This window comes from Harpia harpyja, chromosome Z (genome assembly GCF_026419915.1).
Source record: "Harpia harpyja isolate bHarHar1 chromosome Z, bHarHar1 primary haplotype, whole genome shotgun sequence".
In the NCBI taxonomy this organism is placed as follows: domain Eukaryota; kingdom Metazoa; phylum Chordata; class Aves; order Accipitriformes; family Accipitridae; genus Harpia; species Harpia harpyja.
The window spans coordinates 89,028,985-89,089,253 of record NC_068969.1 but is presented as its reverse complement, the minus strand read 5'-3'; the positions used below and the strand labels follow the sequence as shown (position 1 = coordinate 89,089,253).

Sequence of the window (60,269 nt, the reverse complement as noted above, 5' to 3'; positions counted from 1 at the left end):
CTGTTCTGAATGTTACAGCATGCATTCTGCTCTTTACATCATCTTACATAGTTGCTATAAACTTAGCAGTTATTAACATAGTTTGCTATAGACAAGCTAACTAGAAATGCTGTAACACACTCCCTAGTGTGGTACATTAAAATGTTTTAAGTGCAACAATTGCGTTATTCAGCCAACAAGTCATGTATTTATAACACAAAATGTAGTAATGTTCTTGACACAGCTGTAGAAAATTAAAGTACTCTGTTGTTAATGTGCAGTAAAGGGTAAAGCAACAAGAAAGTAAACAAAGGCTTATCTGTTTTGACAAAATGAGTTCTCTCCAAGCAATGACTTATTGGCTTGTGACCCAATCTGAGTTTCAAATCACTTGTCTTTCCACAAAGAAGTAAAAATCATAGTAAGTTATTAAATCTAGACTAGGGCAATATGTTAAACTAAGAAAATAGCCTGTAAGAGGAGAGGACTTTGGTATAGTTAAAGTACTTCCTCTATCATATAGTGTAAGAGAAGTTAGAAAGCTGGTACAAAACCAGCTAGCTTGACTTCCCGGCCAGAGTTCCAGATCTGGAACATGAGCTGGTCATGAAGATGATTAAGGGATTGGAGCATCTGTCATACAAGAGGCTGAGAGCTGCAATTGTTCAGCCTGGAGAAGAGAAAGCTTGAGAGGATCTTACCTTGTGTATAAATACCTAGTGCGGGGGGGAGTATAAAGAAGATGGAGCAAGATTCTTCTCAGTGGTGCCCAGTGACAGGACAAGAGGCAGTGGGCACAAACTGGAATATAGGAAATTCTATTTAAATGTAAAACATTTTAAACTCTAAGAGTGGTCAAACATTGCATCAGGTTGCTCAGAGGTGGTGGAGTCTCCATCCTTGGAGATACTCCAAACCTGACTGGATGTGGCCCTTGGACACCTGCTGTAGTTGGCCGCTTTAAGCAAGCGGCCTGCACTACACAATATCAAGAGGTCCCTTCCAACTGTTGCATTAAAGGGTAAAGGAATTTGGCAGAAAATAAACTTCTTACATTCCAGCTTATCCTCAGATGTCAGAGGGGCTGGGGGCGGCTAGGTTTAGTTTCTGAGTAATGTCCAATTCAGCGCTATAAGTCTGGTTGTGTCATGATGACAGATGCACTTGTAGCACACTGCACTCTCAGCTTAGCTGCATTCAACACATGAGAATTACCAGACTTAGGGAGTTTGGTTGTATTAATGAACTATCATGACTAGATTAATGAGCAGCGCAGTTTATATTAAAGCAACAGTACAGGTTCTTTTGGATTGCTGGTGGTAAATACAGTCTGCAAAGCATGTGTAAATGATAATACAGTTGACTACAAGTCCATTAAATTATGAAAGAAAAGAGCTCTAAAGAATTCTGAGTTTCTCGGGGAAGCACTTGGTACAGCCCAGTGTTCGACTGTCACCCAATAGGCATCCCTATAGCGGGGAAGAGAGGTTCAGCCTGTCGACTGATCTCAGAAGTCAGCGCTGTCCTCCCAACTTGTCTGTGATGGTATCTTCCCTAACAGTCTTCCTCTTTTGGGGTCTTTTTATCCTGTTTTTTCCTTTAGGTGGAGCTTGAGTGACTCTAGTCATACATACCTTTACTTTGATTGGTATAAGTTCTCTTGCTTTGCTTTTAAAGGTATATGCTAGAAAACATTCAGAGTGCATGTTCTATGGGGGGGTGGTTGCACCTTAGAGGTGGGTAGCTTTTGGGATGGAGATGTGTTTTGGTATTATAATGAGCAAAGTTCACCCAAAGGACGTGGTGTTGCACATTGGTACCCCAGAACTGAGCACATCTGATGTAAATCAGAAGTAGGGCATTAGGTTGACAGAACCCCCATTATTTTACCTCCTTGCTTCAGTGGGTTCAATGCAGGGACCAACCGTTCTTGTTCTTATTGTTCAGTTTCCTATCCCTGCAATCACAGAGCCTGGCTGCGGTGTCTCCACCCTCCTCCACCCTCTGTGTTACTTTTCAGAGTCAGCACACCAAGCTCCCCTGCTGTTGCTAACATCTGAAGTTGCAGGTTATGTTGTTCAGGGAACTACCACAGAACTGATTCTTTACTTGTCTACTCCATTCCACCCTGGAGGTTCACCTTCCCTTGCAGGGGCAGTGCGGGGGTGGGGTATCATATTGATAAGTCACCTCCAGCAATCATTCCACACCAACCTTAACTACTCTGTGACTCTATAATCTGCTATTTAACCTGCTTATTGCATGTATGACCACCTCTAGCCTTAAACTTTTGTTAATGCAAAAAGCCCCATGTGGTGGGTTGACCCTGGCTGAATGCCAGGTGGCCACCAAAGCCATTCTATCACTCCTCCCTCCACAGCTGGACAGGGGAGAGAAAATATAACAAAGGGCCTGTGGGTTGAGATAAGGACAGGAGAGATCACTCACCAATTACCATCACGGGCAAAACAGACTCAGCTTGGGGAAAATTAATTTATTACCAATCAACCAGAGTAGGGTAATGAGAAATAAAACCAGATCTCAAAACACCTTCCCTCCACACTTCCCTTCTTCCTGGGCACAACTTCACTCCTGGATTCTCTACTTACCCCCCCAGTGGCGCAGGGGGATAGGGAATGGGGTTTATGGTCAGTTCATCTCACAGTTATTTCTGCTGCTTCATCCTCCTCAGGGGGAGGACTCCTCACACTCTTCCCCTGCTCCAGTGTGGGGTCCCTCCCACAGCAGACAGTCCTCCATGAACTTCTCCAATGTGAGTCCAGTTCTTCACTGCAGTTCTTCACGAACTGCTCCAGCATGGGTCCTTTCCACGGTGTGCAGTCCTTCAGGCACAGACTGCTCCAGCGTGGGTCCCCCACAGGGTCACAAGTCCTGCCAGAAAACCTGCTCCAATGTGGGCTCTTCTCTCCACAGATCCGCAGGTCCTGCCAGGAGCCTGCTCCAGTGTGGGCTTCCCACAGGGTCACAGCCTCCTTCAGGCACCCGCCTGCTCTGGCTTGGGGTCCTCCATGGGCTGCAGGTGGGCATCTGCTCCACTACAGACCTCCATGGGCTACAGGGGGATAGCCTGCCTCACCATGGTCTTCACCATGGGCTGCAGGGGAATCTCTGCTCCTGCACCTGAAGCATCTCCTCCCCCTCCTTCTTCACTGACCTGGGTGTCTGCAGGGCTGTTTCTCTTACATGTTCTCACTTCTCTCTCTGGCTGCTGTTTTCTGTCTGGCAACTTTTTTTTCCTTCTTAAAATGTGATCACAGAGGTGTTACCACTATTGCTGATGGGCTCAGCCTTGGCTGGCAGTGGGTCTGTCTTAGAGCCGGCTGGTATTGGCTCTGTCGGACACAGGGGAAGCTTCCAGCAGCTTCTTGCAGAAGCCGCCCCTGTAACCCCGCCCTGCTACCAAAACCTTGCCACACAAAGCCAATACACCCCAACACAAACCTGTTCACATTCTGGCTTCTGAAATATCTTAGTTTTGTTGGAAAGTTTCCTTCATACAATGTTGAGGGTTAAGAGTGCCCTCATAAACTGAAGAAAGTTTATAAGGATTTGACTTGGAATTGGTGTTAAAAGCTCTTTGGCTTGAAACAAAGTACTGTTTAGGAATATAAAATGGTGAGTATGTTTATTTGTAGTGATAGATTGTGCTAAGTTTGTCTACCACAAATTCTTGACTGGAAGATTACTGATGTAGTTATATACAGCATTGCTGAAAGCTTCCAGTTTAGAAGCAGCTTTTGTTTCTTGTATTGCAATGATTCAAGCTAAATATATATTGGATCAGTTGATGCTTGTGACCTTTTAAGTTTTTCTTGAGTGTTTCTTAAAGCCACCAAAATAGTTACAAGTAGTTGTAGTATCAGGGCTGTCATGACATTCTCAAATTTCACATCTTAAAACCCCTACAACTTCATAAATTTAAACTCCTGAAACGGTTCTCCTCTTGCCTGGATCTACAGTGCTATACTCTTCAGCCCTTATTCTTTCCACTAATGCAGTCATGGAGGCAAAGGGCAGAAAGAAATGAGGTAGGGAGCGAGGGAGAGGGGGGAGAATAGCTGCCCTCCTAGTTATCTTTGCCCCCCACTGCTGCATCCCCATGTTGCTAATGTGTTCTCAAGCCCATGCTTCTGTAGGGGCAAGTATCAAACTCAGTGTTTAATTTCTGATGTCATTCTGCAGTAAGATTATAGCTGCATTCTTCCAGCTCTTCTGCTTTCCCAGAAGCAGAATACAAGTTAATATGTTCCTCTGTACTTTACCTATTACAGTAGCCCATCATGGAAGACAGCGGTTCTATTCCCCATCACTAGAAATGTGAGCTGAATTAAGTATTTATAGAGTATCTCTAAGCCAGGAAACTGCTACTGTAAAAACACCAAGTGGTGGTCAAATCCATACCACATTAGCAAAACATTAAAATTGAATCACTTTATTTGGACAGTGTTCAGCTAAGCAAACATAATAAATATAGAATCCCAAGCAGTCATTTCTGGCATGTTTAAGTTCCTCACCAGCTTGTGGGTTCAATGTTCTTGAATGGTTGAAGGTTCCAGAGATCTTGCAAACTTGTTGAAATGCCACTGGTTTTGCAGGAGCCCACATCCGACACTTAGTATCAAACACAACTTAAACAAGTAGAACTGCGTTAATACAGCCATCATTTTCTGGATTGTTTGTTACTTGTGCATATTTCCCTAAAGAGAAAATGGAATTAAATGTCTTAAAGTAGTTCATACCATTAGAATTTTCAATGTTTGCAAGTTCAATCCACAAGTCTCTTAAGAAGTGGAGGAAATTCCCCTTCCAAAACTGAAGTGTATTTTGAAAGCTACATCTACCTTCTGCTGAGCTGCAAACTTAGGTTCTCAAAATATTTTATTCAGGCTGGTTTTTATAAATGGATCATTTGGAGTTCTGGGTAGATATAAAAATAATTCATAGGTTCTGCTATAGTCTAAGTCAACATCTCTGTTAAAAGTCAGCCTGTTCCTATGAAGATAACTTCTACACAGAAATTCTACTGAAAACATAGTATGATTGTTCATAGTTCAGATGGTTAGGTCTCTATAGACTTGTAGCACTGCTTAATGTGAGACATAGGCAAGCAAGTAGTCTTTGTTCTGAGCTTCACCTAATTTGATTTTGAAAGTGTGAATGGAAAGCCTAAGATTAAAACTTAAAACTTGCAATTTTAGAGCTGCCTAGCTTCTGCTACAGCCCAAACCTAACATTTAACAGTGAATCAATTATGACAATTTATAGGAAGTGGTCTCAACAATACATCAGGCAATAAAGATTTAGAACTCTTTAAAGCAGTTCTGCAGTATAGCTAGTTTAACTACTTACCCCAGATAACTTTTCCCCCTTGTGTCACGAGGCCAAGCTCACTCACGTTCACCTCAATGACGGTACCCTTGGTAATTACACCCAGCGTTGTATACAAAGGAGAAGAAGGATTCTTTTTTACACCAAGGATAGGTAGGCAAAAAGTAGCTTTAAGTTCAGGATGTGTCACATGTGCCTTCTTGAAACGTAAGCCCTGTTGCATAAGGAGTGTTAGAACAAGTTAATACTTGCTTTAAGCCCTCACAACTAATCTAGGTTAACACTTTTAGCATTATGTCCTCAGCTTTTTATATTTTGAGACCAGGAGGAATGAAACAACCTAGAACACAGAATGCTATCTGCCTACTATAGAATGCCAGATTTGTTTAAAAACCTGATTAATGACAAGATAAAGCTTTCCATGTGTATTTTCAGGATGCCAATATTTAATAGTAGTACAAGAGGAATACATGCTACCTCAGATGGCTTCTGTTCCATGAAGAAATGAAGCATTTATGGCAAGGCATTTAACAGTGCTACTGGTTTTTAGGACTAGAAATTTTTCCTTTATTCTTGTAAAACTGAAAAACCTTTCACATATTGTAAAATATTAAACACCCATCTCTTATAGTAGTTTCTATTTAGCAACCTGTGCTTCATAAAGGGTACTTTACCATGAAGTACCATAAACTTCTGTATCAGTAAAAATCTATCCAAGGCTTCTGTGTAAGATGACTGTCAAAATAGTAATGAGGTATGATCCAACAGGTACCCTGCCTAGTGATTCTGTTGATTCCTGTGAGGAAACAGGAACAGGTATTTATAGAAAAACTGTGCTGTCTTAGTGAGTTTAATTGTTCCTCCTGTGTGCTGCTAGAGCCCAGGCACTGTTCCTGCAGCTGTGTAAGAAAAGGTCAGGCTGGAGGCACAGCATTTCCCTTGCTTATGGTCATGACTATGCTTCAAGCTTACTTACCAAGCCAGAAGGAGGGAGTTCTGGAGTCCTAGAACAGAGCTAGCTTCTGCAGCTGACAGAATCATAGTAGTTTGAAAAAGAAGCCTCCAACTCTAAAAGCTATTCAAAGTGCCTTTGCTGAAGACCTTCCCATGCTAATTTTACAGCTCAGAACTTTAAGTTACTGGCATCATCTGAGTTATGGGAGTAAGAGCAGAGATTTCAACGGAAACTGTGACTGCAGGGGCATCTCTCCACCCTCAGGCTATTCTATGTTTAGATTTCTGTGAGGAAGCTAATAGGAATGTTCTACATCGGTAGTAATCAAGAAACTGAAAGCAGTAAGTCAAAAGAATTATTACTTAAAGGTTCTTTAAGGCTCAAGAACATTACCATTGGTCGAATGAAGCGTTCATATTTAGGAGGCTTCCTAGTAAAGCCATCTCCAACAAAACAAACTTTGGTAACCATTCTTTTCCAGGCCTTCTTCTTTCTCTTTCCTGTACGAATTACTTTTAAAACTTCTGCTTCTCCTTGTGCACGGACCTTTGGCACAGGAACCTCCCATTTCCCCTGGAAGGGAGGGAAAAAAAAAGTCAATAGTCTTAAATGCCACATTGCTAAATGAAAGGGGACAACCAAAGCATAAGATAAAGTTTCCCTAAAGAGTAGTGGTATGCCATACTTTTTATACAACTCATAGCTACTTGTTTTAATTAGCATTTAAAGTTATTAAAATCAAGATATTCCATATGCTTACTTTGTCCTATATTGCTCAGTTACTCAAGGTTTCAGATTTTGTACAATATCAGTGTGTAGACTTTGCTTGTAGGCTGTAAGTCACCTGAGCATCAGCAACACAAATTGGTCATTGTCACAAGTAACAGTAAGTATCTGAATTTTAATACAGTTTAATACAGTTACTTACAGCTTTTTCTTTTCTTTTCTGCTTGATCATGTTAGAGAGAACCTTAGCCCGGGACTGGCCCTCTCTGTCCAGCAGGTATGCTGGTACAGCTCCTTTAGGTGTTTTTTCATCATTCTTTTTCTTTGTATTTCTCTTTTCATGCATCTTAATGCTGCACGGAAAGAAAACCAGTATTAAGAGTAGAAAAAAGAAAAGCTCATTTTTACATATATCCTTTAACTTAGCTTGTGCTTGCTCAAAATTTTCTTTTAAGAGATATTTGTAAACAAGTACATATTTATATTTAAGGAATAATCCTAAATAATTTTCAAAGTAAACTAGTAACTTCGCTTAATGTAACAACTGACAGACTGCATGGTGCATAAAAACTTGTCAATTCCTGTCAAGTCAGGAACACAAGATATGCATCTTATTAATGAATTTCCGAATGACTTAACACAAGCAGCCAAGCACTTTGAGAGAGAGTAGCCACCTTCTCTGACAAAAAATAACATACTACTACTCTTCCAGGATTTAACGTCAATGCTTACAAATCTGAGGAACACGTGTGTGTGTGTGTGTGTAAAAGGGGTCGTGTTCTGTTAATTTTGAGGCCGTTCGGAAGTGGGGGGGGCGGGGGGGAAGGCCCACAGACTAGTTAACAAGCCCAATACCTTTACAAGTAGCAGAGGAAAAGAACTGTCTATGCTTGGAAAACAACAAAAACGACATGGTGGACAGATACTAAGTTCACTAGCCATAAAGAATATTGTTAACAGCTTTGACTTCAGTTTCTGAACAACAGAGAGAATTTTCAGAAAAACGCTTCTGTTTACCTATGCTCGATATTTTAATTTATCCTGGAAAACAAGCCTCGTGTTCTGCTCAAACGCTCTGTATGTTACTGTACTTTTTCTATTAACAGTGTTAAAAAAATGCCCACTGCCTGTTGCTACGCTAATACAGCAGTTGATGTAAAAGCCCTAAGAACATGCAGTCGCATTTCTGTCACAGTGACATCGTCACTGCTGTTGCTAACCAGCTCTTCTCTTAAAGAATCCTTTTAGGAGCGGAATTGTTAACATCCAGCGAGAAGAGTCTTCACTGTGGCAAAACCCACGTTCCCCTACGCCCTCTTCAAAAGCACACGCGTGACCGACCCCCGCGATAAGCAGTCCTTTCCAACGCCACGGACGTCGCATCCCGTCCTTCAAACGTCAGGATGACTGGGCGGGTACTCACGTCTTCTTCATCTGTATCTTCTCGGCGTGCCGCTGCTTGTGGTAGAGCTTGGCCTTCAGCCCGATCATCTTCTTCGCCTTCCGCGACCGCTCGTGAGCCTCGCGGCCCTCCTTCTTCCTCCTCCTCTCGTGGTAGTCCAGGCGGTACCCATAGCGCTTGCGGTGCAGCTCGATGTACTCGTTCTGCGGCTGTGGGCACAAGGCAGCGCCGTCAGCGGGTACCGGCGGCCGAGGACCGGGCGGCCGGCGACGGCGCTGCCCCCTCACCCGCGCCACGCGGCGGGGGCCCGAGCGGCAGGCCGCGGCCCGGCGGCGACACCCCCCGTGCGGGCCGCCGGGGCCCGCTCCGCCGCTGCACCCCTTCACCCCTCCCCCGCCCCGTCGCCGCCGTCCCGCCCGGCCGCCCCGGCTCCCACCATGGCGGCGGCCCCGCGGTCTCTCCCCGCGCTCTGCCGAGCCCTCCGCCCTGCGGCGGCCTCCGCAGCGAAAAGGGCGGGCCGGCAGAGAAGGGGCCCCGGCTGGAAACGCTTCCCCCCGCCCCCGGCGGCGCTTTGGTTCCTGCTGGCGGAGAGGCGCCGGTCCGCGTCCCCCGAAGAGCTGCGCGCCCGACTTGGCGGGGCCGGGAAGGGGACACGGAGCGGGGTGAGGCTGGAGCGGCGCTTTTTGCCGCCTGGGTCTGTCGGGGCGGTCGGGTCGGGAGGTCGGAACCCGGGGCGGTGAGGTGATGGGGCCGGCGGGGAGAGGAAGCGTGAGCGCGCCTTCCGGCGGTATGGCGGCTGTCCCGGCCGGGGTGGGGGCCGGCCCGCAAGCCCAGGCTTGGCCTTGATAGAGCTTTTCCTCTGGAGAGAGAGGGGGTAAGGTGGGGGCCGGCGGAGTAGCGTGCCAGCGGTGCGTAACACGGCAGGGAGGGCAGTGGCGGTTTGTGGAGCGGCCGCCTGGGCCCGGCTGGGCGGCTTGTAACGGGACAGCGTGAGAGCACCGCTGCCGTCCTGCTCCGCAAAGGACAGCGGCGGCTCTAGGAGACGGGCCTGTGGCTCCTGAGACGAGGGGATGGGAGTGGGCCGGCAGGCAAGCCTCCTTCCCTTCACTGTGAAACTCTACCCCGAAGCGCCGAGTCGCCGGAGCGGGATATTGCTGTCTCCTTAAATAAGCAGCAGCCAGCTAGGAATGCTTCTGGAGCCTCTGCCCTTGGGCTTTGTGTCGCAGTGGTTTTGGTGATGCTGAACAACTCGTCGTATTTAATGCATTGTGTTATTTCTGTCCCAAATACATGCTCTTCCTGCGCCCTTTCCTCCTTCAAAATCAGAAGAGCTATTTGTGCTTCACTGGTCAGTAATCGGCACTCTAGAGCTTATCTGAGCATGAGTGTGAGCTCTGATGTTAATTTTTCTGCTTTACGATTTGCAAATTTCTTTGAGAAATCTATTTAGTGTTTGCGGGCATGCAGTTATGCTGCTTTTTTAAGGCTTAATAGCATTACTTTTACAGATCTGACACCAATTTAACCTGCAAAGCAGTAACCTGGAAAATCGTAACGTGACCTAACTTGAAAAACAGTTAAGTTTCGTGATTGATTTGCGTGCAGGTAATATCGTTACCCATTTCCTGTCATAAACGTTTGGTTTACTTACCTTGGCAGAGAACAGCTTTAGAGATGGGAGCTACAATGTTGAGAATTACGAGGAAATTTTCAGTGAACGCACTGAAGTCATCGAGTTTGTGCAATGAGGTAAACTTCTTCCCAAATTTTGATACTTCCTCTGTGAGCAAAAGAAATACTCCGGTTACTCTAGTAAACCTTTTTTTTTTTTTTTTTGTCTTTCCTTTAAAAACTGGTATCCAAACGGAATGCATAATTTCATGTTGGAATTGGACTTCACATAAGTCAGAATGTGGAAGTTGAATTTGTAGTTCTTCTGTAAACTTTTTTAGTTATCAGTGATTTTGATTACCTAACATTTGTCATTGTTAAATTTATATTATTTACACAAATAATTAGACGTATTTAAAATACTGTGGCTACAGCCAACAAGTTTTGATGCTATCGTGGATTTTTACTGGACTTCCCAAATAATATTGGGATTGGACTTGGTTTAAAGCTCGGTGCTACCATCTTCATGCTTCTGCTTCCACATAGCTGGTATTTTGAGCTTGTATAAATACCTAACAACAGTATTGGTTCCTCTAGATATTTTTTTTAGTTTAGTTTTCTAGAACTGGCAAAAATGTAGCTACAAAGTAATTGCTTATAATGATTAATATTCCATATGAGGTTTTTTTTTTCCTTTTTAGCATGTGTATTTCAGGAAGACAAAAATGAGAGTCGTAAGTGTGACAGAGCAAAACTGCAGTCTAAGAAACTACAGCTCTCCACCAGGTATAAGTTTAAATTATTTTCTTAGTAGTAAGGTTTACTCTAAAAATGAGTAAGAATGCTTTCTAAGTTGTGTTTTATTGTATTCTTTTGGTCATTATTTATAGAATTTGGTGTATGAAGCGCACAGAGCTTTAACAGAGCAGTTAAAAGGTTCAAGGACTGAAAAGAAGTGTTTTGTATTGCTGCTCTTTTCTCAGTAAATGTATTGTATAAAGCCTTTAGAAAATAAGAAAAAGGAAAGTTACAGATATATAAGGAGTCAGATCAGTGGTGAAGTGTGCTGGAACCTCTGTCCAGTTGCCTGAAGTATTAACTGGTTATCAAGTAACTGATGATAGCCAGTATGTTGGACAAGGGGGGAAAGACAGGAATCTGATTAAATAGAATTTTTAAGTTATCATTAGTGTATTTTCTTTGCAGCCTCAGGATAAAAGAGAGTAAAAAGAATAAGATGCATAAAAACCAAAATTTCAGTTAAAGGCAATTTTTGCTGTTTTTTTGAGTAGCTTCACTGAGATTGAATGGAAATCAACTGATATAAGGTAGTGTTGGGAGTCAGGGACGCTTTTTCTACATCAGGATGGAGACGGGAAAAAAATATTGGTAACTGGTGGGTAACCAACTTCTTTTAAAAAAAAAAATTGTTAATGGATTCATCACTGTGTATCTTCGCAAAAGTCTTTAAGCTGCAGTCATCTACATGAGAAGACGACTTACTCTTAATTGTTAACGTCAGCACAGTTGCAACGTATTACTGTTTCTATGTAGTTGTCTATGCAATGTCCTTGCTGTCTACTGTATTTATCCCCGGTTTTTCTGTGCTGAATACTTGAGTGTGTCACATGGAGGCACAGCTTTATTCCATACACAAGAAGATACCGTAACTTAGACAAGCAAGAGATCTCAAACATACCAATGTGTTATTTCGTGGGTTATTTTAGAAGCTGGAGGGAAAAAGGCAGTGTTGGTTGGAGTTTTTATTTGGGGGAGGGGAGCGATGGTCGTGTGGGTCTTGGTGAATTTCCAGCCTGCTACCTTGCTTCTCCTAAGATCAGTCTTCTCATCAGGATGTTAACCTATAAGATGCCTCTTTAATGTCCCTCTGGTAAGAGGGATGATCTGTAGATGGTGAAGGAATGTTAATTTAAATATTGTTGAATTCTGTTTGGCCTATGAAAGATAAACTAAAGTACTAGGAAAGTGAGTTCCTGAAACACAACTTAAATAGCTTGAGTAACTGAATTATGGATTAGTTTTATAAAAATTTGGCTTGGTAGCTTATTTTCCAACTAAATAGGGTGTGAGAGAGGAAATATTTTTCAAGAAAATACGCATTTAAAACTCCTCAGTCCCATGTTTTCTTAACCTAGGTCAGTTTGCGTTTTCTCCCTGAGAATTATGCTGTCTAGCTTCAGCATTTAAAGGAGAAATGACTTTTGAAATTTGTTATCTAATAGCCAGTTCAGATGAATGTCAGCATTACAGTTGTCTTGAACTGTGGCATGTTTTGTTATTGCTTCTGCAAAGTAAGATTTTACTGTGCTGATGATACTTTTCTGTGTTGACTTTTTCCTATTGTTTCTAAATTACAGCCGTTTTGAAGTTTCTCTTTTTTGAGAGAGAGATTTACTGAAAATTAAGTACATATCTTTAGAAATTTGAAGTGGTGGAGATTACAGATTGTCATGGGTTGTGGCTCTGAATCTTTTTTTTAATAAGTTTTTTAGGAGTTTTCTTAAATATATTTAATTTTGTTAAAATCCATCATTTCTACATTGGGATCAGTCTTACAAATTGTTGTTTTGTTTTGTTTGTCTCCAGGGGATGTTAAGTCTCTGCGTTCTGTCATTAATCCTCATATATCCAGGTATGTCATGCTAGCTTATTTTTCAGATACAACTGGCAGTCAGAGCAATTGATGTGATAAAAAGTCATGGGTTGTTGCTATGCCCATCACATGCATAGTTTGTGTGCATGTTCTAAATTAAAGTTAGTACTTTTACTTTACTTTTACCCTTCTGACATTTCAATATAGAATGGTTGTTGGCACTGGAGAGGTCTCGGACTGTCTCTTGTTTACATCATCAGAACCAAAACTGGACACTTAGGGAAGCTCTGAATCCGTGGTGGTTGCTGGGAGCTGAACAAGGCGGAAGGGACGTCTTGGCAGCTAGACCACTGCTGTGGGCAGGGCTGTATACTTTGTGTTAGTGGGAGCACTCAGCGGTGTTAAGTGAGGGCCTTAGTAAGGAGGGCAAGGTCATTAGGGGCTCAGCTGCTGAAGAAATGGCTTGAGGGTAAAGTTCCCTTGGAAGACTACTTCTGTCCTGAGGGCAAATTCAGCTAGCATTAACGGTGAAATGGGAGCTGATCGCAAGCCTGTGATGTGCAGAGCTAGTGAAGCAGTTTTGGAAGCTACTGGCGAGGCACTTCAGAGTGGAAGACTTAGCTGAACAGAATCAAGAACAACTTCATGGGAACTTGGATGTTATATTTGGGCCATAAAGGGTATATATGCAATGGATTGTTTCAGGCACCAGGAGTTAGGGATTGGGGTGGACAAGAGGGTGGAGGGGCTGCTTCTGTCTGTGGGGAGGGCAGATGGGTGAGGATGAGGCCAAGAAGTGGCCTTCCCCTGAAGTGAAGCATGGAAACCTGTTCCAAAACTCTTGAGTACTACTGATCTGAAGAAAATCCACCATTTCAATACTAACGTACTTCAGTACCAGAATGTATGCTGTATCAGATATGCAACAGAGGAAAAATGTTATTCATCTGGTATGCTATTCTCAGTGAATATTAATTGTTTATACAAGTAACAATATCACTGAATAAAAAAATGACCGCAGTAAAAGCAATGTTTTCACATTATGCAGAATCCGAAACATTGGCATTATGGCCCACATTGATGCAGGGAAGACTACGACAACGGAGAGAATGCTGTATTATTCTGGATACATAAGAACACTTGGAGGTTAGAAATACTTTTTGTATTTCAGTAGGTTTGAGAGATTTAATAGTGTACAATAACGTGCAATGCATTTAGAGGTTGCTGGTGAAATACTTAACATAGAAGCCAGTTGTTCCAAAGTTGTGCTACAGTATAATGAAATTTTAATGCACATTCCATTATGTTCTAAGGCAGTTGTACTTTGAGTAATCATAGGTTCATATTTTTCTTTTAATTTTAGTGCATTGATTTGCTTAACACTTAATTAGAGGTTCTCCTTGTTTTACTTGTTGCTCATTGGCTGTTTGGTAAAGCTGTTTCCTCAGTTCTCTTTTGACCTGTAAAGAAACCAGATTAACAAAAAGTAACTATTTCTTTTGAAAGCCATAGCACAGGAAGAATTCCTTGCGTCAACAACTCTCATAGAATTCTTCAAGATTGAAAGGGTCACAGCAGCCTCCATTTGTGCTACCTTTTGACCTTTTAAATTTAATTCCCTGTTCTCTACTGTGCACGGGAATGGTAGAAGATGTTAGGCTTGTGGAGCAGTTGAACATGGTAGCCTGCTTGTTTAAAAACTTGGTGGCCTGCTTCTCTTTTTATTAAAAATAAAAAAAAAAAACCATGCAAAACCCAACCTCTTACTTATCTTTTTGGGGTTTTGTTGTTGTTTGTTTGTTTTTTTAACTTAATTACCTTTTAATTACTGAATTTTAAAATGTCACATTCCATACAATGAGTGCAGTGAGGTTTCTTAAAACTGTAGTTTGTTCGTGATTTTGGACTTTGCTTTAGTTTTTAAGTTTCTCATGGTGTTACTAGGATTAAGAACAACAAAAAAGTTGTTGGAATTGCTTGTCTTTGACTTACAGAGCATTTGTTCTCTGGAAAGGGAGCCTGGGTAAATTAGCTGACATATCATTTTATGAAAAAGGCTAGTTTTCATAGCTTATACATATACAAAAGGGACAGTATTTCCAAATCTCTCTCAGCATCTGTATTCAAAGACAATTTCAGCTTTTGAGTTATTTACCTACCCAACTGTAATCCTGCTTCCTATTCACAGATGTTGATGATGGGGACACAGTGACAGATTTTATGGTCCAGGAGCGAGAACGTGGTATTACCATTCAGTCTGCTGCTGTTACATTTGACTGGAAGGACTACAGAATCAATCTGATTGACACCCCAGGTACTACACTTCAGCAGTACTCTCATTATTAGGGGAGAGTAGATGAGGTGGGGTGTTGTAGAACCTAAGTCTTAGTTTTAAATACGATGCGCTATTTAATTGGTTTAATTGTGGCAGTAAAAAGGCCTATACTGACCTCTGTTCAGCTTTGCCTAATTATTGTTTGCTGGTGCCTAATCTAGCTTATTTAAAGCGACCTCACACATTTCCACACTAAATTGCTCTCAGTTCTGGGATTGCAATGTAACGATCTTATGTGTTTCAAGGACTGATGGTTTTATTTCTCTGCAAGTGAAGACAGGGTTGTTCTGATATTAAAAAAAAAAAAATTTTGTAATGACCTGTTGATGTTGCCTGTTTGATTTATGATGGTATAAAAGGAAGATTGTTTTTTAGGTCATGTGGACTTTACAGTGGAAGTTGAGCGTTGCTTGAGAGTCCTGGATGGAGCTGTAGCAGTGTTTGACACTGCAGCTGGTGTTGAGGTAAAAAGAATTGATAGATTTTTTTTTTTTTTTTGTCTAACAACTTAAATCAGACAGAAATAATAATAATAGTATGGAGGTATTGCTCTGTATTATATCTTTTGATGCTTTGATAAAAATTCAGCTTCAGGAAGCTGAGTATTTAATTTCAAGTGCTGTTAGTATACAGGAATTTCCATGTTAATAAGGGGCAAATAAGTGGGATTCCCATTGAAGTCTAGGGGGGGGTTGTTGTTTTGTTGCTGTCCTTTACAAACGTTGATTGAGGTGAATGCTTCTGGCTAGCTCCACCACTGGAAAGAAATGAATATCTGTTCATTTCTCATTTTCAGTTTTCATGTAGAAAATGAGTAATTTTCTCCCTCCCCAATGGCCTATTTAACATGCCCTTTGGGGCATAGTAAAGAAAAGGTGGAGGCAGGCTGGAGTTTGACTTTATAGCATGAGATGTTTGAGCAGTTCAATCCTGTAGAGAAGTTACACGTTGTGAAATCACTGTTACATGGGACATACCTTTTTGATAGATGAGGGGTGAGAGGACTCTTGATCAGTGAAAGTCACATTATTTAACTTGCTATTGGAAAGCATTTAGGAACCATCATATATGAACCTGAACTGAGTAACAGCCCCCACCCCCAAAACCAAAACAATTAGATCTGCTTGTGGTTTTTTTTCTAAAACTGTAGGAAATTCTTGCATTATTTCCATGTATTGGTAAGAGACTATTTCTGAATCTGAAATGATTGTCATACATACCTGTTCTAACTTTCAAATAAAAACGTGTATCATAAATGGCTCAGCAGTACACAAATTACTAGCAAAACCACAGTAGTTTTTAGTGTTGTATGTGTAGCCACAGAAATTCTTGCCTGTGTGTGCTTAAGTATCTCAGCAATGAAGTCTTAAGTCTCTACATTACAGAGTTTTTTCCATATATAACCTGTGTAATGCTTAGTTTCTCTCCATGTTCCCTTGTCCGTATGCCTATGTGCCCTTAGTGAAGGACAGTGAATGACAGCAGCTGGGAGAAGAGACAAAGTTGCTTTTGGAGTTCATCTGTACTGCTAGATAACAGGATTGTCACAACACATTCAGCATAGTTCCTTTCTGTACTCTGAACTCGGTCCCTCAGCGGTATTGGGAAGCATATAGTTCAGCTATGGACACTAATGTTTCCGTTTTGTCTTTTGCTTTAGGCCCAAACTCTGACAGTGTGGAGACAAGCAGACAAACATCAGATACCACGAATTTGCTTTTTGAACAAGATGGACAAAAACAGGGCAAGGTATTTAGACAGTTATTTTAATCATTGCTAAAAACCTTTTAAGAGAATGTATCTAATCAAGTTAAAGTTTTTCCATTAAGCTTAGAGCAAGCCAATTATGTTAATACTTACTATATACATCTTTGATTATGCAGATGCATATTTTTGTGTAATTTTAGGAGTAGTCAGTAAATAAGGAATGTTAAACCTATTTTACTATATCATTAAGTTTTGTGTAACTTAGTATCTGTTGTTTTAATATAGTTTTACATATGCTGTTGAGAGTATCAAACAAAAGTTGAAGACAAAACCTTTGCTTTTACAGGTAAGCTTAGAAATTAAATGTTTATTTGCTTTCTTTCAAATGGAACTACTTTCTTAATTTTTTGCAGCTGTCTAAAATCCTTACTTTATTTGCAGTTCCCCATTGGGGAAGCCAAGACCTTCAGAGGACTGGTTGATGTTGTGACTAAGGAACAAATAATTTGGAAACCTACTTCTGATTTGGATGATGGGAAAAATTTTGAGCAAAAGCTGCTGCGGGAGGCTGATGATTCCAACCTGTTCCAAGAAGTCCAGGATGCCAGAAATACCTTAATAGAACAAGTAAAGTTCTAAAGTAAATACATAATATATTTAAACCCATTATTTAGAACAGTAGAAAAAATAGGCTGGAAGGGACCTCTGGAGGTGTCTGGTCCAGTGACCTGCTCAAAGCAGGGCTAACTTCAGCATTAATTAAGGTTGCTCAGGCTTTGTTCAGATGAGTTTTCAGGTCTCTAAGGCTGGTGATTACAATCTGTTTAGGCAGCCTGTTGCAGTGCTTGATCATCTTTGTAGTGAAACATCACTTCTTTTTGTCCAATGGGAATTTACAATGTTGCAACCTAGAAAGGCGCTGCTTGTCCTATCCTTGTGTACCTCTGAGGAGAGTCTAGCTCTGTTTTCCCTGAAGCAGGCCCACCACCACTACAAATTCAAGTAGTAGGAGACAGCATTTGCATCCTGCCTTAGTGTCTCCAAGTTAGACAAACCCATCTCTCTGGGCCTCCAGCTGCACTCCAACCACCTTAGTCGTTTTCCGCTGGACTTCCCGCAGTTGGTCAGTCTCTTTTGTGCTGGGGAACCTAAAAGCAGACAGCGTTTTAGATGCAGCTTCACAAGTGCAGGGTAGAGGGTACTAACAACTTGCCCTGATCCACTGGCTATGCTCTTGCTGATGCAGCCCAGTATGCAGTTAGCCTTTGTCACTGGAAGGGGATGCTGCTGACTCATGCTTGCTTGTCCAGCAGGGCCCTCTGGTTGACTTCTGCAGAGCTGTTTCCTAACTAGTTGATACCCACTCTGTATCAGCGCATGAATTGATTCTGTCCCAGGTGCAAGATTCTGCATTTGTCCTTACTGAACCAATTTAAAATTTTCTTCACTTCCTATCTATCTGTCAGAGATGCTTAATGGACATTGGAAGTGTTAATATGTGATGGCAAAACATGCTGAACAGAGAGTTGGACTCCCTGGCTGTACAGTGTGTGCATAAAATGGAAAATACTCCCTGCTTTATAAATAGGGAACTGAAGAAAGCAGATGCTAAATTTATCATTCAGTTGGCTAACATGGCATCTTGTACTGTCTTAGATGCCAAAAGTTACTTGGGACATTCACATAAGGCCTGGCAGATGTGATGACCCAGAACCTGCAGGATATCTATACCCTTCTGGAGTGGCAGCTAGAAGCTGGATAGGATGTTGCAGGGTGGTCAAAATGGCACTAAATACTGTGTTAGGGGTAGCTGAATTCCACCATAAATGTTGTTCCAGATCCATCCAAAAAGTCTGTGGGAGAGATGAGAAAAGAACAGTATAAATATTTCTTTAACATAAATTGTCATACTGTGAAGCTAAGAAAGATAATAGAAACTTGGTCTACTTGATACCAGGTTTTGCACGGTTGACAGCTCAGAAGGGGTGAAGAATGGAAGAATTAATGGAAGTGAAAGAACAATTTGCCTGTTGAGCAGTGCGAACATTTGAAATAGTTTGTCCAAAGTGTTTTTCTTCCCCCCTCAGCTGGCATTTTAAGATCCCATGTTATTTTGTGTAATTTATGTAATTATATTGGAAGAGTTGGTTGTACTTGAGAGACTCTAAGTAAGTCTTTTCTGCAAGTAAAAACTTGGATTTTTTTTTTACGTTCTATTTGCTTTTATACAACTTAAAAGTGTAGTAGTGATCACATTTGAATGCCTACTTTTGTAAGCAAAAATATGGGAGGTTCACAACTACGTTTATCTCAGATATCGATCTGTTTTGCTGGAAAGGCTGCCCTCCATACAACTTTGAATAACATTGTGTGAGTGCATGAACACATGATGCTAGGCTTTCAGTTTCTTTTGAAACATCAGAATCGGAGAGATCCATTTTATATTGCTCCGAGTTCAGTATAACGCATACACAGTCTGGTTTTCAAATTTCCAGGTTTTAAATGGGGATGTTCTTCCTCAGCCTCTTATCTTAAGAAAGGTATTGTCAGATAGAAAACTTTGTAAGAACAGTTTGGGGTTTTTTTCCTCTGGTTTCTGGGCCCTTCCTGAAGAAGGAAGGGGTGGACCAGTAGCTTTCTACCCTATTAATAGTTCTTATCAGAAACACTGTAAAATTTAGTAGTTCTAATACCAGCCATCTTGCACACTTTTCTTTCACTTAATTAAATGAACGCTTTCCTTTATCTCTCATGTTTTAATTATTAGCTTGGTTAGACTTCTAATTGCTAATCAATGATTCATTTCAGTATTTGGTCAATTGCTGTCGTAGCCACTAGAGGGGGCAAAGTGCCTTCCTGCACTTAGGGTGTCCCGAGTCTATGACAGTGCAAGGTGTATATGAGAGGAGGTTAAAAGAGTAGTTAATTTATTTGTCAAGCTAAGTGGTACAGTTTAAAAACACAGATGAGTTCTTGGACCTCCAAGCCTTTGCCCTGAAGATGGTCAAAATGCCCAATGCCTTGACTGTTTCTTCCAGCTGCGTGTATCTGTTGGCTCGCAAAGGTTACTTGCTGCTTGCTTCAGACATTGCCTTGTTTGCAGATCTGAAATACATTCAGTTATACCCTTCATGGCTGTCACTGTTCAGCTGCAGGCTTTTTCAGTTTCAGGGAGAAGTACAAGAATTCTGTCTCCCACTGATGTTCTGCCTGATAGCAACTTTATGAGTTGATTTCTTCCCCCCCTCCATCCTTTGTTGAAACCTTAATTTCCCTAATTTTCTGTGGCTTGAGTTTATGATCTCTGATGTCTTTAAAGGCTTTGTTCCTGCTCTGTTTAGCTGTATTTCCTAAATAACTAAGATTTGTGACTTATCTGTGAAACTGCTATATGCCAAATAACAAAGAACTATTCTGTTGAAGGTTGCAGATCTGGATGATGAATTTGCTGAACTGGTTCTAGGAGAATATAGTGAAAATTTTGATTTAATACCAGCTGACAAGGTAATTTTTTACATTTCATTATTTATAAACAAGTTTTTACTAGCTGTTATTCTGAAGGGCCAGGTTTTTCTTCCTTTGGCACATGCAGATTATGATTTTGAGATGTGCATTCTTTATCAACAACAAAAAAATCACACCAGCTTTTGTAGTGAATTTAGGACAAAGTATATTCAAGCTTAGTGTGAATTTTACATGATAATGCACTAACTATGATTCTCAGACATGCTAGGCACAATTTTACAAGTAGGGTACCTTTGTTCAGGAAGGTTGGGGTTTTTTAAAGTTAGGCTGCTGTGAAAGTGTTTAGGGGAAGGTGAATGTTATTTCCAGGTAGAATCAGTACAGTTTGTTTCTGAGCTGCTGATTCTTACTAACAAAAGTAGCATCTCAACCGCTGTGGATTGGTTGGATCTTCAGACACTCCATGTTTAAAGTGGTGAGGTACAACTTTCTGAATTAAAAGGGCTGTTAGAAGAAGAACAAGAACAGCTGCAGATCTGCATGAAATGTTTAGAAGTCTTCAAAGCAGAGTCTTCTGTTTTAGCATCTAAACATTTGGGTTTATGGTTTGGAGCTCATTAAAAGCAGTGAAAGGAGTTTGGATGAGTAATGCTATATTTGCAAACATACTTCTTAACTTTGGGGGATTTGTTAGCAATAGCTGATAGCTGGAATGCTATTTAAGGCTAAACTGTAGTTCACATGTTAACAGAAAATAATTATTTTTTGTAGTTACGGTCTGCTATCCGCAGAATCACGCTAGCTCGGAAAGCGGTGCCTGTGCTCTGTGGCAGTGCACTGAAGAACAAAGGAGTGCAGCCATTGCTGGATGCTATTACTATGTACTTGCCTGCACCTAATGAGCGTTCATATGAGTTCCTGTAAGTACAAGGAGAAAAGGAGGGTCAGGAAAAAGGAAAACTAAATAGGAAAGCATAAAAGGAGAAAATGAAAAACATCAACAAAGCATTCATGTCTTTAAAAATGTTTATTGTTTTTAGGTGTTAAATAACAGTAAAGATGTGCAGACATAAAAATACACTTGAGTACTGAACCTGCTTTGGTCAGTGCAACTGGAATTGTATGCATTTATCTGCAGTTGTCAAACTTGCAGCTTAGAGTTCTGAAGTCTGTTTTTAATCTCAGGATATTGCCATTTTACAAAATTGGGGTCTAGGGACCATCTTTAGTATTGGCTGAGTCACATGACATCTTACGTACCCTACTGGAGCTGAAACCGCTTAGGTTAATATTTTTTGGTATAAATGATGATTTTTAAAAATCTGCCTCTATTAGTATTACAGTAAGAAACATATTGCTTCTTAAATTAGTGGAAATTTAGTTAAATGTGAGTTTGAGTGGATTAATCCTACAAGTGTGCTTTTTGTTGTGCTTTTTATTTTGTAGACAATGGTACAAGGATGACCTGTGTGCCCTAGCATTTAAAGTTCTCCATGATAAATGTCGTGGCCCACTAGTTTTTGTTCGCGTTTACTCAGGTTCACTGAAACCTCAATCAGCTGTATATAATATTAACAAAAGTTGCACGTGAGTAAGATAGATGTGTGGTTTAGTGTAGCACTGGAATGTCTGTTAAAGTCCTGAGTAATTCAAGAATTTCATTTTCAGGGAGAGGATGAGCCGGCTGCTCCTGCCTTTTGCTGATCAGCAAATTGAAATACCGTCACTAATGCCTGGCAACATTGCCCTTACTGTTGGGTTAAAACAGGTAATGGAAAACACTGATTCTGTAAGAGAGCTTGTTTCACTAATGTGCTTTCTTGACCTGGGAGATACAGTGCTGATTACATGGAAAGGACTGAAAGCTGACGGTGTATTTTAGTAGGGTTCTGAGCTTGTATTTATATTGTAACTCTTAAAATACAATGCAATGCCATGTAGGGACCTTCTGTGGGGAAGGAGAGTGATGTTCTAAATGTTACCCAAAAGCAACAGCTTAACTTAAGTTGAAGTAAGTTTGTTTCATGCTTGCTTCTTTCTATTAGTTTACTAATTCAGTGTTTTATTGTCTGAACCGGCTGCATAAATCTCATTTGCACAGATTTTCTAAAATGTAACCAACTTTGGCATGCATAAGCAAATTTTCATTTACCAATACTGTTCTTTGTGGCTTTATATCTTGACTGGTAAGTTAGATTTAAAATGCAGTGAACTGGACAAAGAAATGTTAGTCTAAATTTAAGCACAATTTTTCCTCTTCCAGATCGTTTTATTTATTTCAAGAGAGAAATTAGAGTGATTTTCTATGAATAAGTAAATAAGTGACATTTATCACAAGTAGTTTTGAGGAAGAGAAATGGTCAGGGTTTGTGGTTTGGGGTTTTTGGTGTTTGGTTTGTTTTCCTTTTTTTCTTTTTCCTATCCCCTCCTGTGTCTTGTGGGTCACTGGGTGTTCATCTATAGAGTGCCACTGGAGATACCATAGTGTCATCAAAGGCTTCAGCAGTAGCTGCAGCACGCCGAGCTGGAAGGGATGCTGGGGGAGAGAAGAGGTCTACCAGTGACGTAGAGAGCCTTCTGCTGGCAGGTGTTGAGATCCCTGACCCTGTCTTCTTCTGTACAATTGAACCTCCTTCAATGGCCAAACAACAAGGTACAATGTAGCTACCTGAGAATATGATAAGATATTCTACAATTGAGATCTTTAAGCATAACCATGTTCTCATATGTAAGGAACAACGCTCATCCCTAATCCATGCACACCTGGTTGCATGAGTGAGTTGCACAAATTTATCAGTCCAGTGATCTAGTAAGGTCCCTTGTGGTGTTTTGCACAGATGATATATTTTAGATTGTGGTTGTCAGTATCCTCTGCTATTACTACATCAAGCAGTACTAGTACTTTTCTAGTTTTTGTGTCTAGAAAAGTAGTGGTTCTTCATTTTGAAAGAAGAGATGGAAGCACTTTCATTTCCTACTGCCATGCTTAATTTTCCTGCAGTCATGCTGGTGTGCTGTACATAGTATCCTGAGTACAAATAACCTTGAAACGTGGTGGGTTTTTTTTCAGTCAGCACTCACATTTTTACTCTATGGTGTAAAGTCTTCGCTTACCAAGACTTCTGTGTGTCTAGTTAAGGTTCACCCATGCAGTATGACCTGTAATCTTACTGCCTTTCCCTAGAATCTGTACCAAAGAACTTGGTTATTTGACTCTTTTTGGAAATAGATACTTTAAACTCTGTATCATCATTCCAACAAAGCTGAGCTTGGTTGGGGGTGAAGAGGAGGAAGGGTAAGTACCAGTGTAGTATGATGGAATGGAGGAGCAAGGTAAAATGCAGATTTGGAGCAACATGTCTGCAGGCTGAGCCACTGGGTTGTAAGGATTTCCTGTTTTGGGGGAGTTTGGATGTTTTGTTTTGTGTTTTTTGGTTTGTTTTTTGTTTTGTTTTGTTTTTTTCCAAAGACTGCAAGGGAGATAAATGCAATCTCAGCTGTGAGTTAATCATTCTGTAGCTGCTTTCCTGCAACTGCTTTCCTCAGTAGTTAATGGGGAATCAGAAAAAAATAATTTGCATTTGAACTTTTTCATGTTCAACTCATTTTGAAATACTTAGGTAAATCATATAAGAGTTAGTTGATAATTTTTTCTTACCTGTAAAAAGGGAGCGGTACTTTTTACCAAGTTGAAGCACTTACAGTTTCTATTATGTCTTCATACAAGTACAAAGTACCACTCTGAAAATGGTATTTTTAATAATTAAATAAGCACTCTATAGCGTGCAGTTAATTTGTTGGAGACAATCAGAAGTTGCAAGTTGCTTGTAATTTGAGCTTACTTTGCCAAAATCTGTGCTTCTCTAGGGTCCTTCTGATTCCTTCTGAGAGTAAGATTTGACCTTATGAGGAAAATAATGTTAGACTTTCTTAGTGATTCTCAAATTACTGAAGTCTCTTTAGATATAATCTTTGATATTTATGTACAGAATTGGATAACGCATTGAGCTGCCTTCAGCGTGAAGATCCAAGTTTAAAAGTGAAGCTAGATCCTGACACAGGACAAGTAAGATGAATCTTCTATTGCTTACCTTATAACTAAGCTCTATTTTAGAATTGTCAAGACCACCCTTCAGTTAGTTCATTTATGTATTGAGATCTTCTTGAATAAAAAGGACTCTCTAAATGTTCATATCATAGATGCACAAAGTTCTGTGCATCAAACTAAAATGCAGCCTTGTGCACTTGTGCTTTACAGAGTAGAGGAAGTCATCCTGTGCTCTGCATGTTTTTGACAGTTCTGTATTTTAAGTTTTAATTACATAGTCTTCAAGATAATGTAAGATGACTTTTTTTATAGTGGTCACAGTAGAGGTAATTACCCCCCGGTGTTAATGTCAGATGACCTAAAGCAGTCCTATTTTCTCTCTAGGCTCCTTTGAATTTGAAATATTTCCAAGAGACTATTAAGAGCGTGCAAGTCCTTGCTTAAGCAGTTTGCATTAAAATCTGAGTTCTGCATGTTTTTCCTCTTCTCTCTTAACTCTTCTCTTACTAGACTATTCTTTGTGGCATGGGAGAACTACACATAGAGATCATTCATGACCGAATCAAACGTGAATATGGAATTGAGACTTATTTGGGACCTCTTCAAATAGCATACAGAGAAACCATCCTAAATGCTGCCCAATCTACAGGTAAAATGAGCGAATGGAAGGAACATCTTGTTTCTGGTTTTGCAATTTGATGTACTTTAAATGATCTAATGAGTTACTTTCAGATCAATTTTGTGTATTAGGTTTTTTTCCAACTGGTTGTTTCGCTTTTTTTTCCCCCTGCAGACACATTGGACAAAACAGTAGGAGATAAACGACACTTTGTAACTGCAGAGTTAGAGGTGAGGCCCAGGTTAGGGGAGAGAGCAATGACAAAACCTGTCATCGAGTACGCTGCGAGTGTCATTGAAGCGCTACCCCAAGAACTCCAAGGAGCTATAGAAAATGGAATCACAAATTCATGCATTCAAGGTAAACGAAGTGCTCTGACAGCTGTACTGGTCTAACATGTCTGTAAGAAGCAATGTAGTATTTTTCTAGGAGGAAAAACTCCTTGATAGCTTGAAAACTGGAAGATAGTATGTATTAACATTAGATGCAAATACAAAAATTGCCAAACACTCCTTTCCCTATGCCAGGAATGGTAGTCAGCATGCCTTTGGTTTTAAGGCTGATTTCTTCTCAGTCACTCAACAGTGAGCTTGGGGTTCTTTTGGTTTGTTTTTTTAATCTGGTATAAGAGATAAGGCGTTTACTTGATGACAACATGTAAACCACAGTGATGTGACAGAAGTGGTTTCAGAGGCCAACATGTACATACCACACTTCTGTTAGAGTTACTGATGGGTTTTTTGGGTTTTCAAATATGTTAAATCATGAAAGTATACAGTAATGAGCCTTACCTAATTGCAAAGTATAGGCTTTCTAAAGGACTAAAAGTGTCCTTTACGTTTGATTAAAACCAGGAAGTATTTAGTAATTTGTGACTGAAGAACTCTCCCTTACAGTAAAATTAACAGGCAGTGGATTGAAAAATGAGAATTACTCTAGAAGAAGCAGCATGAGGTGTTTTTCCCATGTTGCTTTGTTGAGTTGGAAAGCATCTCTCATCTCTGGCTGTGGAATGAGTCTTGACTGTGTGCTTTCTTCATACTCCTTGAAGACATTTCAGAACTGTGCTGTCTCCAGCCTAGAATTCATGCCATTAAGTGCTTTAAAAATACATAAATAAATAAATAGATCTGGCCGTGTTCTCTGTAGGAAAAAAAGCTGTGTGTTTTTTCTCGGATGTGTTTCAGGCCTCTCATCCATTCTAATACAGTTTTTGGTCTGGTTGAGAGTGCTGGGTTGGAGGGAGATGACCTACCCAGGACACTAGACATGGTTCATCCCTCATGGAATTGAGTTAACCCTGCAGTTTTGGTAGTGGGTTAGTATCAGGCTTTGCTGTGATCACTGTGTTGACAAGGAAAATACAGAAGCTGTTCTGGCTTCTGGTTAAAAAAAAGGTTTCGCTACATTTTCAGATGAGGTCTTGTTTCAATAGACAAGTTTTAGATACTATAATTATTAAAAAATAACTTCATTTGGGGGAATGGTCATATGGATGAGCGCACTTAGGAACTTCTAGTTCTGAAAGTTATCTGTGCTTTTGGTAAAGAGAGTAAGAAAGTATGAGTCTGACTTCCTTTGTCTCTTTTGGCAAAGCTAGGTAATGACAAAATCACAAAATGAGGAAGAAGACTAGTAGTCACGCCCTTCAGGGGGAGGAAGGGGAAGGAGGCAAGTGGGAAGCTCCAAATTAATCCTGAAACTTTTTTGCATGTGTCTTAATATTCTGAAAAACAGATATGCCTTTTTTTGTTTGTTTTCCTTTTTTTTTTTTTTCTCTCCTTCCCTAGGACCCTTGCTTGGATTCCCAGTTCAGGATATAGATGTGACAGTGCAATCGCTCACAGTGCATCCTGACACCTCCCACACAATGATTTCAGCCTGTGTCTCCCGTTGTATGCAAAAGGTACAGTGAAACTGTAAGCTGCTGTAGAACATAGTAGCATGATATACTACTGGGAAAATACCTGTGTATCGGCATCTGTTCTTCTCTGACAGCGTAATGCCCTCGTTGGGGACTTTATAGCTTTTGGAAGTAGAGAATTTGAGAAGCAGTGTTACCATGAGTTATGCAAGTACTTATGTCCATTTTCTGAGGAAAAAAAAAAAAGGGAGTCAACATAACTTTCATTACCTTCCATGCAGGCTTTGAAAAAAGCTGGTATACAAATACTGGAGCCCCTAATGAACATAGAGATCACAGTAAGTGAAGATCATCTCAGTGCAGCACTTGCTGACCTTGCACAGCGGAGAGGTACTATTCAGGAAATCCAGAGTCGTCAAGATAACAGAGTTGTGGTTGCTGCTGTTCCACTAGCAGAAACAATGGTATGCAATTATCTTATTAATGGTAAAATGCAAATCTGCTCTTTATATGTGTAAAAATAATTAGGCTTCAGTTCACTTTTCTTGTTGTTATGGATGAGTAAGTTTGGAATGGATGTTTTTTATTGTATTTAAATTACTGAAGGTCTGAAGCAAGTGCCCACAAATCTAGTAGTGTTTTTGTGCCTGATTCAGATTGTTAAACCAGCATGTTTTCAACTGTAAGTAAGTCAGAGAAGTAGTAAATACTACTAAAACAGGTTTTAGAGAATAGTATTTTTAAAAGTGTACTAGGTTGACTCATGCATGCGTTGCACTTTTAATACAGTAATATTTAAAAATTAACTTGCTAATATGTTCTAGTATACTTCTGACTCTCTCTCTCTCTGACCTAAGCAGCCTTCTGTGCTAACTTCTCTTCCTGTATCCTAAATTGAGTGACACATATTCTCCATTTTGCCCAGGGCTACTCCACAATTTTGCGTACTCTAACATCAGGCTCAGCAACCTTCACTTTGGAGCTTGCCAGTTACCAAGCCCTGAACAGTCAAGAGCAAAGTGCACTTCTTCAGAGAAGGATGGGGCTGGTGTGATTGCTTTACTCTGTAGAAAAGTAAAGGTATTTTCTATCCACCCTGTTAAATATTTTCAAGAGCCTACTTATGTACACCAGTACGTTCTTCTGGGACCAACTGGTTGTGGTAAATGATAAATTAGCAGCTGTATGAGCAGACTGTGCTTTTAACTGTCCAAGGGAAGGTTCAAGAGACTGTGTTCTTCTGCCACAGCCTTGTAATTGCAAAGCAGCCGAACCAGAGATGCAACCACACTTTGCTGCTTTGCAAATTCTTATCTTACAGGTATCTGCAATGAGAAGTGATGCAAATCCTCTTCATAGAAATGAGTGCTATGTGCACTTAAATGTGCCATTAGGACCGTTTCTTACTTTAGTAAGTAAAGTTTGTGAAGTTCATATCTATAAATGAAATTACAGTTTTGGCAGTCTTTATCTTGATTTGCTTTCAGCTGAATAAAAGAATAGGCTTAATAAGCATTTTAAACTGTACAACCATAAGTATTACTTCCTGTATTCTTAGAAACCATCTGAACCAGAGTTCAGGACTTGGTGTAACTGCTACCTGAGTTTGCTTTTGTCGTGGTTTCAGCCCAGCCGGTAACAAAGGACCACACAGCCGCTCCCTCACTCCTCCCGCCCCCCTCCGGTGGGATAGGGAGGAGACGGAGAGAAAAGAAAAAAAAACGGAACCTCAATGGTTGAGATAAGGGCAGTTTACTGGGACAACACAAAAGGAAAAAAAAAAAAAAGAAGTTACAACAACGGTACTAATGACAGAATATACAAAAAGAGTGATGCACAGTGCAACTGCTCACCACCTGGAACCTGACGCTCCACCACTTCCCCCACCGAATGGAATAACTCCTTGGCTAGTTCAGGTCAGCTGCCCCGGCTATGCCCCCCCACCTCCCAGGTTCCTGTAAAAATTAACTCTATCCCAGCTGAACACAGGACATTATCCACCCCTTATTCTATACCATCTACATCAAGCCCAGATCTTACATTTTCCAATGAACCACTACCACTTTCCTTGTCTTATATATATATGTATATGGACACCCCCCCACACACACACACACACAAATAGTATTCCCTTAGTCAATGGGCTATCCCTCAATGTGTCCATCAGTTTTATTTAGTCCATGACTTTGGGGCTCCATCTGTTGTAACAGTTCTTCAGGATAAGAGAGATGGTGTGAGGCGTTAGGCTGTCGCATGCTGCCTCTGGAACTTGTGGCTGGTACATTTGGTGCAACCCACGCCCTTGGCCTGCAGGTCGAAGATGTTGATCTTGAGGAAATTGCTGGGCACCAGTTCAAGTTCCATCACTGTTGTACTTGGCTCAGTTTCAAAGTCCATCCTTCAGTCATTCGGGTAATTCTTACAGTAATACCCTTGATATGGCATATAGACACTATAGATACAATGACATACATTGGCAGGTTATTTAGCAGTTAAATATCATACAGCCTAATTCACTGGCTATTCTCTCCCAAAACCAAATCTCCCTGAGGTACACATCGAACTTCCCCATCCTTCTGCATCACCCACCAGGTGTACCCAGGTCCCTGAGCAAAAACAATCCCTTGGATGGGTTTGTCTCTGCTTGAGGGGGGACTAACCCAGACTGTCTTTCCTAACATACTCCTCATGAGCACTACAGGTACTTTATCTCCTTCTACAGTATGTGGAAGTCTTGGTTGGGCGGGGCCAGCCCAATTGGCGGATCCTCTAGTATTAACTAACCAGGTGGCTTTTGTTAAATGTGTATCCCAATGTTTGAAAGTTCCACCCCCCATTGCTCTCAATGTAGTTTTCAGCAGTCCATTGTATCGTTCGATTTTTCCGGAGGCTGGTGCATGATAAGGGATGTGATACACCCACTCAATGCTATGCTCTTTGGCCCAGGTGTCTATGAGGTTGTTTCAGAAGTGAATCCCATTGTCTGACTCGATTCTTTCTGGGGTGCCGTGTCGCCATAAAACTTTCTCTTCAAGGCCCAGGATAGTGTTCTGGGCAGTGGCGTGGGACACAGGATATGTTTCCAGCCATCCAGTGGTTGCTTCCACCATTGTAAGCACATGGCACTTGCCTTGGCGGGTTCGTGGGAGTGTGATATAGTCAATCTGCCAGGCCTCCCACTGTTTATATTTCAGCCATTGCCCTCCATACGACAGGGGTTTTAGCTGCTTGGCTTGCTTAATTGCAGCACATGTTTCACATTCATGGATAACCTGTGCGATAGTGTCCATGGTCAAGTCCACCCCTCGATCACGAGCCCATCTATATGTTGCATCTCTTCCCTGATGGCCCGAGGTATCATGGGCCCACTGAGCCATAAATAGCTCACCCCTGCGTTGCCAGTCCAGGTCCACCTGAGACACTTCAATCTTGGCGGCCTGATCTGCCTGCTGGTTGTTTTGATGTTCTTCAGTGGCCCGACTCTTGGGTACATGAGCATCTACGTGATGTACTTTTACCACTAGCTTCTCTATCCGAACAGCAATATCTTGCCACAGTGCGGCCGCCCAGATGGGTTTACCTCTGCGCTGCCAGTTGCTCTTCTTCCATTGCTGTAGCCACCCCCATAGGGCATTTGCCACCATCCATGAGTCAGTATAGAGATAGAGCACTGGCCACTTCTCTCTTTCAGCAACGTCTAACACTAGCTGGATGGCTTTCACTTCTGCAAACTGACTCGATTCAACTTCTCCTTCAGCAGTTTCTGCGACTTGTTGTGTAGGACTCCATACAGCAGCCTTCCACCTCCGATGCTTTTCTACAATGCGACAGGACCCATCAGTGAACAGGGCATACTGCCTCTCATTTTCTGACGATTTATTATACAGTGGGGCCTCTTCAGCCCATGTCACCTCCTCCTCTGGCGACATTCCAAAATCTTTGCCTTCCGGCCAGTCCATTATCACTTCCACAATTCCTGGGCGACTGGGTTTCCTATGCGAGCTCGTTGTGTGATCAGTGCAGCCCACTTACTCCACGTGGCATCAGTTGCATGATGTGTAGAGGAGACTTCCCCTTTGAACATCCAGCCCAGCACTGGCAGTTGGGGTTCTAAGGGGAGCTGTGTTTCAGTACCAACCACTTCTGAGGTGGCTCGAACTCCTTCATATGCTGCCAATATCTCTTTTTCAGTTGGAGTATAGCGAGCCTCGGATCCTCTGTATCCCCGACTCCAAAACCCCAGGGGTCAGCCTCGGGTCTCCCCAGGTGCTTTCTGCCAGAGGCTCCAGGTAGGGCCATTCTCCCCAGCTGCAGTGTAGAGCACATTTTTAACATCTTGTCCTGCCCGGACTGGCCCAAGAGCTACTGCATGAACAATCTCCCACTTAATTTGTTCAAAGGCTTGTCGTTGCTCAGGCCCCCATTTAAAATCGTTCTTCTTCCGGGTAACTCGGTAGAGAGGACTTACAGTTTGACTGTAATTTGGAATATGCATTCTCCAAAAGCCCACAACACCTAAGAAAGCCTGTGTTTCCTTTTTATTAGTCGGTGGGGACATAGCTGCTATTTTGTTGATCACATCCATTGGGATCTGACGACGCCCGTCTTGCCATTTTACTCCTAAGAACTGGATCTCCTGTGCAGGTCCCTTGACCTTACTTTCTTTTATGGCAAAACCAGCCTTCAAAAGGATTTGGATTATTTTCTTCCCTTTCTCAAAAACTTCTTCTGCTCTGTTGCCCCATACGATGATGTCATCAATGTACTGCAGGTGCTCTGGAGCTTCGTCTTTTTCCAGTGCAGCCTGGATCAGTCCATGGCAAATAGTGGGGCTGTGTTTCCACCCCTGGGGCAGTCGATTCCAGGAGTACTGGACACCCCTCCAAGTGAAAGCAAACTGTGGCCTGCACTCTGCTGCCAAAGGAATGGAGAAAAATGCATTAGCAATGTCAATTGTGGCATACCACTTAGCTGCCTTTGATTCCAGTTCATACTGAAGCTCTTAACATATCTGGCACAGCAGCGCTCAGCGGTGGCATGACTTCATTCAGCCCACGATAATCTACTGTTAGTCTCCATTCCCCATTAGATTTCCGCACGGGCCATATGGGACTATTAAAGGGTGAGTGAGTCTTGCTGATCACTCCCTGGCTCTCCAATTGGCAAATCAGCTTATGGATGGGGATCAGGGAGTCTCGGTGCGATATTGCCCCCGGTGCACCGTCGTGGTAGCAATTGGCACCTGCTGTTCTTCAGCCTTCAGCAACCCCACAACCGAAGGGTCTTGAGAGAGACCAGGCAGGGTAGACAGCAGTTCAATCTCCTCCGTCTCCAATGCAGCTATACCAAAGGCCCAACGGTACCCTTTTGGGTCCTTGAAATACCCCCTCCTGAGATAATCTATACCAAGGATGCACAGGGCCTCTGGGCCAGTTGCAATGGGGTGTTTATGCCACTCATTCCCGGTTAGACTCATTTCAGCTTCCAATACAGTTAGCTCTTGGGATCCCCCTGTCACACCAGAGATACAGATGGGCTCTGCCCCTTTATAACTTGATGGCATTAGGGTGCATTGTGCACCACTGTCTACTAGAGCCTTATATGCCTGTGGGTCTGATGTGCCAGGCCATCGAATCCACACTGTCCAGTAGACTTGGTTATCCCTCTCCTCCACCTGGCTGGAGGCAGGGCCCCTCTAATCCTGGTTAGAATATCCGTTACTCACTTTTCGCACACGTGAATCAGAAGTCCCTTCAAGAGGATCAGAAATGAGATCTGCCCTTCTACTGTGTCTGGGGGACTGCTCACGGGAAACTGGAGCAGCAGTTTTCCAAGAAGAATCCTCTTTTCTGGTTGCTTTTTCTTGCAACTCCCGTACCCGTGCATCCAGGACTGAGGTAGGTTTTCCATCCCACTTCCTCATGTCCTCTCCCTGGTCACGCAGGTAAAACCACAGGTTAGCCCGTCGTGTGTACTTTCTCTCTCCTCTCTCTTGGGCAGAGGAGTGCTTACTCCCAATAGCTGCGATGCGGGCCTGTACAGGTGGGGAGGAGGACATATCCACTTTGAATTGCTGGAACTCTCGGGACAATTCCTCTACAGCCGAGACACAGGCCCGTAGGGAGGAAGAGAGACTTCCTTTGTATTGCCGGAGTTGGACAGCCCATTCATCCACCATTTGTCCATAGCCTTCTTTCCAGGACATAACTGCCAATGAGTTGGCATAGGTTGGTGGTGCACTTCGTAGAAACTTCCGCCACATCGGTTGTGTGCATTGGACTTCATCTGGATCTGTGGGTGACTGCGCATTTTCTGGATCATTATAAATCACCTCCAGCACGGCTAATTCCCTCAGGTACTGGATACTTCTCTCCATGGTGGTCCACTTGCCTTGGTGACATGTAACTTCATCCTTGAAGGGGTATCTTTCCTTTACACCTAACAGAAGTCACCTCCAGAGGCTGAGGACTTGCGTTTTTCTCCCAATCGTCTTGTCGATGCCCCCTTCCCTAGACAGAGATCCCAACTGCTTGGCTTCCTTACCTTCTAATTCCACACTACTAGCCCCATTATCCTAGCATCGGAGCAGCCAGGTAACTGTGCTCACCTGGGTGGCGGCTAAAATCTTTTCGTACGTCACGCAACTCACTCAGGGATAGAGATCAGGTAATTATTTCAGGTTCTGCGTCTTCCTCCTGTTCTCACGATGACCCTGGTTCATCTTCATCTCTCACTAAGCAAACTTATTTCTTTGTGTGTTTCTTTTTCTGTACAGGGGCGACTGATACTGGCACAGGTTGGTTCTCTGGTTTAGCTGCAGTATCTGTCACCGGGGTTGGGGTAGCCACGGTGCCTGTTGTCAGGGTAGGGGTTGCCACGGTGCCTGTTGTCCTGTTTTCCATCTTTTCCCCCTTTTCCCCCTGAGGGTGCTGCCTAATATCAAGCAGTGTTTGGTAGATACTGGCCAGGGCCCAGCACAGTGCAGTGACTTGTACGTCTTTGGAATAGCCACAGCATTCTTCTTTCAAATATTCTACCACTTCATGAGGGTTCTGTAGTTGTTTGGGAGTGAACTTCCAAGCCACTGGAGGTGAGAAGTTCTCTAGATACCTGCCCATATCCTCCCACATGCCGTGCCACCCATGAATATCCAGCTTTGGGGCAGATCTCTGGGTGGTACTCTTAAAGAGCCTTTTTGTAGCCCTAAACAAGACCTGAAACATATTCAGGAGGCGTAGCACTAACAGCACACTGGCTTGCGCATCCCAAGGATATTCAAAATTCTCAAAAGCTGTTGTAATTAGTCGGAAGGAGAGAAGGGAGGCGAATGGACAGGGGGAAGTATCCCCCCCTAACTTCCCCATGGATTGAGTGTAATTACCAATAAAATCCGATAGAAGGTGCCTGCAGTATGGAAATGATATCACTGCCTCATACAGATACCAGCTTAACCTCATGACCAGTGATGTAATCATTTCACAAGTCGACATTGCCCAGTACAGCAAAATGATAATCCCAGTCACTCTCCCAGAGGTGATAAACGTAACTACAGGCAATACATAGAGCATATAAGAACTTACAAAACGCCACCATGTAAACAAATGAACCAACGTTGTGACTAACATCTATTTATCTAATATAAGAAAATGCGTATGACAAATTTGTTTCAACATGCTTTGGCCAGATCTGTCGTTATCTCAACCCTTCAGGCCCCACGCTGGGTGCCAAAAAGGACTGTCGTGGTTTCAGCCCAGCCAGTAACAAAGGACCACGCAGCCACTCGCTCACTCCTCCCGCCCCCCGCCGGTGGGATAGGGAGGAGATGGAGGAGAGAAAAGAAAAAAAAACGGAACCTCGAGGGTTGAGATAAGGGCAGTTTACTGGGACAACACAAAAGGAAAAAAAAAAAAAGAAGTTACAACAACAACGGTACTAATGAAAGAATATACAAAAAGAGTGATGCACAGTGGAACTGCTCACCACCCGGAACCCGACGCTCCGCCACTTCCCCCACCGAATGGAATAGCTCCTTGGCTAGTTCAGGTCAGCTGCCCCAGCTATGCCCCCCCACCTCCCAGGTTCCTGTAAAAATTAACTCTATCCCAGCTGAACCCAGGACAGCTTTTTAGCAAATAAGTGGAATGGATACTTCTGCAAATTGAGTAAGATCTGTGCAAAAAATACAAGAAATACAGAGTTTGCCCCTGAGAGCAATCCCTACCTACCACCCTGGAGTATGTTGAGGGAGGAGGGGTTTTTTGAGTGATTTAAGCTGTAATGGTTCTGATTTGCTATGTGTTACAAGTCAGTTCTGATTTGTAATTACCTGGTTATATAGAAAAGTGGCAAATTATAAGATACTTTGACATAAAAAGAGAATTTCCTCTTTATTTAAATAGCAACTTGTGTTTATTTTCCCTCAATTTAGAATGTAAGGAAACTGGAATTGGTAACTCCATGGTATCAAGTTTCAGGATTTCACAGTGAAGAATCCCTATTTCTAATGAAAGCTAAACCCCACCATTTTTACTCCAAGAAGAATGTAAAATAACTTTATTTTTAAAGTGAAAAGTTTAAGCCTTGGTTCAAATATCAAACTACAAGTACCTATATTCATACCCCAGAGGCACTTCAGGTTGTTGACTAGAAGTCGTTGCAGCAGTTACTGCCCTCTTGCTTCATGGGGGCAGTATCCAACAAACACAGGTTCAGCTGCTACTCCACGGCTGTTAAAATAAAGGGGAATGTGTATGATTATAATAAAATAATGTGGCTGGTTGTGTAGGCAGGAAGAGAGATACTGGCACTCTATTTTAATCTTGGTCTAAACAAACTACTTCCAAGAAATAACAGATGGCCTATTTGGGGAGTGGAAAAGGGCCCTATTCAACAGTTGATTTTTACTTCAGTACAATCAATTATCTGTTTCAATCAGAGGACTAGGGTATTAGAAAACAGGTTGAAAAGCTTAAATTCAAGGGCTGGTTGTCCTGATGTTCTGCAAAATCTATTGCTTTTATTGAAGAGAAGTCACAAGAATATGAAAATATGAGTCAGTTGACATTTGCACACTCGCCTCCCAGCCCCAATGTTTCCTTCATATGCAGCTCTAACTATGTCATTTTCATTCATTTTTCTGGGGAGCCATTTCCAGTAAACAGAACTTTTTTCAGCTACACTAACATAAATTATTCTGTTCTTATGTTGCTTTAAAAACAAACAAAAAACCCCTTTAGCTTATGATGGTGCAGTAAGATAGTATAAAAAGATGTTTCAGAGTTAAAGTAGTTGTAGTCAAAATTCTGCCTCTTGGATATTTAAGACCTAGATAGTACTGCTATAGTGATTTGTAGGATAATGTATATTGGTGTTTAAATTGCACTTAGAGCTGCAGTGGAAGAAACTGGATAATGAAATAGCTCAGCTGAACTACTGCTTGCCCCTAGGCAAGACTTCCCCTTAGTAAAAGACAGGGTTGTTGTCTAGGTCTCTGGAATATACACCCACCTGTTTGTTTCCCTTCTCCCATCACTATTTGCAATTTGGGCTGCTGTATCCTCCTACCGGAAGTGAGTTTAGATCTGAATAGCAGCTACTGCTTTCATGGTACTATTTCAACAGCAGTGGCCTCAGCCTTGGATAGGCAGAGCTACTTGTTCTTCCAATGACCTTGGATCTAGCTGTTACAAAGTTCTACCTACCCATTCCCTCACTGCCGGGTACCCTGCTGCAGAGCAAGCCGGAGCTGTTCCACTTGGAAAAGCTCCTTAGCCTGCTACAGCTGCCACAGTCTATATATACCTCATATAAAAATGGTAGCAGGGACAGAGTCCTTTGCACACGCTCCAAGACTTCACAACAACCTGATTAAATCAGCTGAGTTCACACAATGGTAAGGAAGCCCCATAGACATGAAAGGCAACATAACTGCAGCTCCAAGGAATGGTCATTTTATCAGTGGAAAGGGAATGGTTTCTCTAGTGTTTTTGTGGTTCAAAGCCTATACAAAAGGAATCATTCTCAGGAGGATATGTCCTTTTATTAAGGCAGTCTGTTTGTAACAGGAGTTGTTCACCGTAAGTTTATATGCCAGCAAAGCAGTTTCAGCACGAGAAAGTAGTTTAAGGAAAAAGTGCAACAAGTGCATGGAGTAGTCCTTAGTCTGCCCCTGCATTTTGTATCTCATGCTAGCACTACCAGAGCAGCTGCAGTCATCTGGATCAGCTCTACATACAGCAATACAGGTGCCAGCGTTAAGGAAGAAGGTGGAGATGTGGCAATAGTTAACCAGATCCAGGAGCAGCATGGCTTAGTTCACTGTAAAACCCTAATCCTAGAGGTACAGCCACCGTACACTTCACTGTTCAGTTGTATCAGTGTTTCCTCCAAGCCTCATCAAGAGATGCACCATCCAGTTAAGTGGTAGGACATAAGTTTTTTTTAAAGCCCTTTAATCTTGTTTTTAGAACGCATTTGTTAACTCTCCCTTAATGTATCTATTTTTCTCATGACTGAGATAACACAATTTACATATAACTATTTTCCTATAGCATTATTTAAAGCCAGCTTGAAATAAACCCAACAAGCCAAAACTTATCTTTCAGTCACTCCTACCTTGATTAATTAAAGAGCTAATTCATACTGCAAGCTAAAAGTAAGTGATTCCAGCAGATAATCATGCTGACACATCTACAAGAGTGTGAGGAGAGTACTTGAGTTTTGCGTGCTGACTAACTGCCATTGTATCTTGTTCTCTAAAAACCTAATTTGTATCTACATTGAAATACTTCTTCACACTGTTGGGATTTTCAATGATTTGTCATAAACTTTTGTAGAGAAATTAAATGGCATGTTGCATTCTTGCTGCAGTCCAACTTTGCAGCAGCATTCGGGAAAACCTAAAAGGCTCTCTGACTGCATACTTTTAAAAGTGGAGTCAAACTCGGACTTAAGACCTAGAAAGCACTCATCTCTACAACTGCAAATATACAAAGACAGCGCTAGCAAAAATTAACCAGTAACTTGCCTAGGTACTTTTTAGGAAAGAGCTGCAGAGAATAGTATGTTATGAGCTGACTTTGTTTACAGTAGCCATAAGTGAAATTTAATTCATCAGGGACTCCTTATCCACCCCTTTCAGTCCTTACACTAAGGCAATACCTGGAAGAACAGCTCACTCAAACTCACCTCTCATGCAAAGAGCTCCACTTGATTGCCTGCTGCATGTCTTTCATTATTTATAATAAATAAATAATAATAAAAAAAAAAGTAAAAGTCTACTTTTTCTCCTGTGTACACCTCCCACATACCCTTCAATATCCTTTTTGTCTGAAGTAAGTCAATCATGGTGTTGGTTTTTTCTTTAGAGGAAAGAGAGTCATAGATGAATTCTAGTATTTCACTGAAGAAAGTTAATGAGTTATGAAAACTGTCTAGAACTCCTGTCTTAATATATCTGTTCTTCCTCTTCTGAGGATACAAAAACACATGGGCTGACGTTTACATAGCCAGATTAGACTGCTAGCTCTCCTCCCTTCACTTCCAGGCCAGCAATTTGAGCCTGTACTTGAACTCCCTTGGTTATAAGGCATGAGAACCAAGCTTTACTATAGCTATTAATCTTACCGGAGCATGCGGCATCGATGATTAGTCAATCTTTTGTAGGCATCCTGCAAGTTGGTCACATTCCTGCTGCTCCAGAGTCTTTCCCCTACAGCACTTGCTCGAGGCCTGTAAAGATATACTGAGTTTTAGAGCAGGTATAGTCTATAACCAAGAATAAAGTTTTTAATGCCAGGTCTTATATCTAAAAGCATCAATTTTTATAGCTGCTCAGGTTCAGTATAGAGCACTGTTACCACTAACATACAGTCCTGTTGGATTAATTAATGTTTCTTGTAGCTGGCTTTCTAAAATCTAAAGATAAAACAGTTCATACCATAATCTTGGTGTGAGGTTAGTTGCATCCACAAATTCCCCCCACAGGCAGGCCTCTCCACCTATTAAAAGCTGCTTCTGTTTTTCAGATCCTGAATTCAAAGCAGAAAGTTAGAATTTCTATTTGCCCAGAAGATGGGCATATATAAAAAATTTCACTTTCCAATACTCAGAGAGGATTGCTGTTCAATTGTTTGCTTTATCATACAAAATATCAATTCTGGACACTAACTTGACATTTTGGTAGTCTTGTTACTGAATGTGAGAACCACCAGGCCATTTGCCCAAAGAATCCACTTCCCTTCTCTGTCAGAAAGGATTTTAACTTTTATCCTCCGAGAACATTCCTCAGCGTTCTGACATTCTTCAGAGATTTCAGTCCTGATTGAAACTGTTCATTCAATTACACACAGAACATTCTTTGAAAAAGCTACATAAGTCAAGTGTTCTCCCTAATCAGCTCTGAGCTACCTTGCACAAAATGAAAGCCCCGCGCAGAGCATTAAGATGTTTGTATTGGCTTTAGCCAGAGGAAGAGAACATGTCTTTTTCTAGAACAGTCTAATGCTCTAGAAGCTTGCTAACATATGAATTCAATGTCCATCTACCAACAGCCATTTTGCACAACTCTGCCCCTAATGCATGATGCATCTGTCCACCTAGTACAGCATCCTGTGTCACACAGTCACCAGTGCCAAATGCTTGAGGAAGGTCATACTTTTTCCTGTGAGAAACTGAAAGTTGCATTTTTTTATTTGAGAATTTTCCAGAGTTCTAGCTGACATTAAGGTCCTTTGATTACAGCATATCTGATCACAGTGACTGTATGACCACTCTGAAGAGCCTTATTCTTTCTGTTTACACCTTACTATGCACCAAAGACTTTCATGCACAGAACATGCATATAGAAGAAGTAACAAACCAGGGAAGTCAAGTGGTTCAATGCTGTAGTACTTCTTCCAGTCTTGTCCATAACTAATGTAGTCTAAGTACCACGGAGCTGCCAGGATAGCAGTAAACCCAGCTCCAGTGACACTGCTCAGTTCATGAGCATAGTTGTTTTCCATCCACACTTGAACTACAGTGTCTGGTTTCAGCTAAAAGGGAAAAAAAAAAAAAAAAACAAAAATCCCAAAACATTAAAGACAATCCTAACTGCTGTTGTCAGGAAAAAGGATGACATTTCAAAACTGGGAGGGGGGTATTTTGTTCTGAAGAGGAATATTTTAGAAGCTACCTCTTGTCTTTTTTTTCTTCCCCCCACAGTCTAAAGCTGGTTAGCCCTTTGCTGGTTTTAAACAGAGTTCACGCTAAAGTGAAGCCTAGGTTACACTACAGACAGTTAATGCCCCAAGAGAGTTCCTAAATGCACCAATTATCCAAGCAGCTCCGAAAAGCTGAGCATCTGGTGTTACTAGACCAGACGCACATTTATGTGAGAAAAATATATGGAAACTCATAGAAACTTCCCTACCCTTTACTCTGATGCTCTAAAGCATATTGTATTATCTGTGTTCACCTTTAGAAAGCACTTCAATGCTAGTGTTCCTGTTCGACATATTTTACATGTTCAATAAATGATAATTTCAAGGGAGACCCCAAAGCTGTGGAGACTTGCTAAAGTAAGCAGACTTGCTTTAACTCTTAAGAGACACAACCATAACTACTTAATAGTCTACTTTGGAAGCCTTCCACAATATTTTGCTGTTATGCGAGAGTATCTTATTTATTTTCCCATCTTACCTGCGCTTTGTTATCAAACACTTCTTGCCAGACAATGTATCCTTTATTATAGGAGGAAACAATGTCCAAAATCCTAGAATTTAGAAATAAGATCATGTTTATGAACTTCAATGAGATCAGTACAGGCACATGAAGTAGCAACATTTTCTACCCTAAGGCACATCAGGCCTCTCCCAGCGCTGCATAGGGGACCAAGAAAAACCAGGTTTTTCTGGTTTTGGCCTTCAGTGCTCTGCCTCAAAGAACATGTTCTCCCATGTATAAGGATATGCATGTGTAGTAACAGAAACTGATGTTCAGAACTACTAGCAACTCACACACGTGTCTAAATCCATGGTATTTGAGAGAAATAAATGGCTGCAAAAACCTTAGGACTTTTCCTCCCCACTCTGTGTGCTGACATTACAGCAGATACCTAATTTAAGATAGCCAATACATTCAGAGTGTGCATAGAACTAGCCTACATATCTTTGTTGTGTCCCACATTTTAAAGCTGTGAACTTTACATTCTATGTATGGAAATAAAAGAAAGTGGGCAGTCCCCAATACACAGCAATTTTTGAAAACGCACAGGCTAACATAAATCAGCTTCAGTATCTTCACCTCAACACCCCCCTCAGATAGCGGCAGTGAAAAGCTGAGCAAGAATTAAAAAAACAACATACTTCTGAATATAGTAAGATTCCAGTTTAGCATAGTCAATGCCAAATCCTTGCTGCTTCATGAATTCTTTCACTTCAGGGTTAGATTTCCTTAAATAATAACAAAACAAGTAGAAAAAAAAAAAGAAAGAATAATTTGGTTTTGGTTTAAACCAGATTTCCCAACCGTTTCCACCTATGCACAGTACGCTAGCTGATGCCTTAGCACGCCATAGCCTGGCATGCACAACAGAGCAGAAGCAGCAAGCTAACAAGATCTAGGTATTCTGAAACAGTTTCATCCTGATCCTCTGCTAGAACTACTGGAGTCCCTGTTCTGAAGCAGTCTCTGCCTCAAGCTCCTAAGAGCTCTAGCGTTCCTGGCTTCTCTGTGACGTTGTGGGAAGGTTGCCAGAAGGTCTGGAAACTGAGCAGCCATAATACCAGGGGATCTGTGGGAGTGAAATCAAGAATTTGGGAAAATACCCCAAAAGCAAACCAACACTTTTGTGATAAAGCATTTGCCAGAAATCTTCTTCCTTTTTAAAAATTAAAGCAAGTCCTGAGCATTCAGATTTGATGTTTCAAGAGAACGCACAAATACTAACTAGATCAATTTGAATACTCATGCAATTAGATCTGCTCCAAACTCTGTATTATTAGTTACTCCAGCAGACAGACTCCAAAATATTCAAAATCCACAACCAATTTAAGAACTCTATTAATACATGCCATACTTTTAATACAAGACTCAGTACTGTAATACTTAATGTTAGCAGACTTTCTGGAAGGCAGAACTCAATGGAAAGAGCTGCTTTTCCTTTAACAAAAAGCATGCAAATGTTAATTATCTTGGTACTTTTCTACCTTACTAGTTCTCTTTCCTGCCATGTTAATTTTCGTGAAGAAATCCTTTAGAGTACCTGAACATTTGTAAAACTACTAGTCAAAGCAAAATTCTGCACATCACTCACTTGTTGAGGATCACAAATGCTCTGCCTGTAAATAGTTATAGAAGTAGGAGTGGAGATCTTTGGGTTAGGCACTGAAAACTGTCTCACACAACTGAGTTCCATAATTGATGGATTTAGGCAAGTTTAAGAGGCACTAGATATTTATTCTTTGAACTGTCACCATACCAACAATCGAAGTTCACTTCATCTCCTCCCAAATGAATGTATGCGTCTGGAAATACACTGCTGATCTCTTTGAAGAATTTAGTCATGAAGTCATAAGTTGTATTCAAAATAGGATTTACAGGTCCAAAGGACCCAGATGGCTGTTCTCCATTATAACAGGGGGTAAGAAGATCTTTTTGACCTAATAGAAACATTAATAGAGGACATTCAGTTCCACGTGGGCAGTTACCCGTATTAAAAAGGTTAATATTAATTACTTAAGTGCTCATCTATTCTAAGTATAATCAAATAGAGGCAGGATGACATTAATCAACTTGCCCAAGGTTGAAGAACCCCCTAACTCGAAATCAGGACCCTGACTTTTAGATCTGTGATTTAATACACACTAATTTATGGAACATGTCACTATACCTGGAAAACAGCTTCTGGATGACTACTTGAATAAAAAAAAAATTTAATGGATTTAGAAAGGAAGCCAATTAGAAGGAAGCCAAATATAATGAGTGTGCTCCAGAGGCCTCTTTTTATTACTCTGCTTTGTTAACACCTAAGTAGGTGGGAGGTACATGGCTCAAGGTAGAGGTCCTACCTGAGTCTGCTAGGAATTTACCTCTACACAAGAAAGGAAGGCTAGACAGACGTCAAAACTGAGCACTGGTTCTTGAGTCAAGATATCTGAAACAACATGAGCCAGAATAACAAAACAGGAAAAAGATATACGTAGGCTGGAGATTCCTAAGTCCAGTTTATTTGGTAAACTGTGGTTGCAGCAGCAGCATCTTCCTGGCTGTGTGCTTCCTACTCCAAGCACATTTCCCCCAAACAGGGCTCTAGTGGTAGATTGCTTCAACTACCCTCCTCACACGCCTTAAGACTTCTCTCCAATATCTTGAATTTGAATGCAAACAAAGCATAGCTACCCAGGTTCATAGGCAAAGCCAGGACTGGCTGCTATGCATCACATTAAAAAAAGACTATTATACAAGAAGCTATCAGGAACAACTGATTTTAGGCAAGGGAGCTGAACCTTGCTCTTAATATGAATGTAGACCACCACACATATCACCAGGTAAGCCACTGGCTTTTATTAGTGCTCCGTAACAGCAAAGACCACATGAGATGAAGGATTCAGAAAGAGTGTTTAGCAAATTTAGTTTTTGCCTTGTTCCTTTCCTCCTCATTTTAAATTAGTGAGAAAGAGCCTAAGGTATCTTCCAATATTATGGCCACATCCCCAGAGGATGAGCACCACACTCACCCCATGGCTAATGCTCAAGTTATGAAGCACTAGAAAAATCTTCACTACTTCCAGTTTGGCCAAAACCATTTTATGTTAATTGCAGTGAAATCACAGTCAGTGCATCTTGAATTAAGGCACAAGGTTCCCTGGCCCTTGAGTACACGTAAACACCACCACTCTCAGGATTCAAGCATCCTCTATCAAGAGAATTATTACTCTGAAACCCAGAAGATAAAGAGTGAAGAAGCATCCAACTTTGCTGTGTTTTGTACATGGGCAGATTATCACTTTACTAATAGAAACATCAACCACTTTGAAAGAACCTTCCCAAAGCAGAAATCTCTACTCTAGAGGTAGCAACTCATGATTTCTAGCCACTACCGTATTACTCTAAACTCAAGAGTACTGGATGGGGGGGAGTGGGGGGAGGGAGCAGAATAACAAGAACATGAAGTTTAAGGCAGACAGAATATATCTGTGCCTTCGCACACACATCCAGCACAGGAAGTGTCAGCTTTCTCCACTTTAGCTCTTGTAAAAAGTAACAGTCATGACCATCACCAAGTCTCCCCCTTGCTTACCTCTTATCAAAGCACTTTAAAGGCTGATTTTTAACAAGTTCATTTGCTTGCTACACCCTACTTACCACAGTCTTTTAACCATTAATACTTTCTTGGACATACCTTTTCCCCAAGACTGGGTGTGTCCTGGGGTATCAAACTCTGGGACAACTCTAATGCCTCTTAAGCGGGCATACTCAATCACCAGATGGACATCAGTAGGAGTATAGATGTGGTTATAGGAGTACGCTCCCTGTAAAGTATTCACATTTAGAGACAGTTTACAAAACATTATACCAGCAGCTTACAAAATTGGGATTAAAGTGTTACAGTTTAGACTGGTGAGCAGTTTTACAAGTTGGCCTTTTCTGGTTTATCACATGTGTAACTGCACTGACAGAACTTTTCAGTTGACTAGTGGGGGAAAAAAAAAAACCAAAACAACAGAAAGCCCACAAAAATTAACCCCTTTTTCCACACTAAGCCAAACCTCCTGATCAAGCTGTCCTTTCCTCCTTAGCTCACAGTTACTGAAGAAAGCAGAAAAGCTAGTTTCTATTCCATCAGATTTTTGAAAGATACATTTTTCAGTTCTTCTGTACAGAGGCAAGTTAGTTTTCCCCTCCACCTCTGCATCATTAGTTCTGAAACATAGGGCCCTTGTTACATGACATGCAAGGCCAATGGAAAAATTCTGCTAAGTCAGGAAGAATGACATCTTCTTCCAACACCTCTGCTTGTCAGTTTCGATACAATGCCCAATTTAGCATCAGGGCATGTTTTTGTGACGCTGAATTTGAGCATTATTCCATTCTCACAAAGTCAACAAATGTGACAAATGACCCAGACTGCTACAGTTTGGTGGAACAGATGCTTGCCAAAGAGCCTAACTACATAAGAAAAGCATCATGACTCCTCATGATTAATAGCACCTTAAGCTTCCATTTATCTGGAAACGGTTTCCACAGCTGAGTTACTCAAAAAAGATAATGGTAAACAAGAAGCCTTTCAAAAAGAAGGCTATTGAGACAAAGGCCATCTCCCTCTCTCCAGCTGTCAGTGTGGAATAGGACAGAACTCCACAGTCATTACTAAGAAAAATAATCTGACTACACCATCCAACATCTACAGTGTTTGAATTACAAAAGTCTTCATGGCATCTGCTCAAGCACTGCCTACATAATTTTCATGAGGGTCAGATTCTAGCAAGCATTTTAAAACAGAATCACAAATCTAGTGCTTAGGCTCAGTCTACTTAATTATTCATGCTTGATTTGGCTACTACTGTACCACGACTGAGCAAGAACCTCATGATGGCTTTCATTCATTAGCAAAATCTGCTGTGAATCAGGAAATAAAGAGATACTTTGCACTGTATTTCTTTTAGAAAACATCCTCTCACTTTTGGACCTCTTATAGACGTACTGTGTTTTGTGAAGTTAACTAGATCTCAGACAAGGCAAAAGTACTACTGCAGTGATTCCAAACCTAGAGGTGACAGGAAACTCTTATATTTGTTTGAGTGGCACGAAGTCTACCAGTTAAACAAACAAACCAACAGAAATCCAAGCAGTGTTCACCACAACAAGTTATTTGCACACCGTTACTACTTGAAGGCCTGCAGACACTGAGGATCACTGTCACGAGCAAATATGCACAGAAGAGTTAGGAAGGTCATTTACCAAGCACCCGCCAAGGAAGACTTGAACATGGTCCACACAGACACTCAGGTAGGGTCCTAAATGTGGACTTGCTGGTTACTGGTCCTCTAGTACTATTTCATGATCAGCCAAGGCAGATGTACTCAACCATTGGTAAGCTCTCATTTTATTTTCATGTAATATGTGCCAGATTTCTGCCCTCCCACCCTGCTCCAATGATGTTTACTCACCTTGTCACTTAACTCAGGGAAATAAATACTCTGGTAAGGGAATGACTGATCATCGACTATATGCCAGTGGAGAACATTGAACTTGTTAAAAGCCATGGCATCCTGTAACAAATAATGCGATACAGTCTAGTTAAGCACTTCACTCTCACAGAAAACCTATGCAAAAAAGGTGGTCTTGTCCCAGTATATCCTGCATGCCTAAGGCAACAACTAAAAAAAAAAAAAACAAAACCCCAAGAAAAAGCATACCATGTTTCACCGAATCCCAGAAGCATACACCAAAATGCACCAGCCTGTTTATACTACTGCTCCATTCCTCTGCCATCTATTTGCACCACTCCTGTCAACAAGCTCTTGATCAGATCATGCTACACTGGCTGGTAAAAGGGGAACTGCTACAAATGCTTATGAATTTCTTCCACTTCAGAACATATCTGGGTAATTCTCTATACACCATCAACTATTTCAGCTTACAGAAAAGCTTATACTTTTCTACCTAAATAGTTTGGACTCAAAAACTAAACAGTGTGAGAGACTTTCCTACTATTTAGTACATCCTTACTTGCTAGTGACTTCTGCAGAATCCATTTCAAATGCATGCAAAACAAACCATGCATTTTCCCCACAGAAGATAATGTTCCCCTTATGTTTTCAGTCATTACTGTGTGAGTACTTCCCTTTTTTTGAACTTGAAGATAATCAAGATAAATGTTAACACACTTATTTTAGAATTATGACTCCAGATGGACAGTTACACACATACCCTGAGTTATGCAAGTTTGTTAGAGTCACTAGAAGTGTTGTATGCTGTGAGCAGACAGAATAAGTGTTCTTTACATTGTTCGTGACTGAGTAATTGCAACACAGTTGCTTCCAGTTCCTTGCCACAATACAATTATTTCCACCCCTTCCCCTTTCTTTTTTCACAAAGCTGTGTTTAAAGAAGTGACAAAATCTCTTCAGGAACTCCCACCAAATCCAAAAGAAGATTTATACCTTGTCCACTCCCCAAAATTCTCTCATCTGTTTTATTAGGCAGCAGAAGTTTTAATTACTGCGTATCTTCATGCATTTCTATCAAATGCCATCTTGCCACATAGAAAATTATTTCTCCTGACCTTCACCTCTGCCACTCCTTCCTCAAGGACAATGCCCTTCCTGGAAATACAGTACAGCAGATGATCATAAACAAGAAATGTACTTGAACTGCTGCCTTAAGCATCTAGTTACCACATGTCAATGAAGGGATTACTGCTGCTCTTTATTAGGTTAGCCTGGATTCAAGCAGGCACAGAGGTGGGAGGAAAACCATACTTGTTCTTAAACTAGCAAAATGGCGTAAAACGTAGCTCTGGGAAAGTATTAGAGCCACAGACATAATTTAAGGAAGCAAAACTGTAATAGCAACAGTTACGGAAACACAAAAATGTTTAGAAATGCAAGTCTCAAAAGTCAAGTTACTCTTTGGGCATTGTTGTCTCTTTTAGAAAAGCCAACAAATACTGACACAAGTAGCTACTTGAGTCTTTGAAGCACCCTCAGCTGCAAATGAAACACTACACAAACACTACTTGCTGAACGGGGACAGATCTTAAAGGTAAATACAAGTGTTAAATACACACGGAGGGGAAAGTTCATAGAATCCTAGAATGGTTTTGGTTGGAAGGGACCTTAAAGATCGTCTAGTTCCAAAACCCTGTGCCAGGGCAGGGACATCTTCCACTAGACCAGGTTGCTCTAAGTCCCACCCAACCTGGCCTTGAACACTTCTAGGGATGGGGCATCCACAATTTCTCTGGGCAACCTGTTCCAGTGCCTCGCCACCCTCACAGTGAAGAACTTCTTCCTGACATCTAACCTAAATCTACCCTCTTTCAGTTTAAAGCCATCACCCCTTGTCCTATCACTATGTGCCCTTGTAAAAAGTCCCTCTCTGGCTTTCTTGTAGGCCCCCTTTAGGTACTGGAAGGCTGCTATAAGGTCTCCTTGGAGCCTTCTCTTCTCCAGGCTGAACAACCCCAACTCTCTCAGCCTGTCTTCATAGAAGAGGTGCTCCAGCCCTCTGATCATCTTTGTGGCCCTCCTCTGGACTAGCTCTGACAGGTCCATGTCCTTCTCGTGCTGGGGGTCCCAGAGCTGGACACAGTACTCCAGGTGGGGTCTCACAAGAGTGGAGTAGTGGGGGAGAATCACCTCGTTTGACCAGCTAGTCATGCTTCTTTTGATGTGGCCTAGGATACAGTTGGCTTTCTGGGCTGCTAACGCACACTGCCAGGCCATGTTCAGCTTCTCATCAACCAACACCCTCAAGTCCTTCTCCTGAGGGCTGCTCTCAATCCACTCATCACCCAGCCTGAATTTGTGCTTGGAATTGCCCCAACCCATGTGCAGGACTTTGCACTTCGCCTTGTTGAACTTCATGAGGTTTGCACAGGCCCACCTCTCAAGCCTGTCAAGGTCCCTCTGGATGGCATCCCTTCCCTCCAGTGTGTTGACTTGCACCACACAGCTTGGTGTCATTGGCAAACTTGCTGAGGGTGCACTCAATCCCTCTATGTTGCTGACAAAGATGTTAAACAGCGCCGGTCCCAATACCAACCCCTGAGGAATGCCACTCGTCACTGCTCTCCACTTGGACATCAAGCCGTTGACCACAAATCTTTGAGTGTGACCATCCAACCAATTCCTTACCCACTGAGTGGTCCATCCAACAAATCCATGTCTCTCCGATTTAAAGACAAGGATGTCATGTGGGGGAGTGTCAAATGCTTTGCACAAGTCCAGGTAAATTACATCAGTTGCTCTTCCCTTATCCACCAATGCTGTAACCCCATTATAAAAGGCCACCAGCTTTGTCAGGCCCAATTTGCCCTTAGTGAAACCACGTTGGCTGTCACAGGTCACCTCCTTATTTTCCATGTGCGCCAGCACAGTTTCCAGGAGGATCTTCATCTGTCATCCACTTCATTCGTCAGCTCCCTCAGGACTCACAGTTGCATCTCATCAGGTCCCACGGACTTGTGCACCTTCAGGTTCCTTAGATGGTCTCCAACCTGATCTTCTCCTGTGGTGGGCAGTTCTTCATTCTCCCAGTCCCTGCCGTTGCCTTCTGCAACTTGGGCAGTGTGGCTGGAGCACTTGTTCTGAGCATAGTTCAAGGATGACCTCAGAAATGAAGACTGGTTTTACCTGCACTATCTTCCTGCCCATCTTAAGCCTGCTCTTCAAAGTTCTGCAACATGGAAGGGAAATTTCTAATACTACTTTACCTTGGAAAAGCAAGATAGAGTCAAGACAGGAAACTGCATGTTCCACCACTCAAAGGCTCCTCCATTTCAACCCACCAAATAAGCCCTTCTACAGGGATTTCAACAGCAGAAAAGGGGAGTACAAAACAGAAAAACCCACAGCTTTTGCTGCTATGATTACACAAATTCATCACCTTCCCATCAAGGTGGGAGTATACAATTCTTAGTATGCTTACTTAAGCTTTTTGAAGAAAGTTTTGTTTGGGTTTTTTTGTGTCTGTTTTTTTTTCTTTTTTAAGGGACGCAGTGAAAGAAGTTAGTAGCTTCCAAAGACCATTTCCAATTTCCCCCTTGCTCTGTACTACTTAATTACTGGCTTGCGCTTAGCAGCCTAAGAAAGGACTACTGAAGCCTGGTTATTGAAAAGACTAGAATTTTCCTGCAATCACTGGCACTGAAGCTAGGACTGGCAAGGTCTCCTGTGTATTGCTTGGTAACAGTCTGCTGTCTCTAAACATGCTTCCAAGATATACGTGAGCTGGTTTCGGCAACAGAAAATACAGAAAACCTAAGGTACCACAAATCCCAGCCTCCTTTGCAGATTCACCTTCATTGTGTCTGCCCACTCAAGTCCTCTCCGGTGTATGTTCTGACCTTTACTTAGCAAAGTTCACTCTGTTCTTTTAAAAGTCAGCCAGGGGAGACAGATTCTCCTTTCATACCAGCTCCAGTTGCTACCTACCTCAGGGGGCAAAACACAACAACAAAAAGCCTTCATTATTAATGATACAAAACTGCCCACTTACCAGGTTTGTAAGAATAGATTTCAACGGTAAATAATGCCTTGAAGTGTCTAGTAAGATTCCTCTATGAGCAAATCTCGGGAAGTCGTCAATTTCAGATTCGTTGACAAGAAACTATGAGAACAAGATTTAAAAATTAGAATTTCCATTTTATATTCATCATTTCGAACAGGAAGTACTTACTTTTCAGTTTGTTAACAGCTTTCCAAGGATCACTTTCTTAAAAAACATTTGATGAAACTAGTAGATCTGCTGTTTCTAGAAGAGCACCTAATAAAGAATGTGGTTGTCTGTTATCAGGACTGTGGTTTTAGTCAATAGCTATACTTACACTTCCATAGTCATCTTCATGAACCAACTGGCTGAAGGTTTCCAAACCTGTTAAAAAATCCAAGAGAGGGATCTGGAATACAATCAAGTACTTGTCCTTAAAGTTTTAGTTAAAAACAGGACCATAACTATTTACAGGTATTCACATAGCCAGAAAGAATGATTTGTAGCCAAGTTTCTTTCTCTTTAGCACAGCTTCCTTAATTGCTCAAGCACCACAGTTAAAGAAATTCTGAAGAGGGAGAGAACCATTCAAACTCTCCATTATACACAAATACTGAATATTAGCACTACAGCTCAGCTATACCAAATTAATCCTTGAATAGTATGGAAGTTACTGAGAGTACGGTAGAAATTTCTGGTGTTGTCATGCATCTATTCCTGTCATTTCTGGAACTAGTGAAGTTTCTAATTCAGCATGAAAGATCTGCTAATTTAGTCTAACATTCCAGTAAGAACAGCAGACTGAAACTTCAGCTTTACAGTCTTCTTGGTGATGTGTCCAGCATGTTCGGTTATCAGGTGCAGTCAGAGAGTAATTTGTTCACACTGTAGATCAGAGAGCTTTTTAGCACCCAGAATTTGGTTGGCTTGGCTGATTTCAGGCACAGCAAGAGTGCACTTACAGTGTGCCACTGGATCCGAGATGCTCAGCATCCAGACCGAGGGTCTGACCAACATACATCTGGGTATCCTTCTGGCCTCTATGCCCAAGCTTACTTCCCACAAAGGACTGAATGAGGGCGAGGCTCAGTGGTCAGCTAGTTCTTAGTCTGCCATGGAGTTTGTATAGGCCCAGAACAAATAGATCTATAGGAAAACTATCAGCTTACCTCTTAAAGCACCCCATACCTCATCTGCTTTCAGTATAGCCACAGGCTCAGTTACAGTTAAATGATCTAAAGCAAAGAAAAAAATAAGTTATTCCTCAAGAAAGCATGGATTGACAGGACAATGCTAACAGGCAATAAAGAGATTCTTCAAGTGCCACATCTCGCTTTTTTTAAATTCTAACCAATGCTGTTTTAACGGTGATACTGTGCAGCTCTTTTTCATTTATGTGCTTCTGAAATAATGCAAGCTACTAGTCAGACAGTCAACAGTTAATCAACAAGAGGATAAAACAAATACGGTGCTCAATAATGGCAATATTAAATATCACACATGGGCCAGAATTCAGGCCAAGTTTAACCCAACTGATTTAAAACATATCAGATGATATTTTTTGCATTTAAGACATAGGTGATAAGGGTTGGGTAACTAAGCCAGACTTAACTACAGAAGTTTACTTCTCCTTTTATCTTCCTTTTATATAGATTATGCTTACATATTTTTTTAGATATATAGCTTGTCAAGTAATATTGTTAGGTGCTTACTATAAAGGTCTAATTACAAAGGGGAAAAAAAATAATCAGACCCCACCATCTAATGCGGACATGTATGGGGGCAGCAAGATAAAAGTAAGGTAAGTAAAATGAAGAATGGTATCTGAAGGTATCCATAACAATCCTCCCTTAAGTTTGAATACTGAAGTAAAGTACAACATACTGAAAAAGAAAAGCTAAAGTAATTCTGTTTTTCCATTGAAGGTGATTCAGTAAATTTTAGTGAAGAAACAGTATCTTTTAAATAAGTTAATTAAAAAAAAATCACATACATATGTATAAAAATACACTATATCTATAAATCTATAGATTCATATTATTATTTAAACATCAAAGCAATAATAAACTGACCAGAGTCGCACATTTGAAGCGACAGAGGGAAAAAAAACAAATCAGAGGGGTAAATTGCTGATCTGCCTCAGTATGAAAGAATGTTTGGTTACAAGTTATACAGTTCAAACATTTATCTAAACTACCAGAGAAAAGCCATTCAGGGACATGAAGAAAGTACCTCAAGCTTCCATTTTAACCTAAGCACAGATTGCATACACTGGAAGTTCTGGGTAAGAAAGAGAACTTAGAAGACTACTGCAATCTCCACAGGTCTTTCTGTGGTAAATTGTAGTTCAGTCAGGGGTTTACTTCCAAGACAGCAAGCTTTTTTCTGAACATATACCTTAAATGAACACAGAACAAGTTTTGTATGGCTATTTGGAACCTTTCACACAAGCAGGCAAGAAGCCAGCAGGGAGCAGGGCAGATAACTTGTACTTTGATTACACATCCAAAACTCTTGCTATAGGATAGTCACTGACTGATCCATACTATCTCTATTAAGAAAAAGAGCCAAACTGCTCAATCCAGCAAGTGACTTACAACAGCATATTTCAGCGTTTGTTCCCTGAACAAGCTATCTCATTAAAAGCAGAATATTAAAACCTTGCTGAAGTCTGAAGAGTTCACTTACTACATGAGGAAAACTCCATGTTGCTTGTAACAGGAAACTCCTTTCCTACAGCAGAGGGAAAAGCTCTTGACTGTTCTGAAGAGTGCAACCTAAAAATCACATGATCTGACAGATTCCCTGACAGAAAAGAACCACCAGCTTTGGTTAAAATCTGAGGTTCAGAAACCAGTTCAAAGTTCAACTAGTAGTAAAGCAGTATAACTACCTGACTGTGGCAGAAAAATTCTAAAGCATTAGCAGTTTTGCTGCTATACCTCATTTGCATTGAAATGTATGATAAACTTGCACACAAAAATCTTACTACTTGGCTAAATATACCAAAAAGATTGAGTACACTTAAAATCAGTGCATTCTATCACAAGTCAGACGGAATTAATCCTCCTGCAGATGTATGACTTAAGATTAAAAGGATCTTTTTCTAAGGATCTGTATCCTGGATACCAAACAACTGCCTTGCCTAGTACAGACGATTATCTCAAGACAGAACGAGATGAATTGAATACGTTGAATTCTGTGCTAACCTGTCCAGCCAAAAAGCAATACTATCAACTCATCCTTATTTCTGTTAAGAAACTTCTCTGGTGATTAGGACTTCATTTTAGAGCACTTCTCCACTCTGGACTTCAGTCACAGAAGTAAGGAAGCATAGCAGGACAAATCCAATGTAACCATCATGTTTTTAAATCCTTTCTTGTATCTATTGATAGAAAGAAAGTAGATTTATAATACTGCAAGATGACTAACAAGTTCAATGAACACTTTCCGGTTTTCCTGGAAAAAACAGAAATACCATGTACATAAGCCAGTGTAGGTAGCTTCAATTCAAATGTAGCTATTTCTAAGGAGACAGAAGAATAAGCAAAACCAGCCTTCACTCGACACCCTGTACTGAAAGAAAGGATGATCTCCTGACTATACATAGATCTCAGCACACACAACTGGGTACAGCACAGCATAATACCTCTGATTCTTAACGACAGTTACTGGAGAGGACAGCAGCAGGTAAGCGAGTTGGATGCTAGCTAAACTTCAGAAATCATAGGTTATAACCAGCTTCGTGATTCACTGTGGGCTGAGACTTCCCACAGCATTCAAAGCAAGAATTATCTCCTCGCTGCCGCTGTTGTGAAATGTTCTCGAGCGCCTCAGTGAGTCTGTGATTTCCAGTTCCTTAAAAGTAAATAAATAAATAAGCCCGCGGGCTTCTACATGGGCCAGGGCCACACGATTGGAAAGCGAGGGCTAACGATGCTGTACGAGCCGCGGGAGGGGAGCGGAGCGGAGCGCGGTGAGCGGCCGCGCTCCGTACTCACAGGCCTCGCTGGAGGCGAGGTGCGGGTAGCTCTGGCAGCCGGGGTCCCGGGACTCGATCACCACTTGCAGCTGCGACAGCTCGGGCTCCGCTCGGGCGCCGAGCGGCCTGCGGCCCCGCTTCCGCCGGCGGGACTGCCCGAACATGTACTCGTAGTACCTGCCGGGGGAAACAGAGACGCCGGCGGGGCCCTGAGGTAACCGCTCCCGCCACCGGGCCGCCGCCCGCAGCCCCCCCCGCCGTCCCTCACCTGCGGAAGGCGTCCTGCAGCAGACCGCAGGCCGGCCCCGCCGAGGAGCCGGCGCCGTGCACCAGCTGGAAGCGGCCGGGGGCCAGCTGCAGCTGGCGGCGGGACGTGCGGAGCCACTGCGGCAGGGGCCACAGGGAGTCCTCGGGGACGGCGCCCGAGGCCGGCTCCCACTCGGCCGGCTCCGGCGCGGGCGCGGACTCGGGCTGAGGCTCGCTCCGCGGGGCGCCGTGGCGAAGGGTAGTGCTCACCAGCACGGCGGGCAGGAGGAAGAGCCCCAGCAGCAGCCCGGCCAGCCCCATGACTCTGCCCATGGCGCGGCGGCGACTGCGGCGGCTCCGCCTGCCCGCGGCGACCCGCTCGAAGGGCAGCCCGGCCCCGGCCCCGGCCCCGCCTCCGCCTCCGCCTCCACCTCCATCACGGGGCCGGCGGGGGGCGCTGGGCAGCGCGCCTCAGCGCCCGCCCCCCGCGCGCGGCACCGCCTCCCCGGCGGCTGCTGGCGGCCGCTGAACGGCCCGTAGAGGGCCGGGCTGGGGGGGGCCGGGAGGTGGGCCCCGCCGGAGCGGGGCGGGCGGTCCTGGCTCCTCGGGAGGGGTCGCCTCCCTCTGCTGTCATCGCGGGGTCCTGTGACTGAAACCGCTTCCGGGAGTAACCAGGGAGAGTTGCTGGGTCGGGAGTTTTGAGCGGTTTAATTTCTGCGTGGAAAGGCCCTGGTTTGGGTTACGTTTTTATAAAGGGGAGACTAACGCGTCTTTTGTAGTGCCACAAAGCAGTTTCAGTCTCAGCAGAAATCGCTTTCTAGCAGACTTTCCACAGATGGTGTTATAAGCCGTATTGCAAATAAGCAGGAGTCTCAGTTGTGGTGAAGTATTTCAAGCCTTAACCAAACAAATTAGGTGTTTTGACAGATCCCAATACAAATTTTGGAAGGTTGCTCTGGGGTGTTGGGAAGGCAAATCGAGCGTCTGAAAGCTGGAAGTCACAGTGGGGAGGAATTCAGGCTTTAAGCCACCTCTATTTGGACGGTTAACACAAACACTGAAGTGTCGTTGCTGTTGCGTCGGGTGCCTGACACCTGCGTGCTCTTACTGCAGCAGTGTAATGGAGGAGCCAGTCCGCCATCGCTCCCTCCGCCATCTTCCTTGTGTGGAAGGTTAACTCTCTAGTCACGTGCTCCGGGTTACAAAATGGACTCTTAAGTTTATGAAGAGTGTCTCCATAACGAAGGCTACGTCTGTTTGTAAAGAGCACAGACGTCTTGCCATAGAATTACTAAGAAGCGAAAATCCTCTTCTTTGCTAGGGTTTGTCCTGCTCTTTTGGCCTATGTCACTCCACAAGTCTGGAGGAGCAGGTCTCCCTACTGTCCGGAAGGCTCCCCTGGGAGATGCTGGTGCCTCACCCACCCCAGTGAATCACCGCAGGGCTGGGCTGCACAGCAGTTTAAGAGGTGCGTCCTGGCCACCAGGTCTCCCCAGCGCTGCTCCCTGTCATGCAGTCAGATTTATGTGAGTGCACATTCAGCAGGTCTGGGGAGCTGATCTAATCCCGCCCCCCTCTAAAAAAAGTCTTGACACGCTGGAAAGAGGAGGAATAAACGGCAGGATGAGGGGAAGGTTGGGACTATGCCATGCCTGTTTAGACTGTGAACTGCATCTGGAGGGAATGAACCACAAAACATCCTGGTTTTGTCATTCGCTGTGCTCATCCATGCAACTGGAGCGTGAAGGCTTGATGCAAGCTGTTTGATGCAGGCTATCCATAGCAGAATGTTATTTAATCTTGTCATGCTGTAAGTAAAAAGCAATTCTTTATTATGTGATACTGAACAGGCACATAGCACCTAACGCTTGCACATCTCCCCTCCCAATCCCCAGCATGCCGTGAGATGTGTGGAAATGGCAGTGCAGTCTTTTCTGGCCCTCTCAGAGGCAATTTTCACACTTTGCTGTTCAAGTGGCGGCAGAGTTTTTGGGTTGCCTGTTACACACACCATTCCCTTTGCATGGTGTGACTGTCTCCTCAACTGTGCTGACTCAGCTGTTAATGTTGCCTACCTCTGTTCACCTTTTGGGGCATATTTAGAAAATCTGGATTATTTCATAGGTTTCTTTGGCACAACTGAGAGATCAATAAACTCTGTTGGGGAAGTAGAGGGCAAGGATGAGTAGCCGAAGTTGCTGGTGGGCTGTAAGGTACTAAACTAAGTCTGCTGTTTTAGATGTTAACCAGCCTGGCCATCCCAAAGGTCTGGTGGCTATAGACATACTGAGCATTTTTGCTTTCAGTTCTGTTATCAGTGGTTGTAGCTTCCGTAGAGCAAGGCTGTTCTATGCCAATTAAGTACACCTATTTACTATTCACCTATTTATTTATTTATTATTGTCACTCTTTAAATAAGCTATTCTGTGCACAGAAAACTAATTAAATAAATTTTGCATTTTGTTTTCTTCTCTGGGTAGATTTTCTGATGATCAATAAAGAGAGCAGGTAGTCTTTCCTTGTGTAAGTCCATGAATATAGTTTCTTTCTTTTACTCTTCTGTATATTGGACAAACTTTTAGGAACTTAGTATCTCTGAGATATCTACCTCTCTGCCAGTTTTGCTTGAAATTAGCCACTGGGATTTAAAAGTTATTGGGTGGAAGGGTGGAGTAGACAGACATGAATGTGCTATCCTCATTTTCTGAGGAAACTTGACTGTAATGTCTTTAATAACCACAAGCAAACTGAGTTTGCATTGGTATTTTTAGACATTATTATGTTTGAAGTGCTGTAATGTAACCCAGTTTTATATTGCATCTGGGGACTGTTTCTAAGCTCACAGGGAAGAAGTAGAGGATAAGCAGGGAGCCGTAGAATTGGAGAGTATTTAAGTTCAGGCTGAAGTCCTCCAGTATGTCGGTGTCTTCAGAGGCCTGCTCATTCCAGTGGGGTTTCCACTGAGCATAGCAGACTGGTGAAACTGCAGAGCTGGGACTGTAATTGTTTCCAGCATGTGCACAAGGAGAGAAGACGTCAGTGTGATTCATGCTGGTTTTTTTTTTTTTAAAAAAAAAAAAGGCTTAGTCGATTCAAGGGGAAAATTAAAAACAGTAGAGTCTGGGCTAGTACTGCAGAGATGTGGAATGGAGTCTGAGGTTAGACAGCAACAGGCAGATGAGTGTCTGTGCTTTTCCTCTGTACTTCCTCGGTACGGAATGAACACAAGATCTGGAAGATTGAATGGATCCAAGCACACACAGTTGATGCTTTCAGTTCCTTAAAGACAGCTGACAAGGCAGAAAGAAAATATTATGTGCATGGCATAAATCAGTTGTCAATATGAAGCAACTTCCTTTAGATTAATTAATCCCCCAAACACAATCTATATTCAGAACAGTACAGGGAAAATAGCCACGATTAAATTATTATTAAAGCCAAGGGAATGACAGGCTCCTTGGCCAGACAGCGTGGTTTAGTTATCTTGTCTCTTATGAACATTATAACCACACCTCATGACTATCCAAAGAGCTTCTTTCCATTTCCCCCTCCCCAAACAAACACGATATGCCCCCTCTGCCACGTGAATGACAAATCCTGGTGTCAGCGATGGAAACACATCTGTGTGCACTGGCAGAACAAATGATTCCTTATGTTCTCAGTGGACGGTAGGACACCAATAGAAGGTATTTTATGTGGTATGTTATTCCCTATTAGTCTGTGGGGAGGGGTCTGGGAGATAAGGACTTTCTGAGTGGAAGTTATTAGTAGAACATGTAAGAGGCAAGATGTGGCATGGTAATTTCCTTCACTTGAAGAATATGCATGGTGGGATTTAATTCTTGAGTAAATTTTCTGGGTTTTTACAGAATTACTAGTTATCTCTAACTTGCCTTTTTTAGAGAATCAGATATGGATGTTGGCAGTGGAGGAGAGAGGCAAGATCAGATGGAGTAAATGGAATAAATGTGGATGAAGGAGGAGTCTGGGAAGGAAGGAATCTTTTGCAGCTATCTGTAGAAATAAGGAAATGAGGCCGTAACAGTTGGGAACAGTGATGGAGAAAACACCTCAGCTGAGACATTTTAACCTCATTTGTGTAAGGAGGCTTTGACAATGGAAGCAGATTTCAGGTAAGATGTACGCCTTTTTTTAGGCTCTCATTACACTGGGTTAAAGAAGTGTCACAATTTGGGGGAGAATTGTTCTATTTTGTTTGTTTTTCTTTTTGAAATTTGTAGGTAGGCTGATACCTCAAGTGATAGCTAAGACTTTAATGATAACAGATATGGTTATGCTTCCAGACTGTACTATGATTAACAAATACTGTTTTAAAGTATCTTTGAATTGTGTATGACTTTATACCTCTAATTATTAGGACAACCTGGGAAAGCAATGAGACTATTTGTCAAAGGTCACTGTGCTCCAGTATCAACTCAAAGTCTTGGATGTGGTAATCTATCATGCTTTATCCTTAGCCTGTTCTGTAAGTTTGATGTCCTACTCCTGAGAGGAATGGATTCTGATCCTCTTTTACTGTAGACTTTTTGCTTAGATTGTAAACTGTGTAGAATGGGAATGTACTCTTATCTATGCCTGTAAAGACTTACACAACTTTGTAGCTTATACATACTTAGTGAATGAGTACTAGAAGTACTATTTTGCATTTTTGTGGAAACTTTAAAAAACTCAGAAGTGCAAACATAAATCATTTTTCAGATAAGGAACCTGCATCCCCTGGTTCTATCAAAGATGGCTTTTCCAATCTCTAAGGTAAAAGTTAAGTGTCAATTAGTTATAGTCTAACCATTTCTTCTGGGAGGTCTGAAGAAGGGGAAAAAATTGCTACAACCCCCCCCCCACACACATTATATGAATATAGCTGAGCTTGACTTGTACAACAGAACTGTACAGATTCCTTCACACACACATCCCATTGTTAAATAGGAGAAAAAAACAAAAGCATTTTCAGACATTAAGGAATCTCAAAGGTTCATCTTGTTAACCAAAATGGTGGAATAGGGCTGGACAGCAGCATTTTTTATAGGAGGAAGTGGTGAAGGTGGCTCTCCATTCTTCCAGTTCTGCTGTGGCTACAGCAGTCACTTCAAAGTGACTGGAGATCTCTCAGCAGTGTTTTGAGGTGCGCAAAGAAATTTACCACATAGTCTCTGCAGTTGACTCCCCTTCTTACTTGGGAAATAACAAAGCAGCAGAGAGTAAATAGTGACTTATTATCACCAAGTGATATTCTGTGGCCACTGTAGTCTGGTCAGCATATGGGGATGTTACTACCCAGTAAACTAGGGTATGAATTGACACCAGACAGGGAATTCCACATTGGTGTCTCTTGAAGACATTTTTAGACTATGTTAAAGGCCCATCCATTAATTTTTGAAAGAAATTTATCACAGTTAGCAAGAAGAGTGACTTTCCCATTATTTGGAAACCAGGTGATATTTTACTTGCTGCATTTCCAAATTAAGCTAAATTCCTAAGTTAGCTAAAACTGACTTAAATTACAAGTAAATGTTTTCACCGTAGTTGTAAGAAGTTCAGCTGTTCCACTATGTGAGTAGCGGAAAATATCCTTTAAGTATAAGTAGTACCTATCCTTTGCAGATGAGCCTGAATCTTTACATACAGTAGCTTACTCTTTAGGTAAATGGGATAGGGTACCTCAGCTGAAGGGCTTGTCTACAAGGAGGTGTTGTGACTGAGTAAGGTAGGATGATAATTTCATACTACAAGTTGCTGCTCACATTAATTTCCAATAGGGAAAGGTTGTGAAGATTCTGCAGTTTGGAAATGGAATAACCTTCTAGCAGGGAGTCACTTACTGCGCTGTAAATTTCTAACCTAGCTTATACACAGTCTTATGTATGGTGATTTTATGTCCAGATTTTGCCAGACATATCTTCTCTTTTATCCTGGCCACTTTGTACAGATTTATTTTTAAGGACATCCTTTATATATCAGGGGTATCCAGGCACCTATTAGATCTAGAAGGTTGGAAACCCACGACAGCCTAGAAAACCTGTGTGCAACCACAGAGTGCTTGAATTATAGGCTTAGCACCAGCTGACCTCAAGTATGTTTGTTGGCTGAAGAGAATTTCAAAATGGAAGAAGATTATACAGGAGCTGTGTGTAAGCTACACACTGAGAATGC

At 42.0% G+C, this 60,269-nt stretch overlaps 3 protein-coding genes across 11 annotated transcripts; 1 reads left to right on the top strand and 2 right to left on the bottom strand.

Moving 5' to 3' along the window:
* Nucleotides 1-4,416: 4,416 nt before the first annotated feature.
* NSA2 (NSA2 ribosome biogenesis factor) lies at nt 4,417-9,305 on the bottom strand. Its single transcript, XM_052775702.1, has 6 exons — nt 8,848-9,305; nt 8,433-8,620; nt 7,212-7,362; nt 6,677-6,856; nt 5,350-5,542; nt 4,417-4,697 (listed from the first exon to the last, which is right to left on the bottom strand). The coding sequence occupies exons 1-6, from the start codon at nt 8,848-8,850 to the stop codon at nt 4,630-4,632; spliced, it is 783 nt and encodes a 260-aa protein (XP_052631662.1). The 5' UTR covers nt 8,851-9,305; the 3' UTR covers nt 4,417-4,629.
* On the top strand, nt 9,205-35,070 carry GFM2 (GTP dependent ribosome recycling factor mitochondrial 2). Of its 9 annotated transcripts, none has more exons than XM_052775697.1 (23): nt 9,221-9,285; nt 9,738-9,759; nt 10,071-10,160; nt 10,724-10,808; nt 12,630-12,675; nt 13,685-13,782; nt 14,825-14,950; nt 15,347-15,435; nt 16,632-16,720; nt 16,964-17,024; nt 17,120-17,305; nt 20,102-20,182; nt 20,915-21,063; nt 21,590-21,730; nt 21,812-21,911; nt 22,607-22,796; nt 24,133-24,209; nt 24,702-24,840; nt 24,985-25,170; nt 26,601-26,716; nt 26,956-27,138; nt 27,600-28,291; nt 34,804-35,070. In XM_052775697.1, exons 3-22 carry the CDS (start codon nt 10,086-10,088, stop codon nt 27,726-27,728), a joined length of 2,346 nt encoding a protein of 781 aa, XP_052631657.1. In that variant the 5' UTR covers nt 9,221-9,285; nt 9,738-9,759; nt 10,071-10,085; the 3' UTR covers nt 27,729-28,291; nt 34,804-35,070. The 9 variants fall into 9 exon arrangements, with proteins under 9 accessions (XP_052631653.1, XP_052631658.1, XP_052631656.1 ...); XM_052775695.1 differs by lacking the exon at nt 9,738-9,759 and adding an exon at nt 9,920-9,987 and having other exon boundaries at nt 9,227-9,319; XM_052775693.1 differs by lacking the exon at nt 9,738-9,759 and having other exon boundaries at nt 9,205-9,319.
* On the bottom strand, nt 35,033-54,474 carry HEXB (hexosaminidase subunit beta). Its single transcript, XM_052775701.1, has 14 exons — nt 54,121-54,474; nt 53,872-54,029; nt 51,040-51,105; nt 50,208-50,254; nt 49,880-49,990; nt 45,826-45,927; nt 44,058-44,187; nt 42,135-42,315; nt 41,020-41,106; nt 40,355-40,427; nt 39,534-39,708; nt 38,613-38,703; nt 38,300-38,404; nt 35,033-35,400 (listed from the first exon to the last, which is right to left on the bottom strand). The coding sequence occupies exons 1-14, from the start codon at nt 54,429-54,431 to the stop codon at nt 35,337-35,339; spliced, it is 1,701 nt and encodes a 566-aa protein (XP_052631661.1). The 5' UTR covers nt 54,432-54,474; the 3' UTR covers nt 35,033-35,336.
* Between the last annotated feature and the right edge of the window lie 5,795 nt (nt 54,475-60,269).

Excerpts from the sequence above, each read along its gene's own strand:
- NSA2 (XM_052775702.1), bottom strand. Across the intron at positions 7,363-8,432 it reads AAGATACAGATGAAGAAGAC|CATTAAGATGCATGAAAAGA; the intron begins GTGAGTACCCGC and ends CTTTCCGTGCAG. Across the intron at positions 5,543-6,676 it reads AACGCTTCATTCGACCAATG|GGCTTACGTTTCAAGAAGGC; the intron begins GTAATGTTCTTG and ends CTTATGCAACAG.
- GFM2 (XM_052775691.1), top strand. The coding sequence starts at position 9,673 with ATGCATTGTGTTATTTCTGTCCCAAATACATGCTCTTCCTGCGCCCTT. Across the intron at positions 10,161-10,723 it reads CATCGAGTTTGTGCAATGAG|CATGTGTATTTCAGGAAGAC; the intron begins GTAAACTTCTTC and ends TTTCCTTTTTAG. Across the intron at positions 12,676-13,684 it reads ATTAATCCTCATATATCCAG|AATCCGAAACATTGGCATTA; the intron begins GTATGTCATGCT and ends CACATTATGCAG.
- HEXB (XM_052775701.1), bottom strand. The coding sequence starts at position 54,431 with ATGGGCAGAGTCATGGGGCTGGCCGGGCTGCTGCTGGGGCTCTTCCTC. Across the intron at positions 54,030-54,120 it reads CTGCAGGACGCCTTCCGCAG|GTACTACGAGTACATGTTCG; the intron begins GTGAGGGACGGC and ends TTCCCCCGGCAG. Across the intron at positions 45,928-49,879 it reads AATCTATTCTTACAAACCTG|GATGCCATGGCTTTTAACAA; the intron begins GTAAGTGGGCAG and ends TATTTGTTACAG.